At 56.0% G+C, this 57,500-nt stretch overlaps 1 protein-coding gene and 1 long non-coding RNA gene across 2 annotated transcripts; both read left to right on the plus strand.

The window, feature by feature from the left end:
- Nucleotides 1–28,651: 28,651 nt before the first annotated feature.
- LOC144955701 (bridge-like lipid transfer protein family member 2) lies at nucleotides 28,652–37,451 on the plus strand. Its single transcript, XM_078885848.1, has 6 exons — nucleotides 28,652–28,732; nucleotides 32,360–32,483; nucleotides 33,766–33,815; nucleotides 36,362–36,530; nucleotides 36,715–36,832; nucleotides 37,438–37,451. The coding sequence occupies exons 1-6, from the start codon at nucleotides 28,656–28,658 to the stop codon at nucleotides 37,449–37,451; spliced, it is 552 nt and encodes a 183-aa protein (XP_078741974.1). The 5' UTR covers nucleotides 28,652–28,655.
- A 4,911-nt stretch (nucleotides 37,452–42,362) lies between these two features.
- LOC144955700 (uncharacterized) lies at nucleotides 42,363–50,726 on the plus strand. The gene is made up of 7 exons (XR_013641783.1): nucleotides 42,363–42,432; nucleotides 43,523–43,586; nucleotides 43,890–44,201; nucleotides 45,503–45,676; nucleotides 48,269–48,336; nucleotides 49,422–49,573; nucleotides 50,704–50,726. It is a non-coding gene; the product is annotated as an uncharacterized LOC144955700 (long non-coding RNA).
- Nucleotides 50,727–57,500: the final 6,774 nt, after the last annotated feature.

The following is a 57,500-nucleotide window of genomic DNA, read 5'->3' on the forward strand; positions in this document are numbered from 1 at the left end:
TGGTGGCGTGTGTGGTGTGTGGTGGCGTGTGTGGTGTGTGGTGGCTGGTGTGTGGTGTGTGTGTCGTGGTGTCGTGTGTGTGTCGTGTGTGTGAGGGGTAAAACCACACTCACAGAGACCCACAGACTCTCACAGAGACCCATAGACTCAGACAGAGACCCATAGACTCAGAGACCCATAGACTCGCACAGAGACCCGTAGACTCAGACAGAGACCCATAGACTCTCACAGAGACCCATAGACTCAGAGACCCATAGACTCGCACAGAGACCCATAGACTCACACAGAGACCCATAGACTCTCACAGCGACCCATAGACTCACAGCAACCCGTAGACTCGCACAGAGACCCATTGACTCACACAGAGACCCGTAGACTCCTCACACAGAGACCCGTAGACTCCTCACACAGAGACCCGTAGACTCCCACAGAGACCCGTAGACTCGCACAGAGACCCGTAGACTCGCACAGAGACCCGTAGACTCGCACAGAGACCCGTAGACTCGCACAGAGACCCGTAGACTCGCACAGAGACCCGTAGACTCGCACAGAGACCTGTAGACTCGCACAGAGACCCGTAGACTCGCACAGAGACCCATAGACTCGCACAGAAACCCTTAGACTCACACAGAGAACCGTAGACTCACACAGAGACCCATAGACTCAGACAGAGACCTGTAGACTCGCACAGAGACCCGTAGACTCGCACAGAGACCCATAGACTCGCACAGAGACCCATAGACTCGCACAGAGAACCGTAGACTCACACAGAGACCCATAGACTCAGACAGAGACCTGTAGACTCGCACAGAGACCCATAGACTCGCACAGAGACCCGTAGACTCGCACAGAGACCCGTAGACTCGCACAGAGACCCATAGACTCGCACAGAGACCCATAGACTCGCACAGAGACCCATAGACTCGCACAGAGACCCATAGACTCACACAGAGACCCATAGACACACTCGCACAGAGACCCATAGACTCGCACAGAGACCCATAGACTCGCACAGAGACCCGTAGACTTGCACAGAGACCCGTAGACTCGCACAGAGACCCGTAGACTCGCACAGAGACCCATAGACTCGCACAGAGACCCGTAGACTCGTACAGAGACCCGTAGACTCGCACAGAGACCCATAGACTCACACAGAGACCCATAGACTCACACAGAGACTCACACAGAGACTCACACAGAGACCCATAGACTCGCACAGAGACCCATAGACTCACACAGAGACCCGTAGACTCGCACAGAGACCCGTAGACTCGCACAGAGACCCGTAGACTCGCACAGAGACCCATAGACTCACACAGAGACCCATAGACTCGTACAGAGACCCATAGACTCACACAGATACCCGTAGACTCGCACAGAGACCCATAGACTCACATAGAGACCCATAGACTCACACAGAGACCCATAGACTCGCACAGAGACCCATAGACTCGCACAGAGACCCATAGACTCGCACAGAGACCCATAGACTCGCACAGAGACCCATAGACTCGCACAGAGACCCGTAGACTCACACAGAGACCCATAGACTCGCACAGAGACCCATAGACTCGCACAGAGACCCGTAGACTCGCACAGAGACCCGTAGACTCGCACAGAGACCCGTAGACTCACACAGAGACCCGTAGACTCACACAGATACCCATAGACTCACACAGAGACCCATAGACTCACTCACACAGAGACCCATAGACTCTCACAGAGACCCATAGACTCACTCACACAGAGACCCATAGACTCACACAGAGACCCGTAGACTCACACAGAGACCCGTAGACTCACACAGAGACCCGTAGACTCACACAGAGGCCCGTAGACTCACTCGCACAGAGACCCATAGACTCGCACAGAGACCCATAGACTCGCACAGAGACCCATAAACTCGCACAGAGACCCATAGACTCACACAGAGACCCGTAGACTCACACAGAGACCCATAGACTCACTCACACAGAGAGCCATAGACTCACTCGCACAGAGACCCATAGACTCACTCACACAGAGAGCCATAGACTCACTCACACAGAGACCCATAGACTCACTCACACAGAGAGCCATAGACTCACCACACAGAGAGCCATAGACTCACTCACACAGAGAGCCATAGACTCACTCACACAGAGACCCATAGACTCACTCACACAGAGACCCATAGACTCACTCACACAGAGACCCATAGACTCACACAGAGACCCATAGACTCACACAGAGACCCATAGACTCACACAGAGACCCGTAGACTCACACAGAGACCCGTAGACTCACACAGAGACCCGTAGACTCACACAGAGGCCCATAGACTCACTCGCACAGAGACCCATAGACTCACTCGCACAGAGACCCATAGACTCACTCGCACAGAGACCCATAGACTCACTCACACAGAGACCCATAGACTCACTCACACAGAGAGCCATAGACTCACTCACACAGAGACCCATAGACTCACTCACACAGAGACCTATAGACTCACTCACACAGAGACCCATAGACTCGCACAGAGACCCATAGACTCGCACAGAGACCCATAAACTCGCACAGAGACCCATAGACTCACACAGAGACCCATAGACTCACTCACACAGAGAGCCATAGACTCACTCGCACAGAGACCCATAGACTCACTCACACAGAGACCCATAGACTCACTCACACAGAGAGCCATAGACTCACTCACACAGAGACCCATAGACTCACTTACACAGACCCATAGACTCACTCACACAGAGACCCATAGACTCACTCACACAGAGACCCATAGACTCACTCACACAGAGACCCATAGACTCACTCACACAGAGACCCATAGACTCACACAGAGACCCATAGACTCACACAGAGACCCGTAGACTCACTCACACAGACCAGTAGACTCACTCACACAGAGACCCATAGACTCACTCACACAGAGACCCATAGACTCACACAGAGACCCATAGACTCACCCAGAGACCCATAGACTCACTCACACAGATACCCATAGACTCACTCACACATGGACCCATAGACTCACACAGAGACCCGTAGATGCACTCACACAGAGACCCATAGACTCACACAGAGACCCGTAGACTCACTCACACAGAGACCCATAGACTCACACAGAGACCCGTAGACTCACTCACACAGACCAGTAGACTCACTCACACAGAGACCCATAGACTCACTCACACAGAGACTCATAGACTCACACAGAGACCCGTAGACTCACTCACACAGACCAGTAGACTCACTCACACAGAGACCCATAGACTCACTCACACAGAGACCCATAGACTCACTCACACAGAGACCCATAGACTCACACAGAGACCCATAGACTCACCCAGAGACCCATAGACTCACTCACACAGATACCCATAGACGCACTCACACATGGACCCATAGACTCACACAGAGACCCGTAGATTCACTCACACAGAGACCCATAAACTCACACAGAGACCCGTAGACTCACTCACACCGAGACCCATAGACTCACACAGAGACCCGTAGACTCACTCACACAGACCAGTAGACTCACTCACACAGAGACCCATAGACTCACACAGAGACCCATAGACTCACCCAGAGACCCATAGACTCACTCACACAGATACCCATAGACTCACTCACACATGGACCCATAGACTCACACAGAGACCCGTAGATTCACTCACACAGAGACCCATAGACTCACACAGAGACCCATAGACTCACACAGAGACCCGTAGACTCACTCACACAGACCAGTAGACTCACTCACACAGAGACCCATAGACTCACTCACACAGAGACCCATAGACTCACCCAGAGACCCATAGACTCACTCACACAGATACCCATAGACTCACTCACACAGAGACCCATAGACTCACCCAGAGACCCATAGACTCACCCAGAGACCCATAGACTCACTCACACATGGACCCATAGACTCACCCAGAGACCCATAGACTCACACAGAGACCCGTAGACTCACTCGCACAGAGACCCGTAGACTCGCACAGAGACCACCGCTCTTCGGCTGCCGCTATCGATTTTCCGCGTGACGATGATCGTGACGATGATTGATGATTACGACGATGTTGATGTTAATGACGATGATGATGTTAATGACGACGGTGATGATGATGATGACGACTACGATGATGACGGCGTGTCCGGCCAGCTCGCTTGAGCTGCTGCCACCGTCTGTGACGACCACAACTGCACGGGAGCTCGGGGCGCGTGTGGGGGTGCGTGGGGCAGTGTGTGGGAGCGTGGTGTGTGTGTGTGTGTGTGTGCGTGGGGCAGTGTGTGGGAGCGTGGGTGTGTGTGCGTGTGGCAGCGTGGGTGTGTGTGGGGGTGCGTGGGGCAGTGTGTGGGAGCGTGGGGCAGTGTGTGGGTGCGTGGGGCAGCGTGTGTGTGCGTGGGGCAGCATGTGTGTGTGGGAGCGTGGGGGTAGGTGCGCTTGTGGGTGTGTGTGTGGGTACGTGGCGGTGTGTGCATGTGTGGAGTGTACATGTGTTCGTGTAGGTGTGTGCGTGGCGGTGTGTGTGTGTGCGTTGGGCAGCCTGTGCGTGTGCATGTGTGTAGGTGTGTGTGTGTGTAGGTGTGTGTGTGTAGGTGCGTGTGTGTGTGCCCCTTCACACCCTCTGCACATGAGACACGATGATGCTTCTGCTGCTGCTGCCACCACTTTCAGTTCCAAGTCACTCGACCTCCAACGCCACGAATATCAGCGGCGCTGTGGCTCCCATCACCGGTTGTTTGTTGCTGTTTGTAAACTGCTGTTGTTGTTGTTTCTACATTTGAAGCTTTCGTGACTGCAAGGATTCATATTCTTAGGGTTTTTCGGTAAAGTCACGTAGGTAAAAAAATTAAATTAATAAAAGTAAAATCAAAAAATTTTAATTAATAAAAGTTAAATAAAAGTTAACTAAAAAAAGTCAAATTAAAATTAATAAAAGTAAAATAAAAAAAAGTTAAATTAAAATTGATGAAAGTAAAATAAAAGTAAAATAAAAACATTAAAATTAATAAAAGTAAAATAAAAAAAGTAAAATTGAAATATTTTTATTTAACTTTTATTAATTTTACTTTTTTATCTATGTGACTTTATCGAAAAAACATAAGAATATGATGTTGTTGTTGTTGTTGATCTGCTCGTTCGAACGGTGGAGAGAGGTGTGCTTCAAAAAAAATGTTGTCGCGTTTTAAAGCTCCTGAGAATGTGTGACGGATAGTCGCGAGAAATGTGGGAACCCTAAAAAACTTGCAGAAGATTTTCAGGATGATTGGGAACGACTTGGTGAGACCCTTAGACGTTTTTTTATTTTTTTATTTTGAAGCTGAGTAACATGACGTTTGTTTTCATGTCCACGACGCGTTTTCGTTGTTTTTTCCCATTAAAAACGACAGTCCCACACATTTAAAGTGTTAAGAAACTTTATTTTAAAGCTGATTAACATATTTGTTTTCACACCGCGTTTTTATACAATTTTTTTCCCATTAAAACGACAGTCCCACACATTTAAAGTGTTAAGAAACTTTATTTTAAAGCTGATTAACATATTTGTTTTCACACCGCGTTTTTATACAATTTTTTTCCCATTAAAAACGACAGTCCCACACATTTAAAGTGTTAAGAAACTTTATTTTAAAGCTGATTAACATATTTGTTTTCACACCGCGTTTTTATACAATTTTTTTCCCATTAAAAACGACAGTCCCACACATTTAAAGTGTTAAGAAACTTTATTTTAAAGCTGATTAACATATTTGTTTTCACACCGCGTTTTTATACAATTTTTTCCCCATTAAAAACGACAGTCCCACACATTTAAAGTGTTAAGAAACTTTATTTTAAAGATCTGAGTAACAATACATTGTTTTCATGCCGCGTTTTTATTTTTCCCATTAAAAACGACAGTCCCACACATTTTAAGTGTTAAGAAACGTTTTATTTAAATAGCTGATTAACATCACATTTGTTTTGATGCTCACCGCGTTTTTATACAAATTTTTTCCCCTTTAAAACGACAGTCCCACACATTTTAAGTGTTAAGAAACTTTTTATTTAAAGAGCTGATTAACATCACATTTGTTTTGACGCTCACCGCGTTTCTATACAAATTTTTTCCCCTTTAAAACGACAGTCCCACACATTTAAAGTGTTAACTTTATTTTTATTTTGAAGCCGGTGAACATCACATTTATTTTCACGCCTCGTTTTCATCCTCTGTTCTGTTTCCCCTCCCATTAAAAACGACAGTCCCTACACACGCTGTGTAAATACACTTTTTTAAACAACGGTTTTATGTTAAAGTGCACTAAAAAGTCAATAACTCGATTAGACAAGATTTGACCACGACATACAAACAGAGGAACGAAATCTTCTTGGTTCTTTCGGTAAAGTCACGTAGAAGGAAAATAATAAAAATAAACCAATAAAATAATTCTCACGACGTTTCGGCCACAACGCAAGCAGCCGTCGTCGGGTGAAGACGGCTGCTTGCGTTGTGGCCGAAACGTCGTGAGAATTATTTTATTATGTTTTATTATTTTATTATTTCCCTTCTACGTGATGACTTTACCGAAAGAACCAAAAAGATGAATCCCTGCAGTCATGAAAGCTTTGAAGAGGAACGAAACTGAATCACTTTTTTTTCACAATTTCGTTTAATTTACCGTCGAGAAGTCAACGACGTGGCGCCTGCTCCAACATCAACGCGTGGCGCCTGCTTCTTGGTGACCTCGCCAAATAAATATTCAATTAATGAGCCGTCCAGACAAAAATGTGAATTGCTTTAAAGGAAGCCAATTAATTGATGAATTGATGCCTGTGTTGATGCCAGGCACGCATTGTCACCGCATCGGAGTTCGCGTGCAAAGTTTGGAATTCATTTTACAACGGGAAGACTCAATTTTGATTTTACAAGATTTGACAAACACACACAGGAGTCAAGTTAAGTAAAAAACCGTTGAATGAAAAACATTTTATTATTTTGAAGCCGAGTAAACATCACTTTTTTTCCACTTTCACGCCGCGTTTTTACGTAAATTTTCCCCCCCCCCATTAAAAACGACAGTCCCACACACGAAGTGTTTACAAATTTTATTTTAAATGTTTTTGAAGCGGCCTTGCGTAGTATTCCGTTGTGCGTCGTCCCCCAACTCAACAAAATCCGCGCCACGAAATCGCCGGCTTCACCACCACTACCACCACCACCACTACCGCCACCACTACCACCACCGCCGCCACCACTACCACCACCACTGCCACTACCGCCGCCACCACCACTGCCACCACCACCACTGCCACCACCACCACTACCACCACCGCCGCCACCACCACCGCCACCACTACCACCACTGCCACTACCACCGCCACCACCACTACCACCACCACTGCCACCACCGCTGCCACTACCGCCACCACCACCACCATCACCACCACCGCCACGTAACCGCTTGCAACCACGTGTGGTGTGACAGGGCTTCAGACACCCCGCGGTGTGATGCTTCGCCTGTCATTACAAGCACCACCACCACCAGTAGCAGCAGCAGCAGCAGCATCAGGCGACAGCCACAGCTGGTGGAGAAATTCCTCCTCGTGGCGTGTGGGTGAGATAGAAGGGTAAACAAGTATAACCCGTAAAAACAAAGTTTTTCACTATAAATCCTTTATATGCGTGGCGGCTAGAGTCCTCTCGTCCTCTGGCTTGAGATGGCTGCCACCTATGGGTCAGATGATTGTCTGCCAGTATTAAGTAATTGGTAATTAAATATAAAAAAATGTTCCTGAAAAGTGGAACATTTTGGAAAAAAAATTTCACGAAAAAAAATTGTAACGCACAACGAGTCTGTGTGCAAAATGTCAGCTCGATTGGATCACGGGAAGTGGGTTAAAAAACGACCGAAAGATTTGCACGGTCGCAAGCAAGCAAGCACGCAAGCAAGCAAGCAAGCGAACTTAATATAAAGGATTTAAAAACCAAACATCATATTTTTTGCTACTGGCAAAGGAGGTTCCAATGATTACAATCATTAATATTATACCAACAAAACAACTCGTTAGTATTGTTAGAGCAATTGTTATGATAAATTATTGTTGTAATAATAAAAATAATTGTTATAATACATCAATTAATTCTTCTTGGTTCTTTCGGTAAAGTCATCACGTAGAAGGGAAATAATAAAAATAAAATAATAAAAATAAAACTTTCTAAAATAATAATAAAATAAACCATTATCGAATAATAAATTAAAAAACATAAGAAAATAATAATTTAACTAAATAAAATAATGAAAATAAAACAATAAAATACAATTCTCACGACGTTTCGGCCACAACGCAAGCAGCCGTCCTCAGGTGAAGAACAGGTCTGTCGGGAAGACAGCGTCTGAATGACATCAATTTATTGTTATGATACAAATTTTTGTTATAATACAGCTAATTATTGTTATAAGACAGCTAATTATTGTTTTCATGTTAAAATACAAAAGTTCAAGGTTTAACAAGATGAGTTGGGGTCCAGCGGTGACGCAATCATGTCAGATGACGTCATCGCGGCCGATTCGCGTCGTGACGTCACCGCCCAAGGGCCCCAACGCGGTGACGTCACGGCGTTTATTTCGAGATTGAGTGGGCGTGACGTCACCACGCACCCAACGAATCCCACGCGCTCGTCGGAATTTAGTGGAGGGGTGGTGTCGGAATGCGTGGTGACGTCACCACGCACACGGGAGGGGGGAGGAGAGCGAGAACGTGGTGACGTCACCAAGCACGGGAGGGGGGAGGAACGCGAGGACATGGTGACGTCACCACGCACAAGAGCGGGTGAGGGGGAGGAGAGCGCGGACATGGTGACGTCACCACGCACACGGGAGGGGGGAGGAACGCGAGGACATGGTGACGTCACCACGCACACGGAAGCGCGAGAGGGAGAGCGAGGACGTGGTGACGTCACCACGCACAAGAGCGCGTGAGGGAGGGGGGAAGAGAGCGTGGACGTGGTGACGTCACCACGCACGGGAGAGGGGGGAGGAACGCGAGGACATGGTGACGTCACCACGCACACGAAAGCGCGTGAGAGGGAGGAGAGCGATGACGTGGTGACGTCACCATGCACACGGGAGAGCGACGTCACCACGCACACGGGAGAGGAGAGCGAGGACGTAGTGACGTCACCACGCACAAGAGCGCGTGAGGGAGAGCGAAAACGTGACGTCACCACCGCACACGGGAGCGCGAGAGAGCGAGGACGTGGTGACGTCACCACGCACAAGAGCGCGTGAGGGAGGGAGGAGGAGAGCGTGGACGTGGTGACGTCACCACGCACGGGAGAGGGGGGAGGACATGTGACGTCACCACGCACACGAGAGCGCGTGAGAGGGAGAAGAGCGATGACGTGGTGACGTCACCACGCACACGGGAGAGGGAGAGCGAGGATGTGGTGACGTCACCACGCACACGGGAGAGCGAGGGCGTGGGGACGTCACCACGCACAAGAGCGCGTGAAGGGGGGAGGAGAACGATGACGTGGTGACGTCACCACGCACACGGGAGCGCGTGAGGGAGGGGAGGAGAACGTGGACGTGGTGACGTCACCACGCACACGGGAGCGCGAGAGGGAGAGGAGAGCGAGGACGTGGTGACGTCACCACGCACACGGGAGCGCGAGAGGGAGAGAGCGAGGACGTGGTGACGTCACCACGCACACGAGAGAGGGAGAGAGCGAAGACGTGGTGACGTCACCACGCACACGGGAGCGGGAGGGGAGAAGAGAGCGAGGCCGCGGTGACGTCACCACGCACACGGGAGCGCGTGAGGGAGAGGAGAGCGAGGACGTGGTGACGTCACTACGCACACGAGAGCGCGTAGGGGAGAGGAGAGCGAGGACGTGGTGACGTCACCATGCACACGGGAGAGGGAGAGCGACGTCACCACGCACACGGGAGAGGGAGGGGGCAAGAGAGCGAGGCCGCGGTGACGTCACCACGCACATGAGAGAGGGAGGGAGGAGAGCGAGGGCGTGGTGACGTCACCACGCACAAGAGCGCGTGAGGGAGGGCGAGGACGTGGTGACGTCACCACGCACAAGAGCGCGTGAGGGAGGGGGGAGGAGAGCGATGACGTGGTGACGTCACCACGCACACGGGAGAGGGAGAGCGAGGACGTGGTGACGTCACCACGCACACAGGAGCACGTGAGGGAGGGGAGGAGAACGTGGACGTGGTGACGTCACCACGCACACGGGAGCGCGAGAGGGAGAGGAGAGCGAGGACGTGGTGACGTCACCACGCACACGGGAGCGCGAGAGGGAGAGGAGAGCGAGGACGTGGTGACGTCACCACGCACACGAGAGGGAGGGGGGAGAGGAGAGCGAGGACGTGGTGACGTCACCACGCACACGAGAGGGAGGGGGGAGGAGGAGAGCGCGAGAGAGAGCGAGGACGTGGTGACGTCACCACGCACACGAGAGCGCGTGAGGGAGGGGAGAGCGAGGACGTGACGTCACCACCGCACACGGGAGCGCGAAAGAGCGAGGACGTGGTGACGTCATCACGCCACGAGAGCGCGAGGGAGGGAAATGAGAGCGAGGACGTGATGACGTCACCACGCACACGGTGACGTCACCACGCACCCTCGCGCGCTTGTAATTTAATGGAGTGCGGGGAGGGGGTTGGCCGAATGCGTGGTGACGTCACCGCGTGCGTGATGGCGTCACCACGCGACCCACCTCTCCCGCGTTCGCTCGTCGGAATTATTGGTAGGGGGGTGGAGCCGGTAACGATCCGAATGCGTGGTGACGTCACCACGCACACGGGAGAGGAGAGCGAGGACGTAGTGACGTCACCACGCACAAGAGCGCGTGAGGGAGAGCGAAAACGTGACGTCACCACCGCACACGGGAGCGCGAGAGAGCGAGGACGTGGTGACGTCACCACGCACAAGAGCGCGTGAGGGAGGGAGGAGGAGAGCGTGGACGTGGTGACGTCACCACGCACGGGAGAGGGGGGAGGACATGTGACGTCACCACGCACACGAGAGCGCGTGAGAGGGAGAAGAGCGATGACGTGGTGACGTCACCACGCACACGGGAGAGGGAGAGCGAGGACGTGGTGACGTCACCACGCACACGGGAGAGCGAGGGCGTGGGGACGTCACCACGCACAAGAGCGCGTGAAGGGGGGAGGAGAACGATGACGTGGTGACGTCACCACGCACACGGGAGCGCGTGAGGGAGGGGAGGAGAACGTGGACGTGGTGACGTCACCACGCACACGGGAGCGCGTGAGGGAGAGGAGAGCGAGGACGTGGTGACGTCACTACGCACACGAGAGCGCGTAGGGGAGAGGAGAGCGAGGACGTGGTGACGTCACCATGCACACGGGAGAGGGAGAGCGACGTCACCACGCACACGGGAGAGGGAGGGGGCAAGAGAGCGAGGCCGCGGTGACGTCACCACGCACATGAGAGAGGGAGGGAGGAGAGCGAGGGCGTGGTGACGTCACCACGCACACGGAAGCGCGAGAGGGAGAGCGAGGACGTGGTGACGTCACCACGCACAAGAGCGCGTGAGGGAGGGGGGAGGAGAGCGATGACGTGGTGACGTCACCACGCACACGGGAGAGGGAGAGCGAGGACGTGGTGACGTCACCACGCACACAGGAGCACGTGAGGGAGGGGAGGAGAACGTGGACGTGGTGACGTCACCACGCACACGGGAGCGCGAGAGGGAGAGGAGAGCGAGGACGTGGTGACGTCACCACGCACACGGGAGCGCGAGAGGGAGAGGAGAGCGAGGACGTGGTGACGTCACCACGCACACGAGAGGGAGGGGGGAGAGGAGAGCGAGGACGTGGTGACGTCACCACGCACACGAGAGGGAGGGGGGAGGAGGAGAGCGCGAGAGAGAGCGAGGACGTGGTGACGTCACCACGCACACGAGAGCGCGTGAGGGAGGGGAGAGCGAGGACGTGACGTCACCACCGCACACGGGAGCGCGAAAGAGCGAGGACGTGGTGACGTCATCACGCCACGAGAGCGCGAGGGAGGGAAATGAGAGCGAGGACGTGATGACGTCACCACGCACACGGTGACGTCACCACGCACCCTCGCGCGCTTGTAATTTAATGGAGTGCGGGGAGGGGGTTGGCCGAATGCGTGGTGACGTCACCGCGTGCGTGATGGCGTCACCACGCGACCCACCTCTCCCGCGTTCGCTCGTCGGAATTATTGGTAGGGGGGTGGAGCCGGTAACGATCCGAATGCGTGGTGACGTCACCACGCACACGGGAGAGGAGAGCGAGGACGTAGTGACGTCACCACGCACAAGAGCGCGTGAGGGAGAGCGAAAACGTGACGTCACCACCGCACACGGGAGCGCGAGAGAGCGAGGACGTGGTGACGTCACCACGCACAAGAGCGCGTGAGGGAGGGAGGAGGAGAGCGTGGACGTGGTGACGTCACCACGCACGGGAGAGGGGGGAGGACATGTGACGTCACCACGCACACGAGAGCGCGTGAGAGGGAGAAGAGCGATGACGTGGTGACGTCACCACGCACACGGGAGAGGGAGAGCGAGGACGTGGTGACGTCACCACGCACACGGGAGAGCGAGGGCGTGGGGACGTCACCACGCACAAGAGCGCGTGAAGGGGGGAGGAGAACGATGACGTGGTGACGTCACCACGCACACGGGAGCGCGTGAGGGAGGGGAGGAGAACGTGGACGTGGTGACGTCACCACGCACACGGGAGCGCGAGAGGGAGAGGAGAGCGAGGACGTGGTGACGTCACCACGCACACGGGAGCGCGAGAGGGAGAGAGCGAGGACGTGGTGACGTCACCACGCACACGAGAGAGGGAGAGAGCGAAGACGTGGTGACGTCACCACGCACACGGGAGCGGGAGGGGAGAAGAGAGCGAGGCCGCGGTGACGTCACCACGCACACGGGAGCGCGTGAGGGAGAGGAGAGCGAGGACGTGGTGACGTCACTACGCACACGAGAGCGCGTAGGGGAGAGGAGAGCGAGGACGTGGTGACGTCACCATGCACACGGGAGAGGGAGAGCGACGTCACCACGCACACGGGAGAGGGAGGGGGCAAGAGAGCGAGGCCGCGGTGACGTCACCACGCACATGAGAGAGGGAGGGAGGAGAGCGAGGGCGTGGTGACGTCACCACGCACACGGAAGCGCGAGAGGGAGAGCGAGGACGTGGTGACGTCACCACGCACAAGAGCGCGTGAGGGAGGGGGGAGGAGAGCGATGACGTGGTGACGTCACCACGCACACGGGAGAGGGAGAGCGAGGACGTGGTGACGTCACCACGCACACAGGAGCACGTGAGGGAGGGGAGGAGAACGTGGACGTGGTGACGTCACCACGCACACGGGAGCGCGAGAGGGAGAGGAGAGCGAGGACGTGGTGACGTCACCACGCACACGGGAGCGCGAGAGGGGAGAGCGAGGACGTGGTGACGTCACCACGCACACGAGAGGGAGGGGGGAGAGGAGAGCGAGGACGTGGTGACGTCACCACGCACACGAGAGGGAGGGGGGAGGAGGAGAGCGCGAGGACGTGGTGACGTCACCACGCACACGGGAGCGCGAGAGGGAGAGAGCGAGGACGTGGTGACGTCACCACGCACACGGGAGCGCGAGAGGGAGAGGAGAGCGAGGACGTGGTGACGTCACCACGCACACGAGAGGGAGGGGGGAGAGGAGAGCGAGGACGTGGTGACGTCACCACGCACACGGGAGCGCGAGAGGGAGAGGAGAGCGAGGACGTGGTGACGTCACCACGCACACGGGAGCTCGAGAGGGAGAGGAGAGCGAGGACGTGGTGACGTCACCACGCACACGAGAGCGCGAGAGGGAGAGGAGAGCGAGGACGTGGTGACGTCACCACGCACACGAGAGCGCGAGAGGGAGAGGAGAGCGAGGACGTGGTGACGTCACCACGCACACGGGAGCGCGAGAGGGAGAGGAGAGCGAGGACGTGGTGACGTCACCACGCACACGAGTGCGCGTGAGGGAGGGGAGAGCGAGGACGTGACGTCACCACCGCACACGGGAGCGCGAAAGAGCGAGGACGTGGTGACGTCATCACGCCACGAGAGCGCGAGGGAGGGAAATGAGAGCGAGGACGTGATGACGTCACCACGCACACGGTGACGTCACCACGCACCCTCGCGCGCTTGTAATTTAATGGAGTGCGGGGAGGGGGTTGGCCGAATGCGTGGTGACGTCACCGCGTGCGTGATGGCGTCACCACGCGACCCACCTCTCCCGCGTTCGCTCGTCGGAATTATTGGTAGGGGGGTGGAGCCGGTAACGATCCGAATGCGTGGTGACGTCACCACGCACAAGGGAGAGGAGAGCGAGGACGTGGTGACGTCACCACGCACAAGAGCGCGTGAGGGAGAGAGCGAAAACGTGACGTCACCACCGCACACGGGAGCGCGAGAGAGCGAGGACGTGGTGACGTCACCACGCACAAGAGCGCGTGAGGGAGGGAGGAGGAGAGCGTGGACGTGGTGACGTCACCACGCACGGGAGAGGGGGGAGGACATGTGACGTCACCACGCACACGAAAGCGCGTGAGAGGGAGAAGAGCGATGACGTGGTGACGTCACCACGCACACGGGAGAGGGAGAGCGAGGACGTGGTGACGTCACCACGCACACGGGAGAGGGAGAGCGAGGACGTGGTGACGTCACCACGCACACGGGAGAGCGAGGGCGTGGGGACGTCACCACGCACAAGAGCGCGTGAAGGGGGGAGGAGAACGATGACGTGGTGACGTCACCACGCACACGGGAGCGCGTGAGGGAGGGGAGGAGAACGTGGACGTGGTGACGTCACCACGCACACGGGAGCGCGAGAGGGAGAGGAGAGCGAGGACGTGGTGACGTCACCACGCACACGGGAGCGCGAGAGGGAGAGAGCGAGGACGTGGTGACGTCACCACGCACACGAGAGAGGGAGAGAGCGAAGACGTGGTGACGTCACCACGCACACGGGAGCGGGAGGGGAGAAGAGAGCGAGGCCGCGGTGACGTCACCACGCACACGGGAGCGCGTGAGGGAGAGGAGAGCGAGGACGTGGTGACGTCACCACGCACACGAGTGCACGTGAGGGAGGGGAGAGCGAGGACGTGGTGACGTCACCACGCACACGGGAGCGCGTAGGGGAGAGGAGAGCGAGGACGTGGTGACGTCACCATGCACACGGGAGAGGGAGAGCGACGTCACCACGCACACGGGAGAGGGAGAGGGAGAGCGAGGACGTGGTGACGTCACCACGCACAAGAGCGCGTGAGGGAGGGAGGAGGAGAGCGTGGACGTGGTGACGTCACCACGCACGGGAGAGGGGGGAGGACATGTGACGTCACCACGCACACGAAAGCGCGTGAGAGGGAGAAGAGCGATGACGTGGTGACGTCACCACGCACACGGGAGAGGGAGAGCGAGGACGTGGTGACGTCACCACGCACACGGGAGAGGGAGAGCGAGGACGTGGTGACGTCACCACGCACACGGGAGAGCGAGGGCGTGGGGACGTCACCACGCACAAGAGCGCGTGAGGGAGGGAGGAGAACGTGGACGTGGTGACGTCACCACGCACACGGGAGAGCGAGAGGGAGTGGAGAGCGAGGACGTGGTGACGTCACCACGCACACGGGAGAGGGAGAGCGAGGACGTGGTGACGTCACCACGCACACGAGAGAGGGAGAGAGCGAAGACGTGGTGACGTCACCACGCACACGGGAGCGGGAGGGGAGAAGAGAGCGAGGCCGCGGTGACGTCACCACGCACACGGGAGCGCGTGAGGGAGAGGAGAGCGAGGACGTGGTGACGTCACTACGCACACGAGAGCGCGTAGGGGAGAGGAGAGCGAGGACGTGGTGACGTCACCACGCACACGGGAGCGCGAGAGGGAGAGGAGAGCGAGGACGTGGTGACGTCACCACGCACACGGGAGAGGGAGAGCGAGGACGTGGTGACGTCACCACGCACACGGGAGAGGGAGAGCGAGGACGTGGTGACGTCACCACGCACACGGGAGAGCGAGGGCGTGGGGACGTCACCACGCACAAGAGCGCGTGAAGGGGGGAGGAGAACGATGACGTGGTGACGTCACCACGCACACGGGAGCGCGTGAGGGAGGGGAGGAGAACGTGGACGTGGTGACGTCACCACGCACACGGGAGCGCGAGAGGGAGAGGAGAGCGAGGACGTGGTGACGTCACCACGCACACGGGAGCGCGAGAGGGAGAGAGCGAGGACGTGGTGACGTCACCACGCACACGAGAGAGGGAGAGAGCGAAGACGTGGTGACGTCACCACGCACACGGGAGCGGGAGGGGAGAAGAGAGCGAGGCCGCGGTGACGTCACCACGCACACGGGAGCGCGTGAGGGAGAGGAGAGCGAGGACGTGGTGACGTCACCACGCACACGAGTGCGCGTGAGGGAGGGGAGAGCGAGGACGTGGTGACGTCACCACGCACACGGGAGCGCGTAGGGGAGAGGAGAGCGAGGACGTGGTGACGTCACCATGCACACGGGAGAGGGAGAGCGACGTCACCACGCACACGGGAGAGGGAGAGCGAGGACGTGGTGACGTCACCACGCACAAGAGCGCATGAGGGAGGGGGGAGGAGAGCGATGACGTGGTGACGTCACCACGCACATGAGAGAGGGAGGGAGGAGGAGAGCGAGGGCGTGGTGACGTCACCACGCACACGGAAGCGCGAGAGGGAGAGCGAGGACGTGGTGACGTCACCACGCACAAGAGCGCGTGAGGGAGGGGGGAGGAGAGCGATGACGTGGTGACGTCACCACGCACACGGGAGAGGGAGAGCGAGGACGTGGTGACGTCACCACGCACACGGGAGAGGGAGAGCGAGGGCGTGGTGACGTCACCACGCACAAGAGCGCGTGAAGGGGGGAGGAGAGCGATGACGTGGTGACGTCACCACGCACACGGGAGCACGTGAGGGAGGGGAGGAGAACGTGGACACGTCACCACGCACACGGGAGCGCGAGAGGGAGAGGAGAGCGAGGACGTGGTGACGTCACCACGCACACGAGAGCGCGAGAGGGAGAGGAGAGCGAGGACGTGGTGACGTCACCACGCACACGGTAGCGCGAGAGGGAGAGGAGAGCGAGGACGTGGTGACGTCACCACGCACACGGGACCGCGAGAGGGAGAGAGCGAGGACGTGGTGACGTCACCACGCACACGAGAGCGCGAGAGGGAGAGGAGAGCGAGGACGTGGTGACGTCACCACGCACACGAGAGCGCGAGAGGGAGAGGAGAGCGAGGACGTGGTGACGTCACCACGCACACGGGAGCGCGAGAGGGAGAGGAGAGCGAGGACGTGGTGACGTCACCACGCACACGGGAGCGCGAGAGGGGAGAGGAGAGCGAGGACGTGGTGACGTCACCACGCACACGAGAGGGAGGGGGGAGAGGAGAGCGAGGACGTGGTGACGTCACCACGCACACGAGAGGGAGGGGGGAGGAGGAGAGCGCGAGAGAGAGCGAGGACGTGGTGACGTCACCACGCACACGAGTGCGCGTGAGGGAGGGGAGAGCGAGGACGTGACGTCACCACCGCACACGCGAGCGCGAAAGAGCGAGGACGTGGTGACGTCATCACGCCACGAGAGCGCGAGGGAGGGAAATGAGAGCGAGGACGTGATGACGTCACCACGCACACGGTGACGTCACCACGCACCCTCGCGCGCTTGTAATTTAATGGAGTGCGGGGAGGGGGTTGGCCGAATGCGTGGTGACGTCACCGCGTGCGTGATGGCGTCACCACGCGACCCACCTCTCCCGCGTTCGCTCGTCGGAATTATTGGTAGGGGGGTGGAGCCGGTGACGATCCGAATGCGTGGTGACGTCACCACGCACACGGGAGAGGAGAGCGAGGACGTGGTGACGTCACCACGCACAAGAGCGCGTGAGGGAGAGAGCGAAAACGTGACGTCACCACCGCACGGGAGAGGGGGGAGGACATGTGACGTCACCACGCACACGAGAGCGCGTGAGAGGGAGAAGAGCGATGACGTGGTGACGTCACCACGCACACGGGAGAGGGAGAGCGAGGACGTGGTGACGTCACCACGCACACGGGAGAGGGAGAGCGAGGACGTGGTGACGTCACCACGCACACGGGAGAGCGAGGGCGTGGGGACGTCACCACGCACAAGAGCGCGTGAGGGAGGGAGGAGAACGTGGACGTGGTGACGTCACCACGCACACGGGAGCGCGAGAGGGAGAGGAGAGCGAGGACGTGGTGACGTCACCACGCACACGGGAGAGGGAGAGCGAGGACGTGGTGACGTCACCACGCACACGAGAGAGGGAGAGAGCGAAGACGTGGTGACGTCACCACGCACACGGGAGCGGGAGGGGAGAAGAGAGCGAGGCCGCGGTGACGTCACCACGCACACGGGAGCGCGTGAGGGAGAGGAGAGCGAGGACGTGGTGACGTCACTACGCACACGAGAGCGCGTAGGGGAGAGGAGAGCGAGGACGTGGTGACGTCACCACGCACACGGGAGAGGGAGAGCGAGGACGTGGTGACGTCACCACGCACACGGGAGAGGGAGAGCGAGGACGTGGTGACGTCACCACGCACACGGGAGAGCGAGGGCGTGGGGACGTCACCACGCACAAGAGCGCGTGAGGGAGGGAGGAGAACGTGGACGTGGTGACGTCACCACGCACACGGGAGAGCGAGAGGGAGTGGAGAGCGAGGACGTGGTGACGTCACCACGCACACGGGAGAGGGAGAGCGAGGACGTGGTGACGTCACCACGCACACGAGAGAGGGAGAGAGCGAAGACGTGGTGACGTCACCACGCACACGGGAGCGGGAGGGGAGAAGAGAGCGAGGCCGCGGTGACGTCACCACGCACACGGGAGCGCGTGAGGGAGAGGAGAGCGAGGACGTGGTGACGTCACTACGCACACGAGAGCGCGTAGGGGAGAGGAGAGCGAGGACGTGGTGACGTCACCACGCACACGGGAGCGCGAGAGGGAGAGGAGAGCGAGGACGTGGTGACGTCACCACGCACACGAGTGCGCGTGAGGGAGGGGAGAGCGAGGACGTGGTGACGTCACCACGCACACGGGAGAGGGAGAGCGACGTCACCACGCACACGGGAGAGGGAGGGGGGAAGAGAGCGAGGCCGTGGTGACGTCACCACGCACATGAGAGAGGGAGGGAGGAGGAGAGCGAGGGCGTGGTGACGTCACCACGCACACGGAAGCGCGAGAGGGAGAGCGAGGACGTGGTGACGTCACCACGCACAAGAGCGCGTGAGGGAGGGGGGAGGAGAGCGATGACGTGGTGACGTCACCACGCACACGGGAGAGGGAGAGCGAGGACGTGGTGACGTCACCACGCACACGGGAGAGGGAGAGCGAGGGCGTGGTGACGTCACCACGCACAAGAGCGCGTGAAGGGGGGAGGAGAACGATGACGTGGTGACGTCACCACGCACACGGGAGCGCGTGAGGGAGGGGAGGAGAACGTGGACGTGGTGACGTCACCACGCACACGGGAGCGCGAGAGGGAGAGGAGAGCGAGGACGTGGTGACGTCACCACGCACACGGGAGCGCGAGAGGGAGAGGAGAGCGAGGACGTGGTGACGTCACCACGCACACGAGAGAGGGAGAGAGCGAAGACGTGGTGACGTCACCACGCACACGGGAGCGGGAGGTGAGAAGAGAGCGAGGCCGCGGTGACGTCACCACGCACACGGGAGCGCGTGAGGGAGAGGAGAGCGAGGACGTGGTGACGTCACTACGCACACGAGAGCGCGTAGGGGAGAGGAGAGCGAGGACGTGGTGACGTCACCACGCACACGGGAGCGCGAGAGGGAGAGGAGAGCGAGGACGTGGTGACGTCACCACGCACACGAGTGCGCGTGAGGGAGGGGAGAGCGAGGACGTGGTGACGTCACCACGCACACGGGAGCGCGTAGGGGAGAGGAGAGCGAGGACGTGGTGACGTCACTACGCACACGGGAGCGCGAGAGGGAGAGGAGAGCGAGGACGTGGTGACGTCACTACGCACACGGGAGCGCGAGAGGGAGAGGAGAGCGAGGACGTGGTGACGTCACCACGCACACGAGAGCGCGAGAGGGAGAGGAGAGCGAGGACGTGGTGACGTCACCACGCACAAGAGCGCGTGAGGGAGGGGGGAGGAGAGCGTGGACGTGGTGACGTCACCACGCACGGGAGAGGGGGGGAGGACATGTGACGTCACCACGCACACGAGAGCGCGTGAGAGGGTGAAGAGCGATGACGTGGTGACGTCACCACGCACACGGGAGAGGGAGAGCGAGGACGTGGTGACGTCACCACGCACACGGGAGAGGGAGAGCGAGGACGTGGTGACGTCACCACGCACACGGGAGAGCGAGGGCGTGGTGACGTCACCACGCACGGGAGAGGGGGGAGGAACGCGAGGACATGGTGACGTCACCACGCACACGAAAGCGCGTGAGGGAGGAGAGCGATGACGTGGTGACGTCACCATGCACACGGGAGAGGGAGAGCGACGTCACCACGCACACGGGAGAGGGGGGAAGAGAACGAGGCCGTGGTGACGTCACCACGCACATGAGAGAGGGAGGGAGGGGGGAGGAGAGCGATGACGTGGTGACGTCACCATGCACACGGGAGAGGGAGAGCGACGTCACCACGCACACGGGAGAGGGGGGAAGAGAGCGAGGCCGTGGTGACGTCACCACGCACAAGAGAGCGTGAGGGAGGGGGGAGGAGAGCGATGACGTGGTGACGTCACCACGCACACGGGAGAGGGAGAGCGAGGACGTGGTGACGTCACCACGCACACGGGAGAGGGAGAGCGAGGGCGTGGTGACGTCACCACGCACAAGAGCGCGTGAAGGGGGGAGGAGAGCGATGACGTGGTGACGTCACCACGCACACCGGAGCGCGTGAGGGAGGGGAGGAGAACGTGGACGTGGTGACGTCACCACGCACACGGGAGCGCGAGGGAGAGGAGAGCGAGGACGTGGTGACGTCACCACGCACACGAGAGCGCGAGAGGGAGAGGAGAGCGAGGACGTGGTGACGTCACCACGCACACGGGAGCGCGAGAGGGAGAGGAGAGCGAGGACGTGGTGACGTCACCACGCACACGAGAGCGCGAGAGGGAGAGGAGAGCGAGGACGTGGTGACGTCACCACGCACACGAGAGCGCGAGAGGGAGAGAGCGAGGACGTGCTGACGTCACCACGCACACGAGAGCGCGAGAGGGAGAGGAGAGCGAGGACGTGGTGACGTCACCACGCACACGAGAGCGCGAGAGGGAGAGGAGAGCGAGGACGTGCTGACGTCACCACGCACACGGGAGCGCGAGAGGGAGAGAGCGAGGACGTGGTGACGTCACCACGCACACGAGTGCGCGTGAGGGAGGGGAGAGCGAGGACGTGACGTCACCACCGCACACGGGAGCGCGTAAGAGCGAGGACGTGGTGACGTCATCACGCCACGAGAGCGCGAGGGAGGGAAATGAGAGCGAGGACGTGATGACGTCACCACGCATACGGTGACGTCACCACGCACCCTCGCGCGCTTGTAATTTAATGGAGTGCGGGGAGCGGGTTGTCCGAATGCGTGGTGACGTCACCACGTGCGTGATGGCGTCACCACGCGACCCACCTCTCCCGCGTTCGCTCGTCGGAATTATTGGTAGGGGGGTGGAGCCGGTAACGATCCGAATGCGTGGTGACGTCACCACGCACACGGGAGAGGAGAGCGAGGACGTGGTGACGTCACCACGCACAAGAGCGCGTGAGGGAGAGAGCGAAAACGTGACGTCACCACCGCACACGGGAGCGCGAGAGAGCGAGGACGTGGTGACGTCACCACGCACAAGAGCGCGTGAGGGAGGGGGGAGGAGAGCGTGGACGTGGTGACGTCACCACGCACGGGAGAGGGGGGAGGACATGTGACGTCACCACGCACACGAGAGCGCGTGAGAGGGAGAAGAGCGATGACGTGGTGACGTCACCACGCACACGGGAGCGCGTGAGGGAGGGGAGGAGAACGTGGACGTGGTGACGTCACCACGCACACGGGAGCGCGAGAGGGAGAGGAGAGCGAGGACGTGGTGACGTCACCACGCACACGGGAGCGCGAGAGAGAGGAGAGCGAGGACGTGGTGACGTCACCACGCACACGAGAGAGGGAGAGAGCGAAGACGTGGTGATGTCACCACGCACACGGGAGCGGGAGGGGAGAAGAGAGCGAGGCCGCGGTGACGTCACCACGCACACGGGAGCGCGAGAGGGAGAGGAGAGCGAGGACGTGGTGACGTCACCACGCACACGAGAGCGCGTGAGGGAGGGGGAGAGCGAGGACGTGGTGACGTCACCACGCACACGAGTGCGCGTGAGGGAGGGGAGAGCGAGGACGTGGTGACGTCACCACGCACACGGGAGCGCGAAAGAGCGAGAACGTGGTGACGTCATCACGCCACGAGAGCGCGAGGGAGGGAAATGAGAGCGAGGACGTGATGACGTCACCACGCACACAGTGACGTCACCACGCACCCTCGCGCGCTTGTAATTTAATGGTGGAGTGCGGGGAGGGGGGTGGCCGAATGCGTGGTGACGTCACCGCGTGCGTGATGGCGTCACCACGCGACCCACCTCTCCCGCGTTGCCTCGTCGGAATTATTTTGTAGGGGGGTGGAGCCGGGAACGATCCGAATGCGTGGTGACGTCACCACGCACACGGGAGCGCGTGAGAGAGGAGAGCGAGGACGTAGTGACGTCACCACGCACAAGAAAGGGAGGGGGGAGAGCGAGGACGTGGTGACGTCACCACGCACAAGAGCGCGTGAGGGAGGAGAGCGAAAACGTGACGTCACCACCGCACACGGGAGCGCGAGAGAGCGAGGACGTGGTGACGTCACCACGCACACGGGAGAGGGAGAGCGAGGACGTGGTGACGTCACTACGCACACGAGAGCGCGTAGGTGAGAGGACAGCGAGGACGTGGTGACGTCACCACGCACACGGGAGAGGAGAGCGAGGACGTGGTGACGTCACCACGCACAAGAGCGCGTGAGGGAGGGGGGAGAGCGAAAATGTGACGTCACCACGCACACGGTAGCGCGAGGGGGAGGAAGAGCGAGAACGTGGTGACGTCACCACGCACACAAGAGCGCACTATCAGAGTATTGAGAGCTCTGGGTAAGCATTGACACTATGAGACATCTCCTTTACCAGTGGCAAAATATAGTAGTAGGTTTTTACCCTTTCAACTGGTACAAAAACTGACACCTTTATACAAGGCATCATGTTTGCGTCATCTGGTCCAACACCATGTGAGACTAGGCTCTAAGGAAAGCTGTCTCGGGTGTGGACCAATCAACTTCAAGGACAGTGCATATCATTATCATCATCATCAGAGTTGTTTCTTTTTGTTTGCATTTTGACTGCTTGTGTTGTGGTTATTGCAAACATGATGCCTTGTATAAAGGTGTCAGTTTTGTACCAGTTTAAAGGGTAAAAACCTACTATACACACACATTTATTACGTACGAACATACACACGCGGTTCTAATTACATTAGTACTGGAGGTTGTTTTGGTGCTTAAATCCACTGCTAGATGAAAGCCCACCAACCTCCCCGCTATTGAAACCCCCCACCCTACCCAACATGGCTGCCATAAACCACCAACCCCCTACCAAAGATGGCCGCTCTGAAAAGCAACACCTCCCAGCACCCTACCCAACATGGCCGCCATAAACAACATACCCTACCCAAGATGGCCACCATAAACAGCCACCCACTACAAAAGAAGTCCGTCGTAAGACAGCCACCCCTTACGAAAGATGGCCGCCGTTAAACAGCCCCCCCCCTACTCAAGATGGCGGTCAGGATCCCGCCTGTCCTTTTACAAGATGGCCGCCATGATCTCGCCTGCCCTTTCCCAAGATGGCCGTCTTAAACCACAGAAACCTACCAAACATGGCCGTCAAAAACAGCCACCTCCCGATGACGTCACCATCGGCGCGAGGCGGCAGACTTATAATCGATTCCCTCTGCAGGGATTTTGTTGTTGCTAATCGATCCACAACCGTCAATTCCGTCCATCTACAACGACGGTCGATTCGATTCGAAGTAAAACATCGATTCCACCTTTTTTTTTTTGTGACGGTCCCACCTGATGACGGAGACTTGTGTTGCCTCCGAAACGTCGTGAATTTTATTTTGTTTTGTTTTATTTTACTTTCATTAATTTTAATGTTTTTACCTACGTGACTTTACCGAAAAAACCTGAGAATACGATTCCACCTTTTTTTGCGTTTAGAGCAGTTGGGTTGGGTCCGGGGAATCGATTCCGCTTAATCGCTAACAGCTTAGGGTCCGGGGTTGTGAGGATAATCGATTCCAGTTAATCGATTCAAGCTCCGGGTCCGGGAGTGGAAGCGTGTGGCGGGGCGGGGTTGAATCGATTCCGCTTAATCGATATGAGCACGATTGATTAGGAAATCGATTCCACTTAATCGACGTAACGGGGTGTGGGCAGGAATCGACTCCGCTTAATCGATACGCACGTAATCGATTCGGCGATTCCGCCGGCGTCTACCCCAAAACCCGGAGGTTGCCGAATCGCGACGTTCCCCACGTGACCTGTGGGGCGCCATAGAAAGTGATGGACAACAACCACAACAACAACAACAACCACAACCACAGCAACAACCACAACCACAACAACAACCACAGCAACAACAACAACAACCTCGCCCGGTACAGCTGGAAGGTTCGTAGAGACCTCTAGAGATGTTGACTTTGTGTCACTATGGGTGGGTCTCTGTGGGTCTCTGTGTGTCTCTGTGGGTCTCTGTGGGTGTCTGTGTCTCTGTGGGTCTCTGTGTGTCTCTGTGGGTCTCTGTGGGTCTCTGTGGGTGTCTGTGTCTCTGTGGGTCTCTGTGTGTCTCTGTGGGTCTCTGTGGGTCTCTGTGGGTCTCTGTGTCTCTGTGGGTCTCTGTGTGTCTCTGTGAGTGTGGGTCTCTGTGGGTGTCTGTGTCTCTGTGGGTCTCTGTGGGTCTCTGTGGGTCTCTGTGGGTGTCTGTGTCTCTGTGGGTCTCTGTGGGTCTCTGTGTGTCTCTGTGTGTCTCTGTGGGTCTCTGTGGGTCTCTGTGGGTCTCTGTGTGTCTCTGTGGGTCTCTGTGGGTGTCTGTGTCTCTGTGGGTCTCTGTGTGTCTCTGTGTGTCTCTGTGGGTCTCTGTGGGTCTCTGTGGGTGTCTGTGTCTCTGTGGGTCTCTGTGTGTCTCTGTGGGTCTCTGTGGGTCTCTGTGGGTCTCTGTGTTTCTGTGGGTCTCTGTGTGTCTCTGTGAGTGTGGGTCTCTGTGGGTGTCTGTGTCTCTGTGGGTCTCTGTGTGTCTCTGTGGGTCTCTGTGGGTCTCTGTGGGTCTCTGTGGGTGTCTGTGTCTCTGTGGGTCTCTGTGTGTCTCTGTGTGTCTCTGTGGGTCTCTGTGGGTCTCTGTGGGTCTCTGTGTGTCTCTGTGGGTCTCTGTGGGTGTCTGTGTCTCTGTGGGTCTCTGTGTGTCTCTGTGTGTCTCTGTGGGTCTCTGTGGGTCTCTGTGGGTGTCTGTGTCTCTGTGGGTCTCTGTGTGTCTCTGTGTGTCTCTGTGTGTCTATGTGGGTCTCTGTGGGTCTCTGTGGGTCTCTGTGTCTCTGTGGGTCTCTGTGTGTCTCTGTGGGTCTCTGTGGGTCTCTGTGGGTCTCTGTGGGTGTCTGTGTCTCTGTGGGTCTCTGTGTGTCTCTGTGGGTCTCTGTGGGTCTCTGTGGGTCTCTGTGGGTCTCTGTGGGTCTCTGTGGGTCTCTGTGGGTGTCTGTGTCTCTGTGGGTTTCTGTGTGTCTCTGTGTGTCTCTGTGGGTCTCTGTGGGTCTCTGTGGGTGTCTGTGTCTCTGTGGGTCTCTGTGTGTCTCTGTGTGTCTATGTGGGTCTCTGTGGGTCTCTGTTGGTCTCTGTGTCTCTGTGGGTCTCTGTGTGTCTCTGTGGGTCTCTGTGGGTCTCTGTGGGTGTCTGTGGGTCTCTGTGTGTCTCTGTGTGTCTCTGTGTGTCTCTGTGGGTCTCTGTGGGTCTCTGTGGGTCTCTGTGGGTCTCTGTGGGTCTCTGTGGGTCTCTGTGTGTCTCTGTGGGTCTCTGTGGGTGTCTGTGTCTCTGTGGGTCTCTGTGTGTCTCTGTGTGTCTCTGTGGGTCTCTGTGGGTCTCTGTGGGTGTCTGTGTCTCTGTGGGTCTCTGTGGGTCTCTGTGTGTCTCTGTGTGTCTATGTGGGTCTCTGTGGGTCTCTGTGGGTCTCTGTGGGTCTCTGTGTCTCTGTGGGTCTCTGTGGGTCTCTGTGGGTCTCTGTGGGTGTCTGTGTCTCTGTGGGTCTCTGTGTGTTCTGTGTGTCTCAGTGGGTCTCTGTGGGTCTCTGTGGGTCTCTGTGTGTCTCTGTGGGTCTCTGTGGGTGTCTGTGTCTCTGTGGGTCTCTGTGTGTCTCTGTGTGTCTCTGTGGGTCTCTGTGGGTCTCTGTGGGTGTCTGTGTCTCTGTGGGTCTCTGTGTGTCTCTGTGTGTCTATGTGGGTCTCTGTGGGTCTCTGTGGGTCTCTGTGTCTCTGTGGGTCTCTGTGTGTCTCTGTGGGTCTCTGTGGGTCTCTGTGGGTCTCTGTGGGTGTCTGTGTCTCTGTGGGTCTCTGTGTGTCTCTGTGTGTCTCTGTGTGTCTCTGTGGGTCTCTGTGGGTCTCTGTGTGTCTCTGTGAGTGTGGGTCTCTGTGGGTCTCTGTGGGTCTCTATGGGTCTCTGTGTGTCTCTGTGGGTGTCTGTGTCTCTGTGGGTCTCTGTGGGTCTCTGTGTGTCTCTGTGAGTGTGGGTCTCTGTGGGTCTCTGTGGGTCTATGTGTATCTCTGTGTCTCTGTGGGTGTCTCTGTGGGTGTCTATGGGTCTCTGTGGGTCTCTGTGTGGGTCTATATGGGTCTCTGTGAGTCTCTGTGGGGGTCTCTGTGGATCTCTGTGGATCTCTGTGTGGGTCTCTATGGGTCTCTGTGAGTCTCTGTGGGGGTCTCTATGGGTCTCTGTGAGTCTCTGTGTGGGTCTCTATGGGTCTCTGTGAGTCTCTGTGTGGGTCTCTATGGGTCTCTGTGAGTCTCTGTGTGGGTCTCTATGGGTCTCTGTGGATCTCTGTGTGGGTCTCTATGGGTCTCTGTGAGTCTCTGTGTGGGTCTCTATGGGTCTCTGTGAGTCTCTGTGTGGGTCTCTATGGGTCTCTGTGAGTCTCTGTGTGGGTCTCTATGGGTCTCTGTGAGTCTCTGTGTGGGTCTCTATGGGTCTCTGTGAGTCTCTGTGTTGGTCTCTATGGGTCTCTGTGGATCTCTGTGTGGGTCTCTATGGGTCTCTGTGAGTCTCTGTGGGGGTCTCTATGGGTCTCTGTGAGTCTCTGTGTGGGTCTCTATGGGTCTCTGTGAGTCTCTGTGGGGGTCTCTGTGGATCTCTGTGGATCTCTGTGGGTCTCTGTGTGTGTCTCTTGTGTGTCTCTGTGGGTCTATGTGTGTCTCTGTGTGTCTCTATCAGTGTAAATCTGTGAGTCTCTGTGGGTCTCTGTGTGTCTGTGGGTCTCTGTGGGGGTCTCTGTGGGTCTCTGTGGATCTCTGTGGGTCTCTGTGTGTCTCTGTGGGTCTCTGTGTGGGCTCTGTGGGGGTCTCTGTGGGTCTCTGTGGGGGTCTCTGTGTGTCTCTGTGGGGGTCTCTGTGTGTCTCTGTGTGTCTCTGTGGGTCGCTGTGTGTCTGTGGGTCTCTGTGTCTCTGTGGGGGTCTCTCTGGGTCTCTGGGGGGGTCTCTGTGGGTCTCTGTGGGGGTCTCTGTGTGTCTCTGTGGGTTTCTGTGTGTCTCTGTGTGTCTCTATGAGTGTGTAAATCTGTGGGTCTCTGTGGGTCTCTATGAGTGTGTAAATCTGTGTTTCTCTGTGGGTCTCTGTGTGTCTGTGGGTCTCTGTGTGTCTCTGTGTGTCTATGTCGGTCTCTATGAGTATATGTGTGTCTCTGTGGGTCTCTGTGGGTCTCTGTGTCTCTGTGGGTCTCTGTGGGTCTCTATGTGTCTCTGTGGGTCTCTGTGTGTCTATATGTGTCTCTGTGGGTCTCTGTGGGTCTCTGTGTCTCTGTGGGTCTCTGTGGGTCTCTGAGTCTCTGTGGGTCTCTGGGGGTTTCTGTGAGTCTCTGTGGGTCTGTGTGGGTCTGTGTGGGTCTCTATGGGTCTATGTGGGTCTCTGTGGATCTGTGGGGGTCTCTATGGGTCTCTGTGGGTCTCCGTGTGGGTCTGTGTGGGTCTGTGTGGGTCTCTGTGTGTCTCTGTGTGTCTCTGTGTGTCTCTGTGTGTCTCTGTGTGGGTCTCTGTGGGTCTGTGTGGGTCTCTGTGGGTCTCTATGGGTCTCTGTGGGTCTCTGTGTGGGTCTCTGTGGGTCTGTGTGGGTCTCTGTGGGTCTCTGTGTGTCTCTGTGTGTCTCTGTGGGTCTCTGTGTGGGTCTCTGTGGGTCTCTGGGTGTCTGTGGGTCTCTGTGGGTCTCATGTCACCCAGGTACTAAGTTGAATGCGTGAACTGTGACCCCAGTAGCTGTGGTGATGGAGGTGATGGAGGTGGTGGTGGCGGTGGTGGCGGCGGTGGTGGTGGTGGCGGTGGTGGCGGTGGTGGCTGCCAGGTGAGACACTCACCAACCACACTCACCACTCACTCACCACTCACTCACTCACTCACCACTCACTCACCATGCTCACCACTCACTCACCAACCACACTCACCACCCACTCACCACTCTCACCACTCACTCACCACTCACCACTCACTCACCACACTCACCACTCACCACTCACTCACCAACCACGCTCACCACTCACCATTCACTTACCACTTACTCACCACTCACTCACCACTCACTCACCACTCACTCACCACACTCACCACTCACTCACCACTCACTCACCACTCACTCACCACTCACTCACTCACTCACCACTCATTCACCACTCACTCACCACTTACACTCACCACTCACCCACCACTCACCAACACTCACTCAACACTCACTCAACACTCACTCAACACTCACTCACTCATTCACCACTCACTCACCACTCACCACACTCACCACACTCACCACTCACTCACCACTCACTCACCACTCACTCACCACACTCACCACACTCACCACACTCACCACTCACTCACCACTCACCACACTCACCACTCACTCACCACTCACTCACCACTCACTCACCACTCACTCACCACACTCACCACTCACCCACCACTCACCACACTCACCACTCACTCACCACTCACTCACCACTCACTCACCACTCACTCACCACACTCACCACTCACCCACCACTCACCACACTCACCACTCACTCACCACTCACTCACCACACTCACCACACTCACCACACTCACCACTCACTCACCACTCACCACACTCACCACTCACCCACCACTAACCAACACTCACTCACCACTCACTCACACTCACCACTCACACTCGCCACTCACTCACCACTCACTCACCACTCACTCACCACTCACTCACCACACTCACCACTCACCACACTCACCACTCACTCACCACTCACTCACCACTCACTCACACTCACCACTCACCCACCACTCACCAACACTCACTCACCACTCACCACACTCACCACTCACCCACCACTCACCAACACTCACTCACCACTCACTCACACTCGCCACTCACACTCGCCACTCACACTCACCAACACTCACCAACACTCACTCACCACTCACCACACTCACTCACCACTCACTCACTCACTCACCACTCACTCACCATGCTCACCACTCACTCACCAACCACACTCACCACCCACTCACCACTCTCACCACTCACTCACCACTCACCACTCACTCACCACACTCACCACTCACCACTCACTCACCAACCACGCTCACCACTCACCATTCACTTACCACTTACTCACCACTCACTCACCACTCACTCACCACACTCACCACTCACTCACCACTCACTCACCACTCACTCACCACTCACTCACTCACTCACCACTCATTCACCACTCACTCACCACTTACACTCACCACTCACCCACCACTCACCAACACTCACTCAACACTCACTCAACACTCACTCAACACTCACTCACTCATTCACCACTCACTCACCACTCACCACACTCACCACACTCACCACTCACTCACCACTCACTCACCACTCACTCACCACACTCACCACACTCACCACACTCACCACTCACTCACCACTCACTCACCACTCACTCACCACACTCACCACACTCACCACACTCACCACTCACTCACCACTCACCACCACTCACCACACTCACCACACTCACCACTCACTCACCACTCACTCACCACACTCACCACACTCACCACACTCACCACTCACTCACCACTCACCACCACTCACCACACTCACCACACTCACCACACTCACCACTCACTCACCACTCACCACACTCACCACTCACCCACCACTCACCAACACTCACTCACCACTCACCACACTCACCACTCACCCACCACTCACCAACACTCACTCACCACTCACTCACCACTCACTCACCACACTCACCACACTCACCACACTCACCACTCACTCACCACTCACCACACTCACCACCACTCACCACACTCACCACACTCACCACTCACTCACCACTCACTCACCACTCACTCACCACACTCACCACACTCACCACACTCACCACTCACTCACCACTCACCACACTCACCACTCACTCACCACTCACTCACCACTCACTCACCACTCACTCACCACACTCACCACTCACCCACCACTCACCACACTCACCACTCACTCACCACTCACTCACCACACTCACCACACTCACCACACTCACCACTCACTCACCACTCACCACACTCACCACTCACCCACCACTAACCAACACTCACTCACCACTCACACTCGCCACTCACTCACCACTCACTCACCACTCACTCACCACTCACTCACCACACTCACCACTCACCACACTCACCACTCACTCACCACTCACTCACCACTCACTCACACTCACCACTCACCCACCACTCACCAACACTCACTCACCACTCACCACACTCACCACTCACCCACCACTCACCAACACTCACTCACCACTCACTCACACTCGCCACTCACACTCGCCACTCACACTCACCAACACTCACTCACCACTCACTCACACTCGCCACTCACACTCACCAACACTCACTCACCACTCACTCACCACACTCACCACTCACTCACACTCGCCACTCACACTCACCAACACTCACTCACCACTCACTCACACTCACCACTCACACTCGCCACTCACCACACTCACCACTCACTCACACTCACCACTCACACTCGCCACTCACACTCACCACACTCACCAACACTCACTCACCACTCACTCACACTCACCACTCACACTCACCACTCACACTCACCAACACTCACTCACCACTCACTCACACTCACCACTCACACTCGCCACTCACCACACTCACCACTCACTCACACTCACCACTCACACTCGCCACTCACACTCACCACACTCACCAACACTCACTCACCACTCACTCACACTCACCACTCACACTCGCCACTCACACTCACCACTCACTCACCACTCACTCACCACTCACTCACCACTCACTCACCACACTCACCACTCACCCACCACTCACCAACACTCACTCACCACTCACTCACACTCACCACTCACACTCGCCACTCACACTCACCAACACTCACTAACACTCACTCACCACTCACTCACCACTCACCACACTCACCACTCACTCACCACTCACTCACCACACTCACCACTCACCCACCACTCACCAACACTCACTCACCACTCACTCACACTCACCACTCACACTCGCCACTCACACTCGCCAACACTCACTCACCACTCACTCACACTCACCACTCACACTCGCCACTCACACTCACCAACACTCACTCACCACTCACTCACACTCACCACTCACACTCACCACTCACACTCACCAACACTCACTCACCACTCACTCACACTCACCACTCACACTCGCCACTCACCACACTCACCACTCACTCACACTCACCACTCACACTCGCCACTCACACTCACCACACTCACCAACACTCACTCACCACTCACTCACACTCACCACTCACACTCACCAACACTCACCAACACTCACTAACAGCACTTGCCCCAACAGTCTGTCAAAGCTACACGGCGGATCTTTGTCTCTGTGTTGTTGTTGTTGTTGTTGTGTTCAGGTTGTTGGGGTGGCTGTTGTCACGCCTGTTGCACCGCCGCCTCGGTGCCAAGTTCAACATCGGCTCCGTCGGACTGTTGTCTGTCAACAACCTCACACTACAGCCGGGTCTCCACAACACCCTGGTGACGGCACTACAGCCTCACCACTACAGCCAACACTACTACAGCCTTACTACTACAGCCTCACTCAACACTACTACAGCCTCACTACTACAGCCTTACTACTACAGCCTCACTCAACACTACTACAGCCTCACTACTACAGCCTCACTACTACAGCCTCACTACTACAGCCTTACTACTACAGCCTCACTACTACAGCCAACACTACTACAGCCTCACTACTACAGCCTCACTACTACAGCCAACACTACTACAGCCTCACTACTACAGCCTTACTACTACAGCCTCACTCAACACTACTACAGCCTCACCACTACAGCCTTACTACTACAGCCTCACTACTACAGCCTTACTACTACAGCCTCACTCAACACTACTACAGCCTCACTACTACAGCCTTACTACTACACCCTCACCACTACACCCTCACCACCACAGCCTCACCACTACACCCTCACCACTACACCCTCGCCACTACACCCTCACCACCACAGCCTCACCACTACACCCTCACCGCTACACCCTCACCACTACACCCTCACCACTACACCCTCGCCACTACACCCTCACCACCACAGCCTCACCACTACACCCTCACCGCTACACCCTCACCACCACACCCTCACCACTACACCCTCGCCACTACACCCTCACCACCACAGCCTCACCGCTACACCCTCACCGCTACACCCTCGCCACTACACCCTCACCACCACAGCCTCACCACTACACCCTCACCGCTACACCCTCGCCGCTATACCCTCACCACTACACCCTCACCACTACACCCTCACCGCTACACCCTCACCGCTACACCCTCACCACTACACCCTCACCACCACAGCCTCACCACTACACCCTCACCGCTACACCCTCACCACTACACCCTCACCACTACACCCTCGCCACTACACCCTCACCACCACAGCCTCACCACTACACCCTCACCGCTACACCCTCACCACCACACCCTCACCACTACACCCTCGCCACTACACCCTCACCACCACAGCCTCACCACTACACCCTCACCGCTACACCCTCGCCGCTATACCCTCACCACTACACCCTCACCACTACACCCTCACCGCTACACCCTCACCGCTACACCCTCACCACTACACCCTCACCACTACAGCCTCACTCAACACCACTACAGCCTGCTAGAGGCTACCTGGGGGATCTTTGCCTGTGTGTGTAGGTGCTGCTACTCGCTACTGACAGCACTTGGCCCTGCAGTCTGTTAAGGCTACGCGGGGGATCTTTGTCTTTGTCTTTGCAGGAGATTGACAAGATCTGGCTGGCATGCCGACTGTTCAACCCCGGACTTCCGTGAGTGACGGACGGAGACACGGGGAGAGACACGGGGAGAGACACGGGGAGAGACACGGGGAGAGACACGGGGAGAGACACGGGGGGAGAGACACGGGGGGAGAGACACGGGGAGAGACATGGGGAGAGACACGGGGGGAGAGACACGGGGAGAGACACGAGGGAGAGACACGGGGAGAGACACGGGGGGAGACACGGGGGGAGACACGGGGGGAGACACGGGGAGAGAGACACGGGGAGAGACACGGGGGGAGACACGGGGGGAGACACGGGGGGAGACACGGGGAGAGACACGGGGAGAGAGACACGGGGAGAGACACGGGGGGAGACACGGGGGGAGACACGGGGGGAGACACGGGGAGAGACACGGGGGGAGACACGGGGGGAGACACGGGGAGAGACACGGGGGGAGACACGGGGGGAAACACACGGGGAGACGGGGGGAGACACGGGGGGAGAGACACGGGGGGAGACACGGGGGGAGACACGGGGGGAGAGACACGGGGAGAGACACGGGGAGAGACACGGGGGGAGAGACACGGGGGGAGACACGGGGGGAGACACGGGGGGAGACACGGGGAGATAGACACGGGGAGAGACACGGGGGGAGACACGGGGGGAGACACGGGGGGAGACACGGGGGGAGACACGGGGAGAGACACGGTGGGAGACACGGGGGGAGACACACGGGGAGACGGGGAGAGACACGGGGGGAGACACGGGGGGAGACACACGGGGAGACGGGGAGAGACACGGGGAGAGAGACACGGGGAGAGACACGGGGGGAGACACGGGGGGAGACACGGGGAGAGACACGGGGGGAGACACGGGGGGAGACACGGGGGGAGACACACGGGGAGACGGGGAGAGACACGGGGAGAGAGACACGGGGAGACACGGGGAGACACGGGGAGAGAGACACGGGGAGAGACACGGGGGGAGACACGTGGGGAGACACACGGGGAGATGGGGAGAGACACGGGGAGACACGGGGAGAGAGACACGGGGAGAGACACGGGGGGAGACACGGGAGGAGACACACGGGGAGACGGGGAGAGACACGGGGAGAGAGACACGGGGAGACACGGGGAGAGAGACACGGGGGGAGAGACACGGGGGGAGAGACACGGGGAGAGACACGGGGAGAGACACGGGGGGAGAGACACGGGGGGAGAGACACGGGGGGAGAGACACGGGGAGAGACACGGGGAGAGAGACACGGGGAGAGACACGGGGAGAGACACGGGGAGAGACACGGGGAGAGACACGGGGAAAGACACGGGGGGAGAGACACGGGGGGAGAGACATGGGGAGAGAGACACGGGGAGAGACACGGGGGTAGAGACACGGGGAGAGACATGGGGAGAGACACGGGGGGAGAGACACGGGGAGAGCAACGGGGAGAGAGACACGGAGAGAGACACGGGGAGAGACACGGGGAGAGACACGGGGAGAGACACGGGGGGAGAGACACGGGGAGAGACACGGGGAGAGACGGGGAGAGACACGGGGAGAGACACGGGGAGAGACACGGGGAGAGACACGGGGGGAGAGACACGGGGAGAGACACGGGGAGAGACACGGGGAGAGACACGGGGGGAGAGACACGGGGAGAGACACGGGGGGAGAGACACGGGGAGAGACACGGGGAGAGAGACACGGGGGGAGAGACACGGGGAGAGACACGGGGGGAGAGACACGGGGGGAGAGACACGAGGGAGAGACACGGGGAGAGACACGGGGGGAGAGACACGGGGAGAGACACGAGGGGAGACACGGGGAGAGACACGAGGGAGAGACACGGGGAGAGACACGGGGAGAGACACGGGGGGAGACACGGGGGGAGACACGGGGAGAGACACGGGGGGAGACACGGGGGGAGACACGGGGGGAGACACGGGGAGAGACACGGGGAGAGACACGGGGGTAGACACGGGGGGAGACACTGGGAGAGACACGGGGAGAGACACGGGGAGAGACACGGGGAGATACACGGGGGGAGAGACACGGGGAGAGACACGGGGAGAGACACGGGGAGAGACACGGGGGGAGAGACACGGGGGGAGACACGGGGAGAGACACGGGGAGAGACACGGGGAGAGACACGGGGATAGACACGGGGAGAGACACGGGGAGAGACACGGGGGGAGACACCGGGAGAGACACGGGGGGAGACACGGGGAGAGACACGGGGAGAGACACGGGGGGAGACACGGGGAGAGACACGGGGAGAGACACGGGGAGAGACACGGGGGGAGACACGGGGAGAGACACGGGGGGAGAGACACGGGGGGAGAGACACGGGGAGAGACACGGGGGGAGAGACACGGGGGGAGAGACACGGGGGGAGAGACACGGGGAGACACGGGGAGACGGGGAGAGACACGGGGAGAGAGACACGGGGAGACACGGGGACACACATTCTGACCCCACTCTGACCCCACGCTGACCCCACTGTGACCCCACTATGACCCCACCCTGACCCCACTGTGACCCCACCCTGACCCCACGCTGACCCCACTCTGACCCCCCCCCCCCCCCCCCAGGAGGCCATTTGCCCTGTGCCTGAGGGAGGTCCGCCTCCGACTTGACCTCTCACCCTGCCCCGCCCCCGACGTCGCCACGGCAACGCCGGCCAGCCCCGCCCCCGGCCACACCCCCCCGGCCCCAGCAGCCAATCAGAGGAGGCCGCTACTCATCCGGGCGCTGGCCCAGGTGACGACCTCCCCGTTACCTCCCCGTGACCCGGTGGTACCCTGGTAACTCAGAAGCACTTGCCCCTACAGCCTGCTAGAGGCTACCTGGGGGATCTTTGCCTGTGTGTGTGTGTGTGTGACAGCACTTGCCCCTCCCGCCCTGCTAGAGGCTACCTGGGGGACCTTTGCCTGTGCCTCTGCAGGTGTGCAGTGTGCAGGTGGACAGGTGCAGCGTGATGCTGCTGCAAGCCCTGCTGCCCGGAGCCCTGACCCACACCAGCAGCAGCAGCCTGAGCGTGCTGCTCACTCCCTCTACTACTGGCATGTACGTCACCGTGTGTGTGTGTCAGTGTGTGTGTGTTAGTGTGTGTGTGTTAGTGTGTGTGTGTTAGTGTGTGTGTGTGTGTTAGTGTGTGTGTGTTGGTGTGTGTGTGTTAGTGTGTGTGTGTTAGTGTGTGTGTTGGTGTGTGTGTGTTAGTGTGTGTGTGTTGGTGTGTGTGTGTTAGTGTGTGTGTGTTAGTGTGTGTGTTGGTGTGTTAGTGTGTGTGTTAGTGTGTGTGTGTGTGTGTTAGTGTGTGTGTTAGTGTGTTGGTGTGTGTTGGTGTGTGTGTGTTAGTGTGTGTGTTAGTGTGTGTGTGTGTGTTAGTGTGTGTGTGTGTGTTAGTGTGTGTTAGTGAGTGTGTGTTAGTGTGTGTGTGTTAGTGAGTGTGTTGGTGCCCGGAGCCCTCACCCACACCAGCAGCAGCAGCCTGAGCGTGCTGCTCACTCCCTCTACTACTGGCATGTACGTCACCGTGTTAGTGTGTGTGTGTTAGTGTGTGTGTGTTAGTGTGTGTGTGTGTTAGTGTGTGTGTGTTAGTGTGTGTGTGTTAGTGTGTGTGTGTGTTAGTGAGTGTGTTGGTGCCCGGAGCCCTGACCCACACCAGCAGCAGCAGCCTGAGCGTGCTGCTCACTCCCTCTACTACTGGCATGTACGTCACCGTGTGTGTGTGTGTTAGTGTGTGTGTGTGTGTTAGTGTGTGTGTGTTAGTGTGTGTGTTTGTGTGTGTTAGTGTGTGTGTTTGTGTGTGTGTGTTGGTGTGTGTGTGTTAGTGTGTGTGTTAGTGTGTGTGTGTTAGTGTGTGTGTGTTGGTGTGTGTGTGTTAGTGTGTGTGTTAGTGTGTGTGTGTTAGTGTGTGTGTGTTAGTGTGTGTGTGTTAGTGTGTGTGTGTTGGTGTGTGTGTGTTAGTGTGTGTGTTGGTGAGTGTGTGTTAGTGTGTGTGTGTTGGTGTGTGTGTGTTAGTGTGTGTGTTAGTGTGTGTGTGTTAGTGTGTGTGTGTTGGTGTGTGTGTGTTAGTGTGTGTGTGTGTGTTAGTGTGTGTGTGTGTTAGTGTGTGTGTGTGTTAGTGAGTGTGTTGGTGCCCGGAGCCCTCACCCACACCACCTGCAGCAGCCTGAGCGTGCTGCTCACTCCCTCTACTACTGGCATGTACGTCACCGTGTTAGTGTGTGTGTGTGTGTGTTAGTGTGTGTGTGTGTTAGTGTGTGTGTGTTAGTGTGTGTGTGTTAGTGTGTGTGTGTTAGTGTGTGTGTGTGTTAGTGTGTGTGTTGGTGTGTGTGTGTGTGTTAGTGTGTGTGTGTTAGTGAGTGTGTTGGTGTGTGTGTTAGTGTGTGTGTGTTAGTGTGTGTTAGTGTGTGTGTGTTAGTGTGTGTGTGTTGGTGTGTGTGTGTTAGTGTGTGTGTGTTAGTGAGTGTGTGTTAGTGTGTGTGTGTTGGTGTGTGTGTGTTAGTGTGTGTGTGTTAGTGTGTGTGTTAGTGTGTGTGTGTTAGTGTGTTAGTGTGTGTGTTAGTGTGTGTGTGTGTTAGTGTGTGTGTGTGTTAGTGTGTGTGTGTTGGTGTGTGTGTTGGTGTGTGTGTGTGTGTGTGTTAGTGTGTGTGTGTTAGTGTGTGTGTGTTAGTGTGTGTGTGTTAGTGTGTGTGTTGGTGTGTGTGTGTGTTAGTGTGTGTGTGTTAGTGTGTGTGTGTTAGTGTGTGTGTGTTAGTGTGTGTGTGTTAGTGTGTGTGTGTTGGTGTGTGTGTTGGTGTGTGTGTTGGTGTGTGTTAGTGTGTGTGTTGGTGTGTGTGTTGGTGTGTGTGTGTGTTAGTGTGTGTGTGTTAGTGTGTGTGTGTTAGTGTGTGTGTTAGTGTGTGTGTGTTGGTGTGTGTGTTAGTGTGTGTGTGTTAGTGTGTGTGTTAGTGTGTGTGTGTGTTAGTGTGTGTGTGTTAGTGTGTGTGTGTTAGTGTGTGTGTTAGTGTGTGTGTTAGTGTGTGTGTTGGTGTGTGTGTTGGTGTGTGTGTTGGTGTGTGTGTTGGTGTGTGTGTTGGTGTGTGTGTGTGTGTTAGTGTGTGTGTTAGTGTGTGTGTTAGTGTGTGTGTGTTAGTGTGTTAGTGTGTGTGTTAGTGTGTGTGTTAGTGTGTGTGTGTGTTAGTGTGTGTGTGTGTTAGTGTGTGTGTGTTGGTGTGTGTGTTGGTGTGTGTGTGTGTGTGTTAGTGTGTGTGTGTTAGTGTGTGTGTGTTAGTGTGTGTGTGTTAGTGTGTGTGTGTTAGTGTGTGTGTTGGTGTGTGTGTGTGTGTGTTAGTGTGTGTGTGTTAGTGTGTGTGTGTTAGTGTGTGTGTGTTAGTGTGTGTGTGTTAGTGTGTGTGTGTTAGTGTGTGTGTTGTGTGTGTGTGTGTGTGTGTGTGTGTGTGTGTGTTAGTGTGTGTGTGTTAGTGTGTGTGTGTTAGTGTGTGTGTTGGTGTGTGTGTGTGTTAGTGTGTGTGTTAGTGTGTGTGTGTTAGTGTGTGTGTTAGTGTGTGTGTGTTAGTGTGTGTGTTAGTGTGTGTGTTGGTGTGTGTGTGTGTGTGTTAGTGTGTGTGTTAGTGTGTGTGTTAGTGTGTGTGTGTGTTAGTGTGTGTGTGTGTGTTAGTGTGTGTGTGTTAGTGTGTGTGTGTTAGTGTGTGTGTGTTAGTGTGTTAGTGTGTGTGTTAGTGTGTGTGTGTTAGTGTGTGTGTGTTAGTGTGTGTGTGTTAGTGTGTGTGTGTTAGTGTGTGTGTTGGTGTGTGTGTGTGTGTTAGTGTGTGTGTTAGTGTGTGTGTTAGTGTGTGTGTTAGTGTGTGTGTTAGTGTGTGTGTGTGTTAGTGTGTGTGTGTGTTAGTGTGTGTGTGTTGGTGTGTTAGTGTGTGTTAGTGTTAGTGTGTGTGTGTTAGTGTGTGTGTGTTAGTGTGTGTGTGTTAGTGTGTGTGTGTTAGTGTGTGTGTGTTAGTGTGTGTGTTGGTGTTAGTGTGTGTGTGTTAGTGTGTGTGTGTTAGTGTGTGTGTTGGTGTGTGTGTGTGTGTTAGTGTGTGTGTGTTAGTGTGTGTGTGTTGGTGTGTGTGTTGGTGTGTGTGTGTGTGTGTTAGTGTGTGTGTGTTAGTGAGTGTGTGTGTTAGTGTGTGTGTGTTAGTGTGTGTGTGTTAGTGTGTGTGTGTGTTAGTGAGTGTGTTGGTGCCCGGAGCCCTGACCCACACCACCTGCAGCAGCCTGAGCGTGCTGCTCACTCCCTCTACTACTGCCATGTACGTCACCGTGTGTGTGTGTTAGTGTGTGTGTGTTAGTGTGTGTGTGTGTGTGTGTTAGTGTGTGTGTGTGTGTGTTAGTGTGTGTGTGTGTGTGTTAGTGAGTGTGTGTTGGTGTGTGTGTGTTAGTGAGTGTGTGTTGGTGTGTGTGTGTTAGTGTGTGTGTGTTAGTGTGTGTGTGTGTTAGTGTGTGTGTGTTGGTGTGTGTGTGTTAGTGTGTGTGTGTTAGTGTGTGTGTGTTGGTGTGTGTGTGTTGGTGTGTGTGTGTGTGTGTGTTAGTGTGTGTGTGTTAGTGTGTGTGTGTTAGTGAGTGTGTTAGTGTGTGTGTTAGTGTGTGTGTGTGTGTGTGTTAGTGTGTGTGTGTGTGTGTTAGTGAGTGTGTGTTGGTGTGTGTGTGTTAGTGAGTGTGTGTTGGTGTGTGTGTGTTAGTGTGTGTGTGTTAGTGTGTGTGTGTGTTAGTGTGTGTGTGTTAGTGTGTGTGTGTTAGTGAGTGTGTGTTAGTGTGTGTGTGTTGGTGTGTGTGTGTTGGTGTGTGTGTGTGTGTTAGTGTGTGTGTGTTAGTGTGTGTGTGTTAGTGAGTGTGTTAGTGTGTGTGTTGGTGTGTGTGTTAGTGTGTTGGTGTGTGTTGGTGTGTGTGTGTTTGTGTGTGTTAGTGTGTGTGTTAGTGTGTGTGTTAGTGTGTGTGTTAGTGTGTGTGTGTTAGTGTGTGTGTGTTAGTGTGTGTGTGTTGGTGTGTGTGTGTTAGTGTGTGTGTGTGTGTGTGTGTGTTAGTGTGTGTGTGTTAGTGTGTGTGTGTTAGTGAGTGTGTTAGTGTGTGTGTTAGTGTGTGTGTGTGTGTGTGTTAGTGTGTGTGTGTGTGTGTTAGTGAGTGTGTGTTGGTGTGTGTGTGTTAGTGAGTGTGTGTTGGTGTGTGTGTGTTAGTGTGTGTGTGTTAGTGTGTGTGTGTGTTAGTGTGTGTGTGTTAGTGTGTGTGTGTTAGTGAGTGTGTGTTAGTGTGTGTGTGTTGGTGTGTGTGTGTTGGTGTGTGTGTGTGTGTTAGTGTGTGTGTGTTAGTGTGTGTGTGTTAGTGAGTGTGTTAGTGTGTGTGTTGGTGTGTGTGTTAGTGTGTTGGTGTGTGTTGGTGTGTGTGTGTTTGTGTGTGTTAGTGTGTGTGTTAGTGTGTGTGTTAGTGTGTGTGTTAGTGTGTGTGTGTTAGTGTGTGTGTGTTAGTGTGTGTGTGTTGGTGTGTGTGTGTTAGTGTGTGTGTGTTAGTGTGTGTGTGTTAGTGAGTGTGTTAGTGTGTGTGTTGGTGTGTGTGTTAGTGTGTTGGTGTGTGTTGGTGTGTGTGTGTTAGTGTGTGTGTTAGTGTGTGTGTGTGTGTTAGTGTGTGTGTGTTAGTGTGTGTGTGTGTTAGTGTGTGTGTGTGTTGGTGTGTGTGTGTTGGTGTGTGTGTGTTAGTGTGTGTGTGTTAGTGTGTGTGTGTTAGTGTGTGTGTGTTAGTGAGTGTGTTAGTGTGTGTGTTGGTGTGTGTGTTGGTGTTGGTGTGTGTGTGTTAGTGTGTGTGTTAGTGTGTGTGTGTGTGTGTGTTAGTGTGTGTGTGTGTTAGTGTGTGTGTGTGTTAGTGTGTGTGTGTTAGTGAGTGTGTGTTAGTGTGTCGTGTGTTAGTGTGTTAGTGTGTGTGTGTGTTAGTGTGTGTGTGTTAGTGTGTGTGTGTTAGTGTGTTAGTGTGTGTGTGTTAGTGTGTGTGTGTTAGTGTGTGTGTGTTAGTGAGTGTGTTGGTGCCCGGAGCCCTGACCCACACCACCTGCAGCAGCCTGAGCGTGCTGCTCACTCCCTCTACTACTGGCATGTACGTCACCGTGTGTGTGTGTTGGTGTGTGTGTGTTAGTGTGTGTGTTAGTGTGTGTGTGTTGGTGTGTGTGTGTTAGTGTGTGTGTGTGTGTTAGTGTGTGTGTGTTGGTGTGTGTGTGTTAGTGTGTGTGTGTGTGTTAGTGTGTGTGTGTTGGTGTGTGTGTGTTAGTGTGTGTGTGTGTTAGTGTGTGTGTGTTAGTGAGTGTGTTAGTGTGTGTGTGTGTGTTAGTGTGTGTGTGTTGGTGTGTGTGTGTTAGTGTATGTGTGTGTGTTAGTGTGTGTGTGTTAGTGTGTGTGTGTGTGTTAGTGTGTGTGTGTTAGTGTGTGTGTGTGTTGGTGTGTGTGTGTTAGTGTGTGTGTGTGTGTTAGTGTGTGTGTGTGTTAGTGTGTGTGTGTGTGTTAGTGTGTGTGTGTTAGTGTGTGTGTTAGTGTGTGTGTGTTAGTGTGTGTGTGTTAGTGAGTGTGTTGGTGCCCGGAGCCCTGACCCACACCACCTGCAGCAGCCTGAGCGTGCTGCTCACTCCCTCTACTACTGGCATGTACGTCACCGTGTGTGTGTGTTGGTGTGTGTGTGTTAGTGTGTGTGTTAGTGTGTGTGTGTTGGTGTGTGTGTGTTAGTGTGTGTGTGTGTGTTAGTGTGTGTGTGTTGGTGTGTGTGTGTTAGTGTGTGTGTGTGTGTTAGTGTGTGTGTGTTGGTGTGTGTGTGTTAGTGTGTGTGTGTGTGTGTTAGTGTGTGTGTGTTAGTGAGTGTGTTAGTGTGTGTGTGTGTGTTAGTGTGTGTGTGTTGGTGTGTGTGTGTTAGTGTGTGTGTGTGTGTTAGTGTGTGTGTGTTAGTGTGTGTGTGTGTGTTAGTGTGTGTGTGTTAGTGTGTGTGTGTGTTGTGTGTGTGTGTTAGTGTGTGTGTGTGTGTTAGTGTGTGTGTGTGTTAGTGTGTGTGTGTTAGTGAGTGTGTGTTAGTGTGTGTGTGTTGGTGTGTGTGTGTTGGTGTGTGTGTGTGTGTGTGTTAGTGTGTGTGTTAGTGTGTGTGTGTGTTAGTGTGTGTGTTAGTGTGTGTGTTAGTGTGTGTTGGTGTGTGTGTGTGTGTGTTAGTGTGTGTGTGTGTTAGTGTGTGTGTGTTAGTGTGTGTGTGTTAGTGTGTGTGTGTTAGTGTGTGTGTGTTAGTGAGTGTGTTGGTGCCCGGAGCCCTCACCCACACCACCAGCAGCAGCCTGAGCGTGCTGCTCACTCCCTCTACTACTGCCATGTACGTCGCCGTGTGTGTGTGTTGGTGTGTGTGTGTGTGTGTTAGTGTGTGTGTGTTAGTGTGTGTGTGTGTGTGTTAGTGTGTGTGTGTTAGTGTGTGTGTGTTAGTGTGTGTGTGTGTTAGTGTGTGTGTGTTAGTGTGTGTGTGTTAGTGTGTGTGTTAGTGTGTGTGTTAGTGTGTGTGTTAGTGAGTGTGTTAGTGTGTGTGTGTGTTTGTGTGTGTGTGTTTGTGTGTGTGTGTGTGTTAGTGTGTGTGTTAGTGTGTGAGTGTGTAGGTGTGTGTGTGTTAGTGTGTTAGTGTGTGTTACTTTGTATATCAGCACTTGCCCCTACAGCCTGCTAGAGGCTACACGGGGGAGCTTTGTCTGTGTTTTTGTCATTCTGCAGGTGCACCCTGAATTTGAGTCTCAGCCAATTAAACAGCAGGATGCTCAAGAGCAGCAGCCAACCGGTGAGCTCCTTGCTGCAACGCGCTCTCTGATTGGTCACGGCCGGGTCACGTGACTCGTTCGACGGTGGCGGAAGTCTCCCATTGGCCGCGGCCGGGTCACGTGACTCTCGTTTGACGGTGGCGGCAGTCTACGATTGGCCGCAGCCGGGTCACGTGACTCTCGTTCGACGGTGGCGGAAGTCTCCCATTGGCCGCGGCCGGGTCACGTGACTCTCGTTCGACGGTGGCGGGAGCGGCGGCAGTCTCCCATTGGCCGCGACCGGGTCACGTGACCCCCCCCCCCCCGCTCCGCCCCCCCCCCAGGCTGAACTTTGCGTTGCTGAGCTGTGCCTCAGCCTGAGCCTGACGGCCCAGGTGGACTTGACCTCGCTGAAGGTCGCGACCCTTGACCTCCGCCTGGGCAAGCTGGTGGCGGGGCTGCACGGGGTCGCGGCCTTCGACCCCGAGGCGGAGGGCGGGGTCGCGACCCCGCACGCCGACCGTCCCCCCCCGGAGGAGGAGGAGGGGGGGGGGTCGGAAGGTCACGACCTCTGACCTGATGTGGCGTCTGCCCGAGTTGACGAGCGTGCAGGTCAACAACGTGAGCGTCACCGCCACGCTGGCGCAGCAGCAGAGGTGGTGACGCAATCACACACAGTGACACACACACATACACAGTGTACATACACACACACAGTGTGTACACACACACACACAGTCACACACACACATACACACACACACAGTGACACACACACAGTCACACACACACATACACACACACACAGTGTGTACACACACACACACAGTCACACACACACATACACAGTGTACACACACACGCACAGTCACACACACACATACACACACACACAGTGACACACACACACACAGTCACACACACACAGTCACACACACACACAGTGACACACAGTCACACACACAGTGACACACACAGTGTGTACACACACATACACACAGTCACACACACAGTGTACACACACACACAGTGTGTACACACACACACAGTGTACACACACACACACAGTGTACACACACACACAGTGTACACACACACACAGTACACACACACACACAGTACACACACACACAGTGTACGCACACACAGTGACACACAGTGACACACACAGTGACACACACACACAGTCACACACACAGTGACACACACAGTGACACACACACACAGTGACACACACAGTCACACACACACACAGTGACACACACAGTCACACACACACAGTGACACACTGTACACACACACATACACACACAGTGTACACACACACAGTCACACACACACAGTCACACACACACAGTCACACACACACACAGTGACACACACACAGTGACACACACACAGTCACACACACACAGTCACACACAGTGTACACACACACACAGTGTACACACACACATACACACACAGTGACACACACACACACAGTGTGTACACACACACATACACACACACAGTGACACACACACAGTGACACACACATACAGTGTGTACACACACACAGTGACACACACACAGTGTACACACACACACACGACGTGTCTATGAGTGTGTGTGTGTCTGGGTGTGTGTCTGGGTGTGTGTCTGGGTGTGTGTCTCTGGGTCTGTGTGTGTGTCTGTGTGTGTGTTTGTGTGTGTGTGTCTGGGTGTGTGTCTGGGTGTGTGTCTGGGTGGGTGTTTCTGGGTCTGGGTGTGTGTCAGGGTGTGTGTGTGGGTGTGTGTGTCTGGGTGTGTGTCTGGGTGGGTGTTTCTGGGTCTGGGTGTGTGTCTGGGTGTGTGTCTGTGTGTCTGTCTGTGTCTGTGTAACAGCACTTGCCCCGACAGCACTACTAGAGGCTACCTGGGGGAACCTTTCTCTGTGTGCGTGCCTCCACCCCCCTCTGCCCCCCCCTCCTCCCAGCCCCGTGGTGATGGCGACCCGCCTGGTGGAGTGTCGCCTCACCCTGTGCCCCCCCCCACCACAGCGGCCAGCCTGGGGGGAGGGGCTGGTGGGGGGTGGGGGGGGGTGGGGGGGCCCCTCCCCCCCCACCACAGCGGCCCCTCCCCCAGGGCAGTTGCTGCGTCAATGCTCACGGTGAGTTTGGGGGGGGGGGGTGGGGGCAATGTGGGTGGGTGTGTGTGTCAGTGTGTGTGTGTGTGTATGTAGGTGTGTGTGTATGTGTGTGTGGGGGTGGGGGCAATGTGGGTGGGTGTGTGTGTCAGTGTGTGTAGATGTGTGTGTAGATGTGTGTGTAGGTGTGTGTGTGTAGGTGAGTGTGGGGGGGGGTGGGGCAATGTGGGTGGGTGTGTGTGTCAGTGTGTGTGTGTGTGTGTGTAGGTGTTTGTGTAGATGTGTGTGTAGGTGTGTGTAGGTGTGTGTGTGTAGGTGAGTGTGGGGGGGGGGGTGGGGGCAATGTGGGTGGGTGTGTGTGTCAGTGTGTGTGTGTGTGTATGTAGGTGTGTGTGTAGGTGTGTGTGGGGGGAGGGGCAATGTGGGTGTGTGTGTGTATGTGTGTTTGTAGGTGTGTATGTGTGTGTGTGTAGGTGAGTGTGGGGGGGGGGGGTGGGGGCAATGTGGGTGTGTGTGTCAGTGTGTGTGTGTGTATGTAGGTGTGTGTGTAGGTGTGTGTGTAGATGTGTGTGTAGGTGTGTGTAGGTGTGTGTGTGTAGGTGAGTGTGGGGGGGGGTGGGGGCAATGTGGGTGTGTGTCAGTGTGTGTGTGTGTAGGTGTGTATGTGTAGGTGTGTATGTGTGTGTGGGGGGGGTGGGGGCAATGTGGGTGTGTGTGTGTGTAGGTGTGTATGTAGGTGTGTGTGTGTGTAGGTGAGTGTGGGGGGGGTGGGGGCAATGTGGGTGTGTGTATGTGTGTGTAGGTGTGTATGTAGGTGTGTATGTGTGTGTGTGTAGGTGAGTGTGGGGGGGGGGGCAATGTTGGTGTGTGTGTCAGTAGGTGTGTGTATGTGTGTGTGTAGGTGTGTATGTGTGTAGGTGTGTGTAGGTGTGTGTGTATGTGTGTCAGTGTGTGTGTATGTGTGTAGGTGTGTGTGTGTAGGTGTGTGTCTGCCCCGTGACCTCCTGCCAGCGGGCGTTGTTCACTTCACGTGGCCTCAAGGTGCACATGGCCTGGCACAAGCGCCGTGGTGACGTCACCGCCACTGAGTGGCGAATGGCGGTTGTTGTTGTTGTTGTAGGTGTGTGTCCTGTGTGTGTGTAGGTGTGTGTGTGTGTGTATGTGTGTGTAACTGTGTGTGTGTCTGTGTGTAGGTGTGTGTGTGTGTAGGTGTGTGTATGCCTGTGTGTGTGTAGGTGAGCGGGCCCGGGTAAATCTACGTGGCCGGGAGTCGGAGCCTTTCCCTGTACACCTTGGGGTGCGACAGGGATGTCCTCTGGCTCCCACATTATTTAACATCTATTTCGACTGCGTAGTTCGTGAAGCCTTCAATAGCTGTACCGGGGGAATTACCATTTGGTACAGATATAATGGGAGGCTGATCGACGCCCGGGTGCGATCAAGGGATGGCTCCCTATTGGTCAACCACGTTATGTATGCCGATGATTTGGTAATAGCTGCTCATTCAGAAGAGGAGTTGGAGACGCTGCTGCTGAGACTGGAGCTTGCCACTAAGAGGTGGGGCCTTACCATCAGCCCCACCAAAACTAAGCACCTGCCTGGGTATTTTGTACCATCGGACACTCCACTCCCACAACTCCCAATCGGTGATGGGGCAGTAGTGGAGAGAGTGGAGAGTTTCCCATACCTGGGCAGTGTGCTTATGACCGGCTCCAGTTTGACAGCAGAGGTCTCAATCCGAATCAGTCGAGCGGCAATTTCTTTTCATCGGTTGCGTGACGCTGTGTGGAAGCTACCTGGTCTGTCGCTCCGCACGAAGCTTCAGGTCTTCTCGGCCACGGTCATTCCCTCCCTTCTCTACGCTTGCGAAACGTGGACCCCCCTAGTGGAGCATCTTCGCCGGTTGGAAACATTTAGGCTGGCCTGCCTACGATCCATCCTGGGTTTAACCAGGCTGGATTGTGTGAGGAGCTCACAAATCCTTGAAAGATCTGGTCAAAATCCCATCGGTGAGCTCCTCCGGCAGGCAAGGCTGCGTTGGCTGGGTCATGTAGCCCGCATGCCCAGCCACCGCATGCCTAAACAGCTTTTGTTCGGCCGGATCGAGGGGGCTAAATGGGCGCGGCACGGGCTAGAGAAGAGATGGAGTGACGTGGTACAGGAGGCACGGGCTAGAGAAGAGATGGAGTGGTGTGGTACAGGAGGACGTGGAGCTGAGTGGACTTGCCGATGACTGGTACCAGCGGTGTCAAGATCGGCCTCAGTGGAGGAGGCTCGTGAAGGACGCTACTGGGCAGTTGGAGGCAGTCGCCCTCCAACAACAACGGAGGGCGGAGGAGCGATGCTCACAACAACGAGCGGAGCGCCGGGTGGCTAAAGCACAGCAAATTGGCACAGTAGGGGGCACAGGTGGTGCATCAGCCAGTCATCTCGGTCATCTCGGTCAGTCGACCCGTGGCACCTGCTGGGTCTGCCCCGTGACCTCCACCTGCCAGCGGGCGTTCGACACTTCACGTGGCCTCAAGGTGCACTTGGCCTGGCACAAGCGTCGTGGTGACGTCACCGCCACTTAGTGGAGAATGGCGGTTGTTGTTGTTGTTGTGTGTCTGTGAGTAGATTTGCATCTCACCTCTCAGAGTCGACACAAGATTTTCTCTCTCAGCCATCTCAGCGTCAGCGCAGAGGTCAGTCCCATTGGCTCCCGGTAACCACACGACACGGTTACCAGATGACCTGGTAACCAGATGACCCGGTAACCAGATGACCCGGTAACCAGATGACCCGGTAACCAAATGACCTGGTAACCAGATGACCCGGTAACCAAATGACCTGGTAACCAGATGACCCGGTAACCAGATGACACGGTTACCAGATGACCCGATAACCAGATGACCCGTAACCAGACGACCTGGTAACCAGATAACACGGTAACCAGATGACCTGGTAACCAGATGACCCGGTAACCAGATGACCCGGTAACCAGATGACCCGGTAACCAAATGACCTGGTAACCAGATGACCTGGTAACCAGATGACCCGGTAACCAGATGACCCGGTAACCAGATGACCCGGTAACCAAATGACCTGGTAACCAGATGACCCGGTAACCAAATGACCTGGTAACCAGATGACCCGGTAACCAGATGACACGGTTACCAGATGACCCGATAACCAGATGACCCGTAACCAGACGACCTGGTAACCAGATAACACGGTAACCAGATGACCTGGTAACCAGATGACCCGGTAACCAGATGACCCGGTAACCAGATGACCCGGTAACCAAATGACCTGGTAACCAGATGACCCGGTAACCAGATGACACGGTTACCAGATGACCCGATAACCAGATGACCCGTAACCAGACGACCTGGTAACCAGATAACACGGTAACCAGATGACCTGGTAACCAGATGACCCGGTAACCAGATGACCCGGTAACCAGATGACCCGATAACCAGATGACCCAGTAACCAGATGACCCGGTAACCAGATGACCTGGTAACCAGACGACCCGGTAACCAGATGACCCGGTAACCAGATGACCCGGTAACCAGGCGACCCAGTAACCAGATGACCAGGTAACCAGATGACCCGGTAACCAGATGACCAGGTAACCAGATGACCAGGTAACCAGATGACCAGGTAACCAGATGACCCGGTAACCAGATGACCCGGTAACCAGATGACCCGGTAACCAGATGACCCGGTAACCAGATGACCCATTGACCTGCTGACCGACTCACCCCCCCCCTTCCCCCCGGCCCAGGTGAGCGAGGCGGTGAGCGTGGGGGTGAGCGAGGGGGTGAGCGTGGGGGTGAGCGTGGCGGTGAGGTCGTGCGTGGTGGACTACCGGCACGAGGAGGCTGTGCCGTGGGTTGCCGTGGTGACCGCGGCAGCGGTGGCGGCACGTGGACCCCGGTACGCACACACACACACGTACACACACACGTACACACACACACACGTACACACACACACGTACACACACACACACACACGTACACACACACGTACACACACACGTACACACACACGCACACGTACACACACACACACACGTACACACACACACACGTACACACACACACGTACACACACACACACACACACACGTACACACGTACACACACACGTACACACACACGCACACGTACACACACACACACACGTACACACACACACGTACACACACACGTACACACGTACACACGTACGCACACACACGTACACACACACGTACACACACACACACGTACACACACACACGTACACACGTACACACACACGTACACACACACGCACACGTACACACACACGCACACGTACACACACACGCACACGTACACACACACACGTACACACACACACACACGTACACACGTACGCACACACACGTACACACACACGTACACACACACACACGTACACACACACACGTACACACGTACACGTACACACACGCACACACGTACACACACACGTACACACACACACGTACACACGCACACGTACACACGTACACACACACGTACACACACACGTACACACACACGCACACGTACACACACACGCACACGTACACACACACACGTACACACACACACGTACACACACACACGTACACACACACACGTACACACACACACGTACACACACGTACACACGTACACACACACACGTACACACACGTACACACACAGACACACTAACACACACTAACACACACACACACACACGTACACACACACCACACACGTACACACGTACACACACACGTACACACACACACACGTGGTGTCTGTGTGTGTAGGGTGGCTAGCCGTGGTGGTGGTGGTGGTGGTGCGGTGGTGGTGGCGGTGGTGGCGCTGCGTGTGTCCGTGGTGGTGGTGACTGTGGTGGTGGTGGTGTTGACTGTGGTGGTGGTGGTGTCTGTGTGTGTAGGGTGGCTAGCCGTGGTGGTGGTGGTGGTGCGGTGGTGGTGGCGGTGGTGGCGCTGCGTGTGTCCGTGGTGGTGGTGACTGTGGTGGTGGTGGTGTCTGTGTGTGTAGGGTGACTCGCCGTGGTGGTGGTGACTGTGGTGGTGGTGTCTGTGTGTGTAGGGTGACTCGCCGTGGTGGTGGTGGTGGTGGTGGTGGTGCGGTGGTGGTGGCGGTGGTGGCGCTGCGTGTGTCCGTGGTGGTGTTGACTGTGGTGGTGGTGGTGTCTGTGTGTGTAGGGTGACTCGCCGTGGTGGTGGTGGTGGTGGTGGTGCGGTGGTGGTGGCGGTGGTGGCGCTGCGCGTGTCCGTGGTGGTGGTGACTGTGGTGGTGGTGGTGTCTGTGTGTGTAGGGTGACTCGCCGTGGTGGTGGTGGTGGTGGTGTCTGTGTGTGTAGGGTGACTCGCCGTGGTGGTGGTGGTGTTGGTGGTGGTGTTGACTGTGGTGGTGGTGTCTGTGTGTGTAGGGTGACTCGCCGTGGTGGTGGTGGTGGTGGTGGTGCGGTGGTGGTGGCGGTGGTGGCACTGCGCGTGTCCGTGGTGGTGGTGACTGTGGCGGTGGTGGTGTCTGTGTGTGTAGGGTGACTCGCCGTGGTGGTGGTGGTGGTGGTGGTGGTGCGGTGGTGGTGGCGGTGGTGGCGCTGCGCGTGTCCGTGGTGGTGGTGACTGTGGCGGTGGTGGTGTCTGTGTGTGTAGGGTGACTCGCCGTGGTGGTGGTGGTGGTGGTGGTGGTGCGGTGGTGGTGGCGGTGGTGGCGCTGCGCGTGTCCGTGGTGGTGGTGACTGTGGCGGTGGTGGTGTCTGTGTGTGTAGGGTGACTCGCCGTGGTGGTGGTGGTGGTGGTGGTGGTGCGGTGGTGGTGGCGGTGGTGGCGCTGCGCGTGTCCGTGGTGGTGGTGACTGTGGTGGTGGTGGTGTCTGTGTGTGTAGGGTGACTCGCCGTGGTGGTGGTGACTGTGGTGGTGGTGGTGTCTGTGTGTGTAGGGTGACTCGCCGTGGTGGTGGTGGCGGTGGTGGTGGTGCGGTGGTGGTGGCGGTGGTGGCGCTGCGTGTGTCCGTGGTGGTGGTGACTGTGGCGGTGGTGGTGTCTGTGTGTGTAGGGTGACTCGCCGTGGTGGTGGTGGCGGTGGTGGTGGTGCGGTGGTGGTGGCGGTGGTGGCGCTGCGTGTGTCCGTGGTGGTGGTGACTGTGGCGGTGGTGGTGTCTGTGTGTGTAGGGTGACTCGCCGTGGTGGTGGTGGCGGTGGTTGTGGTGGTGTCTGTGTGTGTAGGGTGACTCGCCGTGGTGGTGGTGGTGGCGGTGGTGGTGGTGCGGTGGTGGTGGCGGTGGTGGCGCTGCGTGTGTCCGTGGTGGTGTTGACTGTGGTGGTGGTGGTGTCTGTGTGTGTAGGGTGACTCGCCGTGGTGGTGGTGGCGGTGGTGGTGGTGCGGTGGTGGTGGCGGTGGTGGCGCTGCGCGTGTCCGTGTCTCTCCGGAGCGCCGCTGTCTCGGCACGAGCTCCGGGACTCCCGCCGTGCACCGTGGCCGTGGCGGAACTCGACGTCGGTAAACAACAACAACAACAGTAAACAACAACAACAACAGTAAACAACAACAGTAAACAACAACAACAACAGTAAACAACAACAGTAAACAACAACAGTAAACAACAACAACAACAACAACAACAACAGTAAACAACAACAGTAAACAACAACAACAACAGTAAACAACAACAACAACAGTAAACAACAACAACAACAGTAAACAACAACAACAACAGTAAACAACAGCAACAAGAGTAAACAACAAGAGTAAACAACAATAATGACAACAACACTGTGTCTGTGTGTCTGTGTGTGTACACTGTGTGTGTGTGTACACTGTGTCTGTGTGTGTGTGTCACTGTGTGTGTGTGTCTCTGTCTGTGTGTCTGTGTGTGTGTCTCTGTCTGCGTGTGTGTCTGTGTGTGTCTGTGTGTGTGCCTGTGTGTGTGTCTCTGTCTGTGTGTGTCTGTGTGTGTGTCTCTGTCTGTGTGTGTGTCTCTGTCACTGTGTGTGTGTGTGTCTCTGTCTGCGTGTGTGTCACTGTGTGTGTGTGTCACTGTGTGTGTGTGTGTGTGTCACTGTGTGTGTGTGTCACTGTGTGTGTGTGTCACTGTGTGTGTGTGTCACTGTGTGTGTCACTGTGTGTGTGTGTCACTGTGTGTGTGTCACTGTGTGTGTGTGTCACTGTGTGTGTGTGTCACTGTGTGTATGTACACTGTGTGTGTACACTCTCTGTGTCACTGTGTATGTACTCACTGTGTGTGTGTCACTGTGTGTCACTGTGTGTGTCACTGTGTGTGTGTCACTGTGTGTGTCACTGTGTGTGTCACTGTGTGTGTGTGTCACTGTGTGTGTGTGTCACTGTGTGTGTGTGTCACTGTGTGTATGTACACTGTGTGTGTACACTCTCTGTGTCACTGTGTATGTACTCACTGTGTGTGTGTCACTGTGTGTGTCACTGTGTGTGTCACTGTGTGTGTCACTGTGTGTGTGTGTCACTGTGTGCGTCACTGTGTGTGTCACTGTGTGTGTCACTGTGTGTCACTGTGTGTGTGTGTCACTGTGTGTGTGTGTGTGTGTGTCACTGTGTGTGTCACTGTGTGTATGTACACTGTGTGTGTCACTGTGTGTGTGTGTACACTGTGTGTCTGTGTGTGTCTGTGTGTGACTGTGTGTACGTGTACACTGTGTCACTGTCTGTATGTACACTCTCTCTGTGTGTGTGTCACTGTGTGTGCATCTCTGTCTGTGTGTGTCTGTGTGTGTGTCTCTGTCTGTGTGTGTGTCTCTGTCTGTGTCTCTGTATGTGTGTGTGTCTCTGTCTGTGTGTGTATCTGTGTGTGTCTGTGTCACTGTGTGTCTGTGTGTGTGTCTCTGTCTGTGTGTGTATGTACACTGTGTGTTTGTGTCACTGTGTGTGTCACTGTGTGTGTCACTGTGTGTCACTGTGTGTGTGTCACTGTCTCTGTATCTCTGTGACTCTGTCTCTGTGTGTGTGTACACTGTGTGTGTCACTGTGTGTCACTGTGTGTCTGTGTGTGTCTCTGTGTGTGTGTACACTGTGTGTCACTGTGTGTCTCTGTCTCTGTCTGTGTGTGTCTCTGTGTGTGTCTGTGTGTGTGTGTGTCACTGTGTGTGTATCTGTCTGTGTGTGTATCTGTGTGTGTCTCTGTGTGTGTCTGTGTGTGTCTGTGTGTGTGTGTGTACACTGTGTGTGTGTGTCACTGTGTGTAGACGGGTCTCAGCTGGAGGGACGTCGCCAGCTTGCTGTGTGTGTGTCACTGTGTGTCACTGTGTGTGTGTCACTGTGTGTGTGTGTCACTGTGTGTGTGTCACTGTGTGTGTGTATCACTGTGTGTGTGTCACTGTGTGTGTGTGTCACTGTGTGTGTGTGTGTGTGTCACTGTGTGTGTGTCACTGTGTGTGTGTCACTGTGTGTGTGTGTGTCTCTGTGTCACTGTGTGTGTGTGTCACTGTGTGTGTCACTGTGTGTGTGTGTCACTGTGTGTGTGTCTCTGTGTGTAGACGGGTCCCAGCTGGAGGGACGTCGCCAGCTTGCTGTGTGTGTGTCACTGTGTGTGTGTCACTGTGTGTGTGTCACTGTGTGTGTGTGTGTGTGTCTCTGTGTCACTGTGTGTGTCACTGTGTGTGTGTCTCTGTGTGTAGACGGGTCCCAGCTGGAGGGACGTCGCCAGCTTGCTGTGTGTGTGTCACTGTGTGTGTGTGTCACTGTGTGTGTGTGTCACTGTGTGTGTGTGTCACTGTGTGTGTGTGTTTCTGTGTGTGTCTGTGTGTGTGTGTCACTGTGTGTGTGTGTCACTGTGTGTGTGTGTCACTGTGTGTGTGTCACTGTGTGTGTCACTGTGTGTGTGTCACTGTGTGTGTGTGTGTCTCTGTGTCACTGTGTGTGTGTCTCTGTGTGTAGACGGGTCCCAGCTGGAGGGACGTCGCCAGCTTGCTGTGTGTGTGTCACTGTGTGTCACTGTGTGTGTGTCACTGTGTGTGTGTGTCACTGTGTGTGTGTGTGTGTGTCTCTGTGTGTGTGTGTCACTGTGTGTGTGTGTCACTGTGTGTGTGTGTCACTGTGTGTGTGTGTCACTGTGTGTGTGTGTCTCTGTGTGTGTCTGTGTGTGTGTGTCACTGTGTGTGTGTGTCACTGTGTGTGTGTGTCACTGTGTGTGTGTCACTGTGTGTGTCACTGTGTGTGTGTCACTGTGTGTGTGTGTGTGTGTGTCTCTGTGTCACTGTGTGTGTGTCTCTGTGTGTAGACGGGTCCCAGCTGGAGGGACGTCGCCAGCTTGCTGTGTGTGTGTCACTGTGTGTCACTGTGTGTGTGTGTCACTGTGTGTGTGTGTCACTGTGTGTGTGTGTGTGTGTCTCTGTGTGTGTGTCACTGTGTGTGTCACTGTGTGTGTCTGTGTGTGTGTGTCACTGTGTGTCACTGTGTCACTGTGTGTGTCTCTGTGTGTCTCTGTGTGTAGACGGGTCCCAGCTGGAGGGACGTCGCCAGCTTGCTGTGTGTGTGTCACTGTGTGTGTGTCACTGTGTGTGTGTGTGTCTCTGTGTCACTGTGTGTGTGTGTCACTGTGTGTGTCACTGTGTGTGTGTGTCACTGTGTGTTTGTGTCACTGTGTGTGTGTGTGTGTCTCTGTGTCACTGTGTGTGTGTGTGTCACTGTGTGTCTGTGTCACTGTGTGTGTGTGTCACTGTGTGTGTGTGTGTGTGTGTCTCTGTGTGTGTGTCACTGTGTGTGTCACTGTGTGTGTGTCACTGTGTGTGTCTGTGTGTGTGTGTCACTGTGTGTCACTGTGTCACTGTGTGTGTCTCTGTGTGTCTCTGTGTGTAGACGGGTCCCAGCTGGAGGGACGTCGCCAGCTTGCTGTGTGTGTGTCACTGTGTGTGTGTCACTGTGTGTGTGTGTCACTGTGTGTGTGTCACTGTGTGTGTGTATCACTGTGTGTGTGTCACTGTGTGTCACTGTGTGTGTGTCACTGTGTGTGTGTCACTGTGTGTGTGTGTGTCTCTGTGTCACTGTGTGTGTGTGTCACTGTGTGTGTCACTGTGTGTGTGTCACTGTGTGTGTGTGTCACTGTGTGTGTGTGTGTGTCTCTGTGTCACTGTGTGTGTGTGTCACTGTGTGTGTGTGTCACTGTGTGTGTGTGTGTGTGTCTCTGTGTGTGTGTCACTGTGTGTGTCACTGTGTGTGTGTCTCTGTGTGTCTCTGTGTGTAGACGGGTCCCAGCTGGAGGGACGTCGCCAGCTTGCTGTGTGTGTGTCACTGTGTGTGTGTGTCACTGTGTGTGTGTGTCACTGTGTGTGTGTGTGTCTCTGTGTCACTGTGTGTGTGTCTCTGTGTGTAGACGGGTCCCAGCTGGAGGGACGTCGCCAGCTTGCTGTGTGTGTGTCACTGTGTGTGTGTGTCACTGTGTGTGTGTGTCACTGTGTGTGTGTGTGTCTCTGTGTCACTGTGTGTGTGTCTCTGTGTGTAGACGGGTCCCAGCTGGAGGGACGTCGCCAGCTTGCTGTGTGTGTGTCACTGTGTGTGTGTCACTGTGTGTGTGTCACTGTGTGTGTGTGTGTGTGTCTCTGTGTCACTGTGTGTGTGTGTCACTGTGTGTGTCACTGTGTGTGTGTCACTGTGTGTGTGTGTCACTGTGTGTGTGTGTGTCTCTGTGTCACTGTGTGTGTGTGTGTCACTGTGTGTGTGTGTCACTGTGTGTGTGTCACTGTGTGTGTGTATCACTGTGTGTGTGTCACTGTGTGTCACTGTGTGTGTCTGTGTGTGTGTGTGTGTCACTGTGTGTGTGTCACTGTGTGTGTCTGTGTGTGTGTGTCACTGTGTGTGTGTGTCTCTGTGTCACTGTGTGTGTCTCTGTGTGTCTCTGTGTGTAGACGGGTCCCAGCTGGAGGGACGTCGCCAGCTTGCTGTGTGTGTGTCACTGTGTGTCACTGTGTGTGTGTGTCACTGTGTGTGTGTGTCACTGTGTGTGTGTGTGTGTGTCTCTGTGTGTGTGTCACTGTGTGTGTCACTGTGTGTGTGTCACTGTGTGTGTCTGTGTGTGTGTGTCACTGTGTGTCACTGTGTCACTGTGTGTGTCTCTGTGTGTCTCTGTGTGTAGACGGGTCCCAGCTGGAGGGACGTCGCCAGCTTGCTGTGTGTGTGTCACTGTGTGTGTGTCACTGTGTGTGTGTGTGTCTCTGTGTCACTGTGTGTGTGTGTCACTGTGTGTGTCACTGTGTGTGTGTCACTGTGTGTGTGTGTGTGTCTCTGTGTCACTGTGTGTGTGTGTGTCACTGTGTCACTGTGTGTGTGTGTGTCACTGTGTGTGTGTGTCACTGTGTGTGTGTGTCACTGTGTGTGTGTGTGTGTCTCTGTGTGTGTGTCACTGTGTGTGTCACTGTGTGTGTGTCACTGTGTGTGTCTGTGTGTGTGTGTCACTGTGTGTCACTGTGTCACTGTGTGTGTCTCTGTGTGTCTCTGTGTGTAGACGGGTCCCAGCTGGAGGGACGTCGCCAGCTTGCTGTGTGTGTGTCACTGTGTGTGTGTCACTGTGTGTGTGTCACTGTGTGTGTGTGTGTGTGTCTCTGTGTCACTGTGTGTGTGTGTCACTGTGTGTGTCACTGTGTGTGTGTCACTGTGTGTGTGTGTCACTGTGTGTGTGTGTGTGTGTCTCTGTGTCACTGTGTGTGTGTGTGTCACTGTGTGTGTGTGTCACTGTGTGTGTGTCACTGTGTGTGTGTATCACTGTGTGTGTGTCACTGTGTGTCACTGTGTGTGTGTGTGTGTCACTGTGTGTGTGTCACTGTGTGTGTCACTGTGTGTGTGTGTCACTGTGTGTCACTGTGT

This window comes from Lampetra fluviatilis, unplaced genomic scaffold (genome assembly GCF_964198595.1).
Source record: "Lampetra fluviatilis unplaced genomic scaffold, kcLamFluv1.1 SCAFFOLD_537, whole genome shotgun sequence".
Taxonomy (NCBI): Eukaryota; Metazoa; Chordata; class Hyperoartia; order Petromyzontiformes; family Petromyzontidae; genus Lampetra; species Lampetra fluviatilis.

Bases quoted from the DNA above. Each gene is read 5' to 3' on its own strand.
- LOC144955701 (XM_078885848.1), top strand. From the start codon at position 28,656: ATGGAGGTGATGGAGGTGGTGGTGGCGGTGGTGGCGGCGGTGGTGGTG. The intron at 28,733-32,359 runs GTGAGACACTCA...TGTTGTGTTCAG, and splicing joins GTGGCGGTGGTGGCTGCCAG to GTTGTTGGGGTGGCTGTTGT. The intron at 36,531-36,714 runs GTGACGACCTCC...GTGCCTCTGCAG, and splicing joins TCATCCGGGCGCTGGCCCAG to GTGTGCAGTGTGCAGGTGGA.